This window comes from Cynocephalus volans, chromosome 10, assembly GCF_027409185.1.
Source record: "Cynocephalus volans isolate mCynVol1 chromosome 10, mCynVol1.pri, whole genome shotgun sequence".
In the NCBI taxonomy this organism is placed as follows: Eukaryota; Metazoa; Chordata; class Mammalia; order Dermoptera; family Cynocephalidae; genus Cynocephalus; species Cynocephalus volans.
In genome coordinates, this window is record NC_084469.1 from 61,752,669 (window position 1) to 61,824,757 (window position 72,089).

Here is a 72,089-nt window from a genome sequence, read left to right on the forward strand (position 1 = left end):
CACAAAGGGAATCCCTGCATGACTATATTGGTTGATGCTAACTGGCACTAGGGAGCTAAGGAAGGGCTGGTTTCCTTTCCTGTTCCAGTCAAGCTGCAGAAGTGTCTCTGAGCTTCCTGGAGGCCAAAGTTACAAGGCAAAGAGGGTTAGTTACATGATTGTCATTATCTGTAAAGAGAAAGCAGCTCTTTGGGAAAGTCAAGCTTTTCGTGGTCCTCAAATCTTGGAGCAATTTCTCACATGGAGCCTCACTGAGGGAATACTGAGAGGTGTAATTAACAGTATGTGCAGCAACACACTTGTGAGAAAGCTGCTTCTTCAGTCCCCTCAATGTGGGCTCTGAGGCATAAGGCAAAGCAACACTACAGGAAGACAGTTCTTGGGAAGGAAGCTTAGCTACTGTAGCCCAAGAACACAGATCTAGGCTGGTCCAGCTTGTTCCGAGGACTAAAAGCTTTACACACAGAACTGTGTATGGATGGAATGGCCGTCACACAGTCCTCCATAAATATTCTCTCTCCCCTGGGTGGGATAGCTCATGATAATTTGCAGCATGAATTTAACATTTCTATGTCAATTATTCATAAACTTTCTGGAAAGTCAATGTTCTAGTCAATGGCCATTTTTCTGAACCATGATTTTGAGTCTCCTAATGCAAGCTGGGCTGTGGGAGCTTACCTCCTAGCTGCTGGGTGGGGCAAGCCGGCCCCCCAGCATCTGCTTCTCAACCTAATCAGGCAAGCACAGTGACTCTACTGGTGTTATAAAATCCTGAGTTCTTTGTGGAAAATGGTCCAAGAGCCAACCCTAGGTGGCAATGGAAGAGAAGAGAACATGAGGAGGTCAAGGCCAGTGATGATTCTAGCAGGAAAATGGGAATTAGGTTCAAGTGAAATGTCTAATCCTAACCTGGCTCCATTCTGCAATGTCAGACTGTTCACTATTTCCTCTGCAGAAATAAGGAAAATGGGTTTGTGACACACCTTCAGCAAGTTTTCCAGCCAGTAAGTAAACTATACTTAAAGCCAGAGATTCACTTTAGTGAATGGTGACAAGCAGGTAAACTTACGGAATTTGGATACGTGTGAGTTAATTTTACTGAGTTTAAAGTGGCAGAATGTATCTTAGTGGAGTAAACCACTTTCATCTCATATATTTAGAATCATTAAGGGCCTGTGGGTGTGTCACATATTTTTTATTTATATTTTAACACAGTGATTGAAAACCTTCTACTTGGCAGTGGAGCACTCTTCTCTTCACTCTGACATGTAAAACAGATGGAAGCGGAGATGCTCTGCTGAAGTAGGAGCAGGGACCTGCATGATGCCCCAGAACTGCCCTACTCAGAACCAGGCACCTGTGTGGGACTGCTTGCTTTCCACAGTTTGAGAGGTTCATTTTAATCTGATTCATATCTGTGTTCCCAGTGTCTAGCATGTGTCCAGGCATGGAGTAAGGACATAGTGAGTATTGGTGAGTGGATGGATATAGGGATGGATGGATGGATGGATGGATGGATGGATGGATGGATGGATGGAAGGATGGATGGATGGGTGGATGATGGATGGATGTTTGAATGGATGATGGATGGATGGGTGGATGATGGATGGATGGATGGATGATGGATGGATGATAGATGGATGATGGATGGCTGATGGATGGATGGATGGGTGGATGGCTGATGGGTGGATGGATGGGTGGATGGCTGATGGATGGATGGATGGATAATGGATGGATGGACTGATGAGAGATGAGTGGGTGGATGGGTGATGGATGGATGATAGATAGATGGATGGGTGGATGGATGATAGATGGATGATTGGTGGCTGATGGATGGATGGATGGGTGGATGGCTGATGGGTGGATGGATGGGTGGATGGCTGATGGATGGATGGATGGATAATGAATGGATGGACTGATGAGAGATGAGTGGGTGGATGGATGATGGATGGATGATAGATGAATGGATGGGTGGATGGATGATAGATGGATGATGGATGGCTGATTGATGGATGGATGGATAATGGATGGATGGACTGATGAGAGATGGGTGGATGGGTGGATGATGGATGGATAGGTCGATGGATGGATGGATGCATGCATGGATGATGGATGGATGATGGATGGGTGGTTGGATGGATGGATGATGGATGGATGGGTGGATGGCTGATGGATGGATGGATGATGAGTAGGTGGATGACTGAGTGAATGATGAGTAGATGGCCTAGATAGATATATGCCTGGGAGGGGGGATGATTTGTTGGTCAAATGAACTGGTGGAGGATTCATGAATAGATGGATGACTCCATATTCCATTCTTCCTTTCCATCATAATCTACACCACTCCTAATGCTACAAATGATCATGTAAAAATATTAGGAACTTGGCATGACATTAGTTGACTTCTTGTAGAGATGCATCACCATTGTAAGAAGAATCCTGAACACGAAGGAGCCTTTTCCTCATCCCCATAATCCCAACATTCAGCTGCCATCAAGGGGACATCCCACAGCCTCCCTCCAGGAGAACCCCCCTTTCCTGAGCTCTGCTGGCACCTCACCCCTCTCTGTTCCTTTCCATGCTTCTCCCTATCTCCCCTGATCTTATTCTGCTAGTTCATCCTTCAAGACCCAGCCCTTATATGTCCTTCTCTCTGACCTGCCCCCAGCCCTGTGTCATACCTCCATCAGTCTCCTGGTGACCAGAAGATGGATGTTAGCCAGTGAGCTGAGAAGTCACCCAAAAAGGCAGGAAAGGAGACTCAGAAGTGCCCAAGGCAATGAGCCCTGCCCTCACATCCCCTGCCCCAGCCCTTCTCCAAGTCCCTGCTGGAAAGATGGTGCCTGAGTCACGTTCCCTACACTCCCTCCACTGACTCCGTGGCCTTGCCCTGTAGGTTTCAGTAGTGGGGGAAGAGTGCATTGCCAAGGCCAGACTTGCCAGGGAATGGTCCTGTGACAAATGTCTTCATAATTTTTGTGACAGGGACCTTCAGTCAGACCTGAGTCCTTGACCCTCCTTCTCCCTCTACCAGCATCTCCGAGAGAGTGGGCAGGACTGGAGGGCTAAAGGTGTTGAGTCAGCACTCCTGAGTCTCTGAGCCTTCCCTTTGTCACGGCTGCTCAGGTAGCTGCAGGCTGAAAGATCACTTCACTGTACCCAGACAGAGCGACTGTGGAGTTGTCTACACACTACACTCAGCCAGGACTTGGGTCTGCCTCAATTTCAATGCCCTGTATGTTTCTCATTTTCCCCAGACTGGAGCCTGTCCTGACCCAGCCCCCTGACACAGGCCTGGATCTCATTGTTTTCCCTCATAGTTCCCACCTCCCTCAGACCCATTCACCCACCCTGAAGGAACACCAGTTCAAGAATAAGTGCCTCTTCAGACAGATAGCCAGCAGGTCTAGAGAGGGCAAGGGATGTGCCCAGGGTCACACAGTGAGTGAGTGTAGAACCAGGAACAGAACCCAGTTCTCCTGCCCCACACCCCCCTTCCATCCTGCTCTCTTCTCCTCTTCTGTGACACTGTTTGATGAATTATCAGACAGTCCTGGATTCAAATCCCAGATCTGCCACACAGCTAGGTAAGCAATCTGAGCATGCAACTTCAGCTCACCAAGACTCAGTCCTCATCTGTAACTGGGAGTGACAATGGCATCACACAGAGAGGAAGCAAGCCCAACACCTGGCTCCATAACCAGGTTTGGGTTGTATAGGACCTTCTGACTCTAGGCAGTTCCCAGTCCCAGAGGCACCAGAGCTGGCTTCTGCCTGGCATAGCAGTGGCCCCTGGACCCAGGCACCACCCCAGCCCTATGGGGGTCTTTGGAACCCCATGTACAGATTGTAACTAACACCAGGGCTGTCTATGAAGCCTGCTCAGAGGACAAGAAATCGGAAGGGTCAAGGACCTCTGCAGTGTTATTCTTTGGTATCGAGTGTGTTCATCTGAACCCCACTCTGTGCTTGGCTCTACATATTGCAGGGACTGTGGCTCAGCCTCCTCTACCTCTAGCTCCATGCTCATGTGAGTCCTCACGGAAGCCTCTTCACAGATCTCCTGCCTCCCACCCTGCCCTTGCCCATCTGTCCTCCCTTCTGGAGCCATAGGGCTCTCCTCTAACACTCTGACCATGCCCCTCTTTGCTCTTGTCCCTTTGTCCTTGGAATCAAGGACAGTCTCTTGATTTAACCTTCAAGATCCCTCATGGTCTGGCCCCTGACAGCCCCCACCCCCAACCTCAGCCCTGACCAGTCTCCTCTACAGCCTCCACCTCTCCTGGAATTCCTCAAATGCACCGAGCCCTCATGGGGGTGTCCCAAGGTTCTTCTATAGTGGAATTTTCCAGACTGACTTATCATTGATCTTTAGCCCACCCTAGACTTGGATTCCTTAATCAAGACCTGACTTACTGTCCTGGATGGAAGCACCTATTCTGTTCTGACAGTCTGCCAATGCTTCTTTGCAAACATCTGTGAATCCCATGGTTGGGCTGGAGTTGGGGGTGGGGTTTGGGTGAGTGATGAACCGGAGGACAGGGCAACGAGTGAGTGAGAATGACTGAGAGCGGCTCATGTGCCCTCCCTTAGGAGGCATTACATATCACTGACTTCCCCTTGTGCAATTCAAATGACTCCTGAGCTTCCTCTTTGTGCTGGCCCTGCCCAAGATACAGGGCAGAGGAGACGACAAGATAGAGAGAACCCACCCTCTGGGGGCTCTCAGTCCATATGGAACCAGAGCAGTTGAGAGTGCAGGTTCAAGAATCGGTAAGAAGAGGCTGGATCTAAGTCCTGGTCTGCCACTTTGACTAGCGCTGTGCCTCGGCTTCCCCATCTGTAGAATGGAGGGAAAGACCATAGCTGCCTGTCAGGGTTGTGATGGAGATTAGATGAGATGACCACACATGTGAAGAGTTTAGAGCCTGGCTGATGCATAGTGAATGCTGAGTCAGTGAGAGCCACCATATTGTCAGTGTTCCTCTATGGTGAAGTCACTCAAGGGTCCCTTTCCCTACAATCAAGGACACCTGTAGAACAGATCTGGAGATAGACTATACACAGAACGCCCCCGCCCAGCCCTGAATTGTTTGCTCTTTCCCATATGACTGCCTGCCCATCTCATCCCGAGACACACGGGCTCCTATCTCTGGGATCCTGGCGTCTTATCAGTGATGTTCAGCTGTTGATTTGTCTTTATTCTGAATAACCCCAGGTCATGGCCTGCTCTGACTACATAAAAAGTGGCTCAGGAGAAGCAAAGCGTCATTTTAAGGAGAGGAACATTTTATTTTATTTTACTATTTCTTATTGTGATAAAATATATGTAACATAAGATTTGCCATTTTAACCATTTTAAAACACACTCTTTCATGGAAATAATTACGTTTGCAATGCTATGTGACCATCACCTCTATTTCCAAAACCTTTTTGTCATCCTAAACATAAATTCTATACCCATTTAACACTAATTTCCCGTTATTCTTTTCCTTCAGTTTCTGGTAACTTCTTATCTACTTCTGTCTCTGAATTTTTTTTTCTTTTTGTTTTTTCTTAATTGACCCATGATAATTGTGTATATTGGGAGAGGAACATTTTATTTTCACAAGATTTCAAACATATGAACTCCTCATGCCTGGGGCCACAGAATAGCATCTAGGCTAAGAGCACAGGACTTCAGCTTCCCGCTGACCCAGGTCCCTCTCCAAAGGGCTGTGAGCTTGAAGAAGTTACTTAACCCCTCTGAGGCTGTTTCCTTACCTGTTAACTGTGGATCTCATCACAGGCCACCACAAGGATTAAATGACATAATATAGTGCTTGAAAAGTACAGGGCACACAGTAGGTGCTCAGGAGATGGTTACCACTTCTGCTGGTTTGTGGGGGGAAGGTGGTGTCTCAGGGAAGAGCCTTTATTTTGAGGTATAGTTTCCATTTGGTCGTGGGCACCTTTGTAGAAACTGCTTGGGAAGAAAGTCCAGGATAGAAGTGAAGCTTGCTTCATCCTCTGTCCTTGCCACAGCTGGTGCAGGGGGACAAGGAGGCAGAAAGTGTGGGAAGGGGGGCTTTCATCATGTTATTTCTCTGCAGTCATATTTATCTTCTTGATAAAATGGGCCCCAGGTTTGGAAATTGGAAGACTTTCCCTCATAATTTAAAGCAGTGCCTACTCTGCTGGTCGCAGTGACTGGAAGATTAATTTCCCAGCCAGCCTTGCAGGCGGATGTTTGTGTCAACTGGCTCCATTGGCAGGCACAGGTGACACCATCACTGGTAACGAGGCTGGTGCCAGATAAGGGTGGGGCTGTCATCTGCTGCTGAGGCAAGTGGAGGGAGGGGTGCCTTCAAGGTGACCTTACGGGGCTGGCACCTTGGAGCCAGGTTCTGCGTGCTTCAAGGGGCTAGCACACACACATGCACTGGCACACACACGTGCATGCACACACACACACATCTAACCCTAGGTTTTCAATCTGAGCACCTGCAGCCCTGCCATGGCCAGCTCTCTAGCAGCATGTCTGCCTTGGATCATGGGGTGACCAGTGCATCTCAAACTACTGCAAAACCTGGGATCAGGATAGGACGGACATTCCAATGCCCTGTTAGGGGCAAGATTCTTGGACCCAGCCCACTATTCCACAGCACTGTGGATCCCACACACACCTATCCTCCCCAAGAAGGGCAGGTGTGCCTGATACTCCCAAGATCTGCCATTGGCTCTGAAGGTGAGAGGCTGCGTGATAGAAAGAGCATGGCCATTGGCTCAGGAGTGGTAACATGCCGGACTCTGGTCATGCTAGATGACTGGTGGCTAAAAGCTCCATATCACGACCAGCTCTAGGCAGTTGTAGTCACTGTATAGAGTGCTGAGCTGAAAAGGATACTGAGGCTGCATCCTGGGCTACACAGGAAAGAGACCATGGTCGGTTAGTAATGTCAGCCATTGGTATGGACTCAGGAAATGGTGGTAGGTACACTATAGGTTCACCAGCCAAGGACTAAGTTTCTCCTAAGTTGAGGTCAGACAAGACCATTTAAACTGATCCCTTTTGACTGGGAAGAAAAGATGGAGGGGAGCCTCACTTTGCCACCTTTCATCTATGAGTGTTGAAGAAAAATGGAAAACTTTAGCTTACTATAGCTAACAGCCAAGGGCACCAAAAGGAGAAGTTGCCACTTCATCCAAAACTCAAGCTGTCACAATCAGTCAAAAAATAGAGAAGAAAACAAATTCTAGCCTAATGGGGAGATAGACACAAAGCCAACTAAGTCCATTGCAGGTCACTCAGTCATCCAACTAGTATTTAATGAGCACCTATTATGTGCCTGGCACCTGGCTGGGTGCTTCAGATTCAAGCAGTACACAGGTCAGGGAAGATGGGATATCTGTCTTCAAGGAGCTAACAATCTAGTGAGGTGGGCAGGGAGTCCAAAGATGTACTAACTCCATAAACAAGTAAACAAATAAATAAACAAGATGTTCAGAGATTGGGATATAAGTGCTGTTTGAAAAAAGTGCATCGGGTAATATGACGTATAGTGAGGTGAATGGCAACTAGGCGCAACCACTCTGAGGAGGAGACTTTTAAGAAAAGATCTAAAGGACGAGAAAGAGGCAGCCATGCTCCATGTACTTTGGCAGGGGGGACTATCATGAATAATAGTATTATGAATATTAACATACAAAGTTTTGTGTGTACATGTGTTTTTATTTTTCTTAGATAGATACCTAGGAGTACAATTGCTGGATCATATGGCAATTATGTTTAGCTCTGTGAGAACTGCCAGACTGTGTTTACGAAGAACCAGCAGTTTATGAGGGTTCCAATTTCTCCACATCCTCACTAACACTTGGTCTTTTGGAATATAAGCACATCTGTCTTTGATTATAGCCAGCCATGTGTGTGTCAACTGGTATCTCATTGTGGTTTTGATTTGCATTTCTCTGATAACTATGGATTTTGAGCATCTTTTCATGTGCTTATTGGACAGTTGTATCTTCTTTGGAGAAATGTCTACTCAGATCTTTTGTCCATTTTTTAATTGGATTTTCTTTTTGTTGTTGAGTTGCAATAGCTCTTTATATATTCTGGAGTCTCTTATTATATATATGATTCACAAATATTTTCTCCTATTCTATAGGTTGTCTTTTCATCTTCTTGATAGTGTCCTTTGATGCACAAACGTTTTTAATTTTGGTGTTTCTTTTATTTTCTTTTGTTTCTTATGCTGTTGGTGTCATATCTAAGACTCACTTGCCAAATTTAAAATCATAAAGATTCACCCCCATGTTTCCATCTAAGAGTTTTATAGTTTTAGGTCATATATTTAGGTGTTTTGTCCATTTTGAGTTAATTTTGTATATGGTGTGAAGGAGGGATCTAACTTTATTCTTTTGCATGTATTTAGTTATCCCACTACCATTTGTTGAAGACTATTATTCTCCTCATTTAGTTGTCTTTGCACCCTTGGTGAAAATCAATTGACCATAAATATAAGGGTTTATTTCTGTACTTTAATTTAGTCCATTTATCAACATGTCTATTCCTATGCCAGTACTGCACTATCTTGATTACTGTAACTCTACAGTAAGTTTTGAAATCAGGAAGTGTGAATTCTCCAATTTAGTTCTTCTTTTGAGGTTATTTTGGGCCCCTTGAATTTTCATATAAATTTTAGGATCAGCTTGTCAGTTTCTACAAAGAAGTCAGCTGAGACTCTGATCGGGATTGTGTTGAATCTGTAGATCAATTTGTGGAGTACTGTCTTCTTAACAATATGACATGGGGTGTCTCTCCACTTATACAGGTTTTTAATTTTTTTCAAAAATGTTTTAGAATATAAGTTTTTCACTTCTTTTGTTAAATTTACTCCTAACTAGTTCATTCTTAATTTCATTTTAGGTTTGCTCATTGCTATCATATAGATATAGAACTGATTATTGTATATTGGTCTTGTATCCTGTAACCTTGCTGAACTTATTAGTTCTAATGTTTTTTCTTTAATGGATTTCTTAGGATTGTCTATATATCAGATCATGTCACTTGCAAATACAGTTTTACTTCTTTTCTTTTATTGTATTTTCTTGCTTAATTGCTCTGGCTAGAATATCCTGTACAATGTAGAATGGAAGTGGCAAGAGTGGACATGCTTGTCTTCTCCTGATCTTAGGGAAGAAATATCAGTTTTTCACCATTAAGCATGATATTATCTGTGGTTTTAGATGCCTTTTATCAGGTTTAAAAAGTTCCCTTCTATTCTTAGTTTGTTGAGTGTTTTTAACATAAACGGGTGTTGAATTTTGTCAAATGCTTTTATGATCATGTGGGGTTTGCCCTCTAATCTATTAATGTGGCATATCACATCAATAAATTTGGGGAAGTTAAGTTAATCTTGCATTCCTTGGATAAATTTCACCTGGTCATGATGTATAATCCCTTTTATGTACTGCTAGATTCAATTTGCTAGTATTTCGTTGGGGATTTTTGCCTCAATATTCACCAGCAATGTTGGTCTGTAATTTTCTTTTTCTGTGATGTCTTTGTCTGGTTTTGGATAATGCTGGCATTATAGAATGAGATGATAAATGTTCCTTCTTCTATTTTTTAGAAAAGTTTATGAAATTTTGTACTTTTTAAGCTTTTTTATTGTGGCAAAATATATATAACATAAAATTTGCCATTTTAATGATTTTAATTGTACGTTCCAGTGGCACTAAGTACATTCACACTGTTGTGCAACCATCACCACCTTCCATCTCCAGAACTTTTTTCATCTTCTCAAATCGAAGTCTTGTACCCATTAAAGGTATTATTTCTTCTTTAAATGTTTGGTAGAATTTACTAGTGAAACTATCTGGTCCTGAGCTTTTTGGTGTAAAAAGCTTTATGTTACTAATTCACTCTCTTTACTTGTTATAAATCTATTTAGAATTTCTGTTTCTTCTTGAGTTCGTTTCCTTAGTTTTGTGTATTTTTAGGAATTTGTATACATTATATTCAAGTTACTCAGTTTATTGACATACCATTTTTCGTAGTATTCTCTGATAATTCTTATTTCTATGAGGTCTGTAGTAGTGTCCCCTTTCATTTCTGATTCTAGTAGTTTGAGTCTTCTCTATTTTTTCCTTGGTCATTCTAGCTAAAGCCTTGTCCACTTTATGAACCTTTTCAAATAACCAACTTCTGGTTTCATTGATTTTTTTCTACTGTTTTTCTCTTCTCTATTTCACTAATTTTTACCCTAATCTTTATTATTTCCTTCCTTTGGCTTGCTGAGGAATTAGTTTGCTCTCTTCCAGTATCTTAATGCAGAAGATTAGGTTGTTGATTTGAGATTTTTTTTTTCTTTTTTCTAATGTAGACATTTGTAACTGTAATTTTCTCTCTAAACACTGGTTTAGCCGCATCCCACATGTTTTGGTGCAATTTCATTTTAACTCATCTCAAAGTATTTCCTAATTTCCCTTAAGATTTTCTCTTTGACTCACTGGTTATTTATTAGTATGTTATTTAATTTCCATGTATTTGTGAATTTCACGAATTTCTTTCTGTTATTAATTTCTAATTTCACTTCTCTGTGATCAGAAAACATATTTTGTACAATTTTAATAATTTCTTATTTCACTTCACTGTGATCAGAAAACATATTTTGTATAATTTTAATAATTTTAAACCTATTGATGCTTGTTTTATGACCTAGCACATTGCTTATCCTGGAAAATGTTCCATGTGCACTTGAGAGGAATCTACATTCTGCTGTTGTAAATGTTGGTTAGCTCTGGTTTTGTAGAGTGTTGTCCAAGTCTTTTATTTCCTTATTGATCTTCTGCCTAGTTTTCCTACACCTTATTGAAAATGGCACATTGAAGTCTTCGGCTATTGTTCTATTGTCTATATATCCCCTCAGTTTGTTAGCCTCTGCTTCACATATTTTGGAACTCTGTTGTTAGGTGCATTTATGTTTAAAATATAACTTCCTGATGGATTAACCCTTTTGTCATTGTAAAATGTCCCTCTTATCTCTAATGACTTTGTTTGTTTTAAAGTCTATTTTTTTCTGATATTATTATAGCCACTGCAGCTTTCTTATGATTGCTATTTGCATGGTGTATCTTTATCTATCCTTTTATTTTCAACTTATGTGTGTCTTTGGTTCTCAAATGAGACTCCTATGAACAGTATATAGTTGGATCTTGTTTTTTTACCCAGTCTGACAATCTCTGCTTTTATATTGGATTGTTTAATCAATTCACATTTACTGTTATCATTGATAAGGTTGGATTTACATCTGCCATGTTACTTTTTGTCTGTATATGTTTCATGTCTTTTTTCTTCCTCTATTTCTCCTTTTTGCTTTAAGTGAATATTTTCTGCTATAATGTTTGAATTCTTTAAATGAGTTTTTCACCATATTTGCTTGAGTGATTCCCTTAGTGGTTGCCCTAGGCCTTACCATGTACATCTTAACTTATCAGAATCTACCTCATGTTTATGCTAATTTCAGTGAAAATTAAGTTAATCCAATTGCTCCTCTATAACTCTATTCCCTCTTCTCTCTTTTAGTGCTATTGTTGTTACACATTAGAGAGCTTCTTGCGCAGCTCCTTATGATTTAGTAGGGAGACCAAGACCCAGAGAGAACCTGGCCCAATTATATACTGGCTGTATGACTGCAGGTGAGTCATTTAATATCTTTGAGCCTCAGTATCCTCACCTGTAAAATAGGGAGAGTCAGATCAACATAGCACCAAGGATGAAGTGAGCTCTGAGCATTGATTCTACACACGGTAGAGGCTTTGAAAATAGTGGCCTGTGTTTGTCTCTCTAAGAATCCCAGGAATCCATTTGCCCCAGCGTTCTCACATCGGAGAGTCAAGAAGCATACATGCCCAGCCAAAGCTGTGGGTTGTTCCTTTTCTCCAACACAAGCCTCTCCAGAAGAGCGTCTTACACTGAACTTCAGCAAACAAAGGCTTGGATCTTAGCCTGGTATGACATACAGACAGTAGGGCCTCTAGGTTAGTTGGCTGCAAGAGCCACAAGCGTGAGCCAGAACTGCCCCCGGGGCACATTCCTAGCCCTAGCTAAGGTCCTGAGTTCACGCTTCATCCTCCTGTTCCTGTCATGGGCTGAGCATGGGTGAGGCTTTTGGGGGCAGTGCTGTGAGGGGATGGGAAGGGGAAAATGACAACAGATGAGTGTCCAGTCTCTGATTGGCAGAGGTTCAGGCCCTCATCTGGGGGTTGGTGGTGAAAACCTCTTTCAGCTACTCTGGCAGGTGATCATCCAAACTCTGTTTACCATCCAAGACAGAGGCTTCATTCCCCTGAGGCAGCTTGAGGCCTACCTCATCTGGTCTCAAATATGGAGCCACTCATTCAATACAGTCATTGGGCACCTTTGGAATACCCAGCCCCAGTGCTGAGCTTGAGGACAAAGAGTGATCAGTCACAAGCCCTGGAAACCACAAGCGATTATTTGCAACAAATGCAAAGCAGGGCTCAGACATGGGCTCTGGGAGGACAGGCAAGGAGACCCCTCTCTAAACAGAGCCAAGGAATGATGTGACCTCCCTTCATGCTTGCCCCTGACCCTATGGTGTGTTGAGTGTCTGAAGGTGGCTTCCTACTGCTGTCCAGAAATGGGTCTGGCAGCCTCAGGAAGGGCTTATGCCTAGGGCAGGGGATGCTGGGGAGTGAGCCCTACACTTTGAAGCCAAACCTGGTTTCTAGCTTGGCTCTGTCATGGAGTAATGGGGTGACTGTGCGCTGGTTGCTTAATAGCACTGAGCCTTAGTCCACAAATCTGTAAAAGTCTGCACATCTGCATCACCACCCTGGCCTAGTTGGAGGGAACTGAGTGGCATTCCTAGGCACTCACTAATGAGGTGCTAGCTATCCCTGAGCAAGGCAGCAGGTGCATGTGGCTTCTCCTGGCTGCCTTTGAACCCTCCATAGGACTTCAGCCCACAAGGCCCTGTCGTCATTTCCTATAGGAGGACAAAGTTACCACAATTCCCAGGAGCTCTCAGAGATCCAGCTGTTAGTCCCACAGGAGTTTACTCTCCTTGCTCCTGCCACATCATACCCTTCCTGGAAGTCCCCTCCAATTCCTCTGCATCTTTGTCCTTGCTCTTCCTCTGCCTGGAATGCCTCCCCAGCCTTCCCTGAGCCAACATGTTCTCATCCTCTGAGATCACCTTGGCTTCACCTCCTCTCGGAAGCTTTCCCTGATCTGATCCACCCGCCTTGACCTGTCTGGGTCAGTTGCAGCCCACAGCCCCAGGCCTGCCTGAGGCCAGTAGTGTTTGTTCTTATACTCCATCCCCCTGTGCATTCCCTGCCCCTTCCCAAGACCTTGGTAAAGTCATGTTGACCTTTCAACCTCATTTCTTGGTGGAGTAGAGTCTTTATCTAGCACTGAGAGTCTTGGACTCAAGCCTCAGCTCTGCCACTCATTTGCTGTGTGACCTTGGGCAAGTCCATTGTCCTCTCTGAGTTCCACTTTTCCTATCTGTCAGTTAGTCGAGCTCCTGGAGCAGAAGCTTCAGAGGAGAGGAGGGACCATCGGCCCCCAGTACAAAAGGCTGCTGCAGGCAGTAGGGCAGGGCACTGCTCCCCTCCAACCTGGCAGGAGCAGCCAGGATAAAATCTATGCACCTGACCCCAGACTGTCCTCTGTTATTTAGGGGTGAGTTACCCAGAGTAGCAGGGGTGGAGTGGAGGAGGAAAGTGTGTGGCAGGCCTTGGCCCCAGCTCAGTGTTCTCTTTCTCTGTCCACAGTAGCACGATACAACCGCACCACCTACTTCTACCCCACATTCTCAGAAGGCCCAGAGCACAGCCATCTGCTCGTGTCTCCTGTGCTGGTGACAAGTGCTGACATAGGTGTGGTCATCATCCTCTCCTGCATCACCATCATCGTGGGCAGTATCCACAGGTACAGGCAGGCCCGGCTCCAGCAGCACCGCCACCACCATCACTGCGGCCACCACCAACACCACCGCCACCACCACCAAAACCAAGAGTACGAGCACGGTTACGGTGAGCTGCTGCCCACCCTGGGGCCCTGGGACCCTTGTCCAATTGTGATTGCAACGCGGGTGGCATCAAGGAGATGGCGCTCTTCCATGGGTAGGGCAGGGTGGTCAGGGAAGGCATCCTAGAAGTAATGGGTGCTCAGGAAAAGCTCACAGGTGCCCACCATAATATATTCAGTGGCACGAGAAGCCCCATTGTCTGCCAAGAGAGGAACTCAGAGTGAGGCTGAAGGTTGGAGGGACAGTGTGTTTCTACTCCCCAGTCCCTGTCGCTATTGGTCTAGGCTGTAGCAACAGCTGACCCAGCTGGTGCCTGGACAGAGGGATGGATGGAGAGATGGTTGGGTGGACGGGATGAGAGGATAAATGGATAGATGGAAGAATGGACGAATGGAGGGATAGAGGGACATACAGATGGATGGATTCAGTGGTGGATGGATGTGTGAGTGGATAGATCTATGGGATGGATGGATGGATGGATGGATGGATGGATGGATGAATGGATGGATGCGTACTTCTCCATCCACTCTGTCATCCACTTACCCTACTCCACACGGAAAGATCTGCTATACTCTTTCAATATGACCCCTTTTGGCAGCGTGATGGATCTTTCCCAGATGTCTGAGTCGGATCTGGTAGCTCAAAAACGAAAGCCGATTCTCTTTTTCAACCAAGCCGCGTCCGCCCTCGCCTCCTGCAGCCCGGTGGAGGTGCCCGACCCCTACTCCACACAGACGGATCAGCTGTCCTCTTTCCAAATCATCCTTGTTGGGAGCGTGATGGATCTTTTTCAGATGTGTGAGTTGGATTTGCAAGCTCAGCCCAAAGCGGATTCTCTTTCTCAACCAAACCACGTCCAAGCTCGACTCCTGCTGGCTGGTGGAGGTGTCCGATAGTGACTCTTTCTTCTACTCTCAAAAGTCAAAAAGCTTCCTCATGGGTGAAGACAGCAGGTCAGAGGCCAATCCCCTCACCTGGCCGCTCGGCTCTTACCCACTTCTGAAGGCGATATGAGCGGATATTACTTGGTACTGTTTCGGAGAAGCCAACCTCTCTACCACAACAGCACCACTCAAAAGCCTCCCGTTCGGATCGGTAATCAAGCGGCAGGTCTAAGCACAACTGAGCATGTGCACACAGCCCTGGCGCCGAAGAGTTCTAAGAGGTCTCCTGCGGGGCCGCGGGTTGACCAATGGTTGCTGAGTGACGTCAGCAGTCACTTGGGAGACTGAAAGTTGGTTCTAATGCGCTATTCCTTGCCATGGCTACAGATCAGTTCTTTCCTAAGTTTGGGCCTGGTTCCGCCCCCTACTTTTCATTCCACTCTGTCATCCTCGTCCCCTACTCCACACGGAAGGATCAGCTTTCCTCTTTCCACATCACTCAGGCCAGGGTGCAGAGGCTGTGCTGGGGCCAAGTGGCAGTCAGAAGACCTCCTGCAGAAGGAAGGTAGCCTAGCGCTTAAAAGGAATTAAAGCATTCGCCTAGGGAACACAGCTAGAAAGGGCATTCCAGGCAGAGGAAACAGCCTGTGCAAAAAGACTGCTGGCAAGAGGAAACACATTGTACATTCCAGAAACTTCTGGCTCTCCTCATGCCTGGAAGCGTCAGAGAGGAGGAGGAGAAGAGAGAGAGCTAGAGGTGTTGGCAGGGGACACACTGTGCTGGCCTTAAAGGCTGCAGGGAGTAGGGAATCAGGACGGAGTGGTCAGCTGAGGAGCAGCTGTAAGGGGAATGGAGACTAGGGATGCTTTTGGCAGAACCCCAAGGTGAGGAGAGCAGGTGTGAGACCCAGAGGAGCAGGTCCCAGGGCCGAACTGAGCCACAAACCAGGAGAAAGCACCAAGGGACAGTTTATAGCTGCCTGGACAAACCCCATCCCTGAGGCTCCCAGGGCCTCACTCTTTGTCTGTGGCTGCCAAGGCCCAGCTATAAATGCTGCGGCTCACGCAGAAAGTTTGACAGTCCAGAAAAAAATTGGGGGTCACTGGGTCCCACACCTGTCCTAGACTGAGACTCAAAGTGTGGGTTAGGCAGGCAGCAAGGGGAGCTGCCCAAGGCCACACATGGAGCTGGGCTCCAGCTCCGCACCTTCCTGCAGACACACCTCCTGCAAGTTCGGGGCCATCTTCTCCCATGCCCTTCCCCAAATCCCTGACCCAGCCTCTGGGGCAGAGTCCAGAACCCACGGAAGTCTGAGCTGGGACTAAACATCCTGTCTCACTGGAGCTGAGCTCAGCTGCCAGATCTCATCCTAGCTGAAGGCAGGTGTGCTGGTGGGGAGCAGAGGGGGCAGCCCTGTGTGGAAGAGCCTCTGTGGGGGTTGGCATGGTCAGGTGCTTGTGAAGACACATTTGAGGGTGTTGGGGGTCCATGTGGCCTGAGGATGTCATGTGTATATCCCTGACCTGGAACATTTTCTACCTCACCCCCAGAACCGTCCAGCCTGTTCAACAACCTCTGAAAGCCCAGACTTGACTCCTAGAATCCAAGGCTTGAGTAAGCTCTGGTCAGTTCAAGGGACAGGGGACTGCCCACTGGTCAGGAGCAGGACCAGCCCAGGGGCATTGGCCAGGCTGCCCCACTAAGGGGTTCGCAGTTGGTCCAGAATTCCTATGATTTATTTAGCAACAATGCCAGGTCTTCTTCCATTCCCTTCCTCCATCTTCCCTTGTGCCCCTAGCCCCTCCTTTTGATGCTGTAATTTAGAGAGTACAGACCTGAGCCAAAATCACAACCCCTTTGAGGTCATATCCCAGAGACAGACATGGGTCCACAAAGAGAAAGGGACCAAATGGAGCTTTTCCTGATGTCCCACAGTGGGTCAATAAGAGACAGAACTCCTTCCTGGGACTGCACCCTCCGACCAATCTTGGCCCTTCCCCTCCACACTCTTGCAAAGGTTCCTATATTCCTCTGTCAGAGTACATGTCGCAGTTTAAAACTGTGCACTTTTTGCCACATGATCAGCGTTCATCTCCCCCCAGAGGTGGAGCCTGTGTTTGCTCCCCTCCTGTAGTTCAGTGCCTCACACATAGTAGGCACGCAATAAATGTTTCTTGAGTGACCGTGTCATTCCAGAGCTCTAGACAGGTCTTCAGGGAAGTGGTGACATGTGACCTCAATCCAGGCAGAGTAGAGAGCAGTAAGTGCCAAGACCAAGACGACATGACCCAGCCTGGCAGGGCAGGGGTGATGAGCTTCCCAGAGAGTTAACCTCCTATGGGCTGGGTCTTATCAAGCACCTGGAGACCAGACTGGTAAGTGGAAAGGAGCAGACGGAGCCACAGGACCCCTGTTTTGTCCCCTTGGCTGCCCAGTTGGCTTGACCTTCAGAGCCACCCCTCAGTCCCCAGACTGGCTCAGGTGTCTTGACTCTGACCCCAGTGGACCCACCCACTGTAGATACAGACCTGGACCCCAGGACCCTGCAAGGTCTCGACCCCAATCTGAGGATGGCTGAGCCCAGCTGTCCCCCGGATTCTCCAAGGCACCCCTCCCCCTAATCCTGGGCTCCATGCCCACTCACCAGAGGCTTTGTGCCACACACTCCATCCTCTAATTTAGGGTCCTCTGGATCTTCCCAGACTAACCGAGGGCACAGAGGGCCAACTCTCATCTACTTGGAACTATGCCCAAAGCCTCTAACATGGCTCCATGGAGAGGGACATCATCAAGTGTCCTGAATGACAGGGACAGGGGCAGGCACCTGGCCTCTGAGTGCCCAGCACCCACACCTGAGTGGCTAAGGCCTCCTCATTCACCACCGTGGTCAGACAAGTTCCAGGGCTGCTCAGCTGGGGATTTTCAAGCACAGAAATCATTTTCAAAATCCTCAGAAACTCTGATGTCTGTGGTTCTCAAATCCATCCAGAAACAGCCTGAGTCTGTCCAAAAACTGGCGAGGACAACCAAGAAACCCAAATCTTAGTTGTTGGAAGGAAAGGGGCTAAGTCTTACCCCACCCATGGCTCTGACCACGCCCTCAGGGGCTGCAGCCAAGGGAAATTCTTTTTCCAGCTGTGGCTACAGCAAATCATGCCAGGTTATCTACTCTCCATCAGTAGAAGGAAGAACAATATTCTGACAAAACCCTTCCTCTCAGCCCCCGTTTTGGTGGCCAAATTTCTAACACAAAAGGCAAAAGACACAAATGAATGTGGCTTTTCAGATGAAAAGGTCCCACATGTCCCTCTGACATTGAGTGTAGAAGAATCCCAGGATTTAGAAAAAGATACATATGGTGAGGGTTCCAGCTCTACCACTATGAGCTGTTTGTCTCTGAGCCTCAGTTTTCTCTTCTGAGAACTGGGAATGTTAATTTCTACATCCTGGGGATGCTGGGGATAATGTGAAAATTAAGTGAGGTTGTGTCTATGACAGCTGAGCATCAAGAACAGTTTATTATTATTATAGAGAGAGGGCGGCATGATGCAAAAAGCACTATTTTGGGTGAAAGGCGGCTTCATTCAAATCCTGGCTCCATCTCTTGCTGCTGTGTGACCTGGGATGACTTACTCCACCTCTCTGGGCCTCCCTTTCCTCATCTGCAAAATGGGATTACTGACAACTACCTCACAGGATTGTTGCAAGGTTTAAATGAAACAACATGGGCCTCAGAGGAGGCTCTCAAGGGTGCTGGTCCCCCTCCACCACCCAGGCAAGAAAGGGTGCTACAGGCTCCAGCACAGGGGTAGAGACAGGATTATTGTATCCCCACCTCCCAAAAGCCCCTGTCTCCAAGTTCCTGCCTCCTCACTAACAGCTGACTGACAAGAGAGCTAAGCATGCAGACCTCCCCCACCACAGCAAGTGACACACTGGTGACATGGGGTGATTCAACGAGAGCCAGGGCAGTCCCATCAGAGGGCAGGAGCTTGAAGGTGACCCATGTGTGCCAACGGATTTCCCTCCAGGGCTCACAGCAGGGCCTCTGCTAGACATGGAATAGAATCCAAGGGGGGTTTCTTATTCAGGGAACATTTTGTTTGTGGGGCCAGCCCAAGCCCACCAAGAGGTCAGTGTCCCCCAGGAGCCATGTGATCATAGCCTGTGAATGTGGCCTCTGCGTTATTGAAGTCCAGTGTAGTTATTTACTCATCAGCCCTGGGGAACCGTAGCCCATCCAAGCAGACCCCCGCAAAGAGAAACACGTGCTCCTGTTCACTCTGTTGGATGGGGTCCCCGGCAGGAAGCAGAGTTTACGAAGGGGCTGCTTACAGAGGAGTGAACTCAGTTAAGGGAACAAATGGGAGGTTGAGGCAACCCAAGACCAGCAACAGTAGAAAGCCGTTACCAACCCACAGACGATGGGACACAGGGGAAGGCATTTCTAGGACCCAGTAAGGGACAAAACAATAGAGGGCCTGGCCAACAGGACTGGCATCACAGAGAAATGCAGCCACAGCAGCAAATGTGGGCCAGCGCAGAGAGGAGCAGGAAAGAAATACCCACTTTTCTCCTCCCATCCTCAAGTGTCTGCTGGATCCCCTGCTGCCAAACCTACCCAGAAACCAGGCCAGGAGCCGCAGCGGCAGCCCCCTTGACACAGGGCAGAGGCTGGTGGGGGCTGAGGGGGAGTGCATCTCAGAGGGTGGGAAGGGAAAACAGAATGGCCTGCAAATCCCACAACCAAATGACTGGGCATTAAGGAACAAGAAAGGTCAACAACCCATTCAGCGTGGCAGGACTAGAGAGTCAGTAAAGATTCGTGCATGTTTGGTTTCATTTTGAGCTACTGTTTATTGGTCACGTTGCAAATACTTTTTAATACAGACCTGAAGACAACCTTGAGAGGTAGATACTAGTGTTCCCATTGTACGATGATGACACTGAGGCTCAGAGAGGCGAAGTGTCTGGCCCACAGCAGCACAGCAACAAACAGTGCCACTGAGACTCCATACACCGAAGAGCTTACGATCATAACCGTCACCTGCACTGTGTGAGCCTGAAAAGAGCCCTGTGTGACTTGTGTCCCTGTGGAAAGATGCAGACAGGGACGAGAGGGCAAGAAGTTCTGCAAACAGGGGAGGCAGCTACAATTTAGTCCTCACAGTGGGGCCTGGGCATACCAGGGTTGCGGTGGAAGGTGCACAGGCCTGCGCAGGGATGGAAAGTGGGACCAAGGATGGCTCTGCAGAGGAGGGCATTGAGCTCAACCCTGAAGTTCACAGACAGAGAAGGGGCAGGACCCTGGTGGCTGTCCTGGCCACCTCTTTTCTCTAGCTCCCTGCTATCCATAGTATTCTCACATAGCCTCATGGTTTAAACACTGTCCACATGCAGCAAGCACCCCCAGGATCCAGGCCAGGTCTCCAGCAGATGCTGGCCACAGTCACAGAGATGTTTAATGAGCAACTCCAACCTAACACAGCCCACTCAGAACTTCTGGCTTCTTCCCCACCAAATGTGCCACCACCGGCCTCCAGGTTTCCACATCTTAGTAAAGTCCCCGCTGTCCCCACAGATGCTCAGGCCAAAGGCTGGGGAGCCATCCTTGGTTCCTCTCCAAATCTCACTCCCTACATCCCGTCAATGAGCAAGTCCCATTAACTCCACCTCAGAAACAGATCTCCTATAGGCCATCTCCTATAAACTCAGTCTGGGTCATCATCAACTCTCGCCTGGGATGGAGGTGACAGCCTCCTCACTGGTCTTCCATGCCCACCCTTGACCCCTCACCAGCCACTCCCCTCACCGTAGCTGGGATCTCTTTGGATCAGTTCACATCACTTTTCCCCAGGCCCTGTCCTACAAGGCCCTGCACAGCCCAACTGCATTCATTTCCTATGGCTGCTGTGACAACCTACCACAAAGTTGGGGGCTTAAAGCAGCAACAATTTATTTGTTTATTGACTTACGGTTGTGGAGGTCAGCAGTACTGAATAGCGCTCAGGTGCTACAATCTGGGCTGCATTCCTTCTGGAGTCTAATCCATGTCCTTGCCTTTTCCACATCTCGAGCCACCTGCATTCCTTGGATTGTAGCCTCACGTTGCTTCAGCCTCCTGTCATCACCTCTTCTCTTTCCTGATTCTGACCCTCTTGCCTCCATCTTCTGAGGACCCTGTGAGTACATTGAGACCACCCCACATATTAATAGGTTCCAGGGATTAGGATGTGGATATTCAGCCTATCTCACTGACCCAGCCACTTCTTGCACCCCAGCCCCTGTTGCTCGTTTCTATCTGACCCGGGACTTCTTTTGCTCCTCAAACTTACTAAGCATTCTTCCACCTCAGGTCCTTTGCACAGGCTGGTGCTGCTGCCTGGAATTCCCTTTCTTCCCCTGGCATTCCTATGGCTGACACTCAGGCGGTGGCTGAAGGGTCAGCTCTCCCAGAGGCCTTCTTTAACCTCGTAGTCTCCGCCAGCTGCCACCGCTCTCTGTGGCAGCCCCATCATCATTCCCTGAACACTCTGATCACCAGCTGATGTTTTTCCTTCTACTTGTGTTCCTGTTGTTCCCACTATAGCATGCACTCCCTGAAGGCAGGTCCCATCATTTCGCTCTCTGCTGCATCCCACTGCCCAGCATGGAGCCTGCCACACAGTAGGCACCCAACAGCCACCAGCTCAGAGCTTGGGCTGTCACCCTTCCTGCCCAGAAGTCTAAGAACTTTCTCTCTCCCTGTTCCTTGGTTTCACTTCCATTTGTTTTACTTGATCATCTTTGAGTCACTTCTCACTTGAGGGATGAAGAGAGAACCAAGACTCGCTGCTGCTTTCCGGGCAAAGAAGGAAGTGACCCACAGGGCCCGAGCCTCCCCTGAGTCAGGACCAGCTTCCTGGCCAGGACTCCCAACCTCCCCACTCCCTGCCCCAAGCCTTTGTTCATTGCCTTCCTCCTGCCTGGAGCATCCTACGTCCAGGGCGTGAGATCTCTCCCTGCTCGACCCCCTCCTTTGCGGCTGAGGAACTGAGGCCTGGAGGAGGCAGGGCCCTCTGCCGGGCACGTGGCACCTGCATTCTGGGCCCACCAACTTTTGAACAAAAGACCCCACATTTCCACCCCCACCCTAGGAGTCCACTTCCTTCTGGGCCAGAGGCAGGAACCAGAGGGCAGGGGCCTTGATTGCTAATGTCAGCGGGCCTAGAGGTCAGCGCGCCCAGATCAGACACCCTAGGTCCTAGTGAGGCCAGCCTGGCGCCAGGCCTGGGGCCTGGGGAAATGTTATTCGAGTTTAGAAACCTCCTGGGATGTACAGAGTCCAACCTCTCCCTCAGGGGACAGCCAGGGGAGGAGCCCATTTCATCCTGCACCCTGTGGGTCCTTGTCTCTCTCCAGGCATGAGCTCTGGAGCTCATGCATAGAGCTTTTGGAGCTACCATCAGCATCAACATCACCCCCTCCTCTGGGAGACCCTTCCTGCAGCCCCTCTTCTGGGTTCTTACATCCCCAGCACTTCCTTCCATTCTAGCACGCATGGCCTCCAAGTAGGAATTATTTCTGTGTCTGTCTTCTGCCTCCCAGAGTTTGAGCTCTTTGGGGGCATGGACAGGGTCTGGTTCTGCTGGTGTCATCTGAGAGTGAAGGGTGAAGGAGTGAATGGACAAAGGTTGTTCAGTTCTCCATGGGAGATGCCCACAACCCTGGGCAGTAGCCACCATGCCCTGATGGTATCTCTCCTCTTTCCCCAGATCTGTCTCTCCTGGAAAGGTGCAGAGGCTCATGATCCTGGTCGCTGTATTGGGCGCCTGCCTGGGCTCGCTGGTGGCAGCTGCAGCAGCAACAGCAGGCACTAACCCTGCCCAACTGAACACTCCCAGCATGCTGCCCACCCTCTGGCAACAGAAGAGAGACTAGATTTGGAACCAGATGCACATCGATGAAGAGAGAAACACCTCAGTGCCCCACTATGTGGGCAAGGTAATGCTCAGGCCCCAGGCCAGGAGAAGCCATCAGCAGCTGGCCCATAGTGACAGTGGTGGTGGGGATGATAATAATGGTAAAGATGGTGGTAGATATTTTGATGGATGTGGGGGTAGAGGTGATGATTGTGAGGGTGATGGCAGTCGGGGTAAAAATGGTAGAGGTGATAGTTGTGGTAGTGGTGCTGGTGATAGTGAAGGGGAAGGTGAGGGTGCTGATGGTGGTGGTGGTAGTGATGGAAGTTATGATGTTGATGGTGAAGGGGTAGATGATGGTGGTGGTGAAGGTGTAGGTGGTGGTGGTGGTGGTGGTGGTGGTGGTAGTGATGATGGTGATAGTAGTGGTGATTGTGACGATGGCAGTCATGAAGGAGAAGGTGATAATGATGGTGATCATGGAGATGATGGAGGTGGTGGTATAGGTGATGGTGAGCACCATGGTTCATTTTCTCCCAGCCTTCAGTCCGTAGACAAGACAGCACTGGCAGAAGGACCACCCCATGCTCAGCCTGAGAAGGCTAGCCTCGCCTGTGGGCTCAGGGCGTAGGGCAGAGCCAGCCAAAGCTGTCACTAAATTTTCTCCTCTGAGAGATCTGGAAAGGCCTGAGCAGCCATCTACAAAATTGTGCTGATAACAAAGTGAACCATCCAGGCCATAGTTTGCCAACCCTGGTCTAGGCTTCTGAACCTGCTCAAAAACCCATTTCTCTCAGAGCATCTCATCCTTGTTTCCATGACCCCCACACCACTCCTCAAATTCCAGGACACTCAGAGTGAAGTGCCTGGCCCACCTCTAAGCCAGTGCCTAGGGCTCTGACCCTCATTTTGTCCTCCTTTAAAACGTATCCATCCAAGCCCACCTTCCTAGAGCTCGGAGCTAATCTGAGTGACTGCTGAATTGTCTCACCATGTCAAATTGTCATTGATGTCAAAACTCTCCAGTCTAATTCAAAGGAATGGTCCACATGATGGAATTTCACATGCAGTGACAGTTAGATGGAGGAGGTATTTTGAGAGTTTTTGGTGAGGAAGAAGGTTTCTGAGTGCATTAAAATCTCACCACATCAGCTTCTTGGAATCTGAACATTGGTCACAAGAAAGAATGGGTCAGTGTACTAGAGAAAGTAAGGTCGGTTTCAAGCACTTGACTGGGTACTGGGAAGTCAACTGTAGGCAAAAACAGGCATGGTTCCCAACCTCATGGAGATAGGGGTCAGCAAACAACCACCTGTGGGCCAAATCTGGCCCACAGCCCAGTCTGGTAAATAAAGTTTTCTTAGAACAGTCACCAGTCACACCAACTCATTTAAGAATTCATGCAATGATGGCAGAGTTAAGAAGTTGTGACGAGGACCATATGGCCCACAAAGCTGAAAGTATTTACTATCTGGCCCTTTGCAGAAACAGTTTGCCCACCCTAGTCTAGAAGGGCAGAATATGTCAGGCAAAGTACTCTTCCAGTGGTGGTGGTGAGTGGTGCCCTCTGGTCCTAGAGAAATCCCCGTCTGGCTGAAGCACCAGAAAAGCCCTGCCAGCTAAAGGAAGCAGGTGGGGCCAACTGGGAATTTCCACTCACAGCCCCACCCCCAGCCAGCTGACTATGCCCATAGGCTTTTCTTGCTATCCAGAATGGATGGCAAATTTTAATACTCCAGCATGGCCACTCAGAGGGGAAGAATTTGCCCAGGACCACAAAGTGAGACCAGGACAGAACCTTTAAGGGCTAGGTTCCTGACTCTCAGCATGAATGTGAGCTCTGTGTCATAGAGGAAAATATAGTCAACCCACCTATGACCTTCCCAGTGGGATAACTGTGCCATGAATCAGCCTCTGAAGAGAATGGCTAGTTCCAAGGAAAATCTGTGGGGTAAGACAGGGAGTGTCAGCAGAAACCGGGGCCACCTGCATCACATGCCACTGTGGAGGGCTCGCCCAGGGCCTGCCCGCAGCAGAAAGAGTGCTGGGTCTGCCACCATCTGTCAACAGCGTTCACTCGGCACCCTGCACAGGGCCAGGGACAGAGGATCCACCTGGAGAAGAAACAAGAGTACCTGGGAAAGGCTAGGACAGTGCTCTAAGGATCACCTCCCGGCTCCCAAGGATGTAATCCAAGGGAAGGAAGTCCCTGTTTATCAAGGTCAGAGCCTGGAGCCTTTCTTTACAGACCTGGATGGACAACAGGAGACATTCCTGAGCAGCCTTCTGAATCCATAAATATGGGTCAGCTTGGCTTTTGGCATTGAGATGTTAATGTCCAAATACGGTGGTATTAGAAAGCGGGAGAGGCTCCCAGAAACCCATAACCCTTGTCTACTCATGAGAAAGACATTCGACAAATTCCATTAGAGGGACACCCTACAAAATACCTGTCCAGTGCTCCTCAAAACTGTCAAGGTCATCAAAAACAAGGAAAGTCTGAGGTAATGTCACAGCCCAAAAGAGCTTAAAGAAATACGATGACTAGATGTCATGTGGTGAACTGGATGGGATCCTGAAACAGAAAAAAGACATGAAGTAAAACTAAGGAAATATGCATAAATGATGGATACTAGTTCATAATAATCTATCATTATTGGTCCATTCGTTATAACAAATGTACCACACTAATGTAAGATGTTAATACTAAGGGTAAAGATGAATAGTCATATAGGAACTCTCTGTACTTACCAATTTTTCTGTAAATCTAAAACTGTTCTAAAAAATAAAGTCTATTTAGGAAACATCAGCCTACAGGAAAACAGAAACTTCCATTTACATGAAATCATCTGCAGAACTCCAGTAAAATAGGTCCAAGCTGATGTGCCCTCCCACCACAGTTCCTGCCTTCGCGGGTTCTAACGCACCGATCCAGAAGCAAATTTGAAAACTGCCGTGCTATCCTAACCCTGAGCAACTCATGCAAGGCCCCAGATGGTCCCCTCTCCTTGAGTCCCCATTATCCCCACAGGCCACAGTTACAGAGCTGGTGGCTTCCTTGCTTGCTGTCCAGCTACTCATTGTACCTCCCAGCCTCTGGGCCTTGAAATCACCTCGGAAACTACCTGCCCCGTACGTACCACAGCACTGCCCCCAGAGGATTTGCCCGCACCAGCTGCCAACCTCTCCCCCTCCCTGTCCATCCAAGAGGTAGGGTCTTCACTATCTGCCTCCACTCCTTCACCTTCCAGACTCTTCCCTACACTCTGCCATTTGGCTTCTCACCCTGCCACCCTGCTGATGCTGCTCCAACCAAGGGCGCCAATGACCCTGAGCCCTCATACTGATCATGGACTGACCCTGACCCTCGATAAGAACTGAGCTCGGATCCTGATCATAAACAGAGCCCTAACCCTAGTCATGGACTGAGCCCTGATCCTGATCATGAACTGAGCCCTGGCCATCAGAAACACACATATCTTAGGACACCAATACTATGTGTTACAAAAATTATATAGTTCAGTGGCCTAGTAAGTATGGGAAATCCTGAGTTAAAGAAAGCTCATTGGAATTCTTTTCTACAGGACTATACAATCACAGTCTCCAGGAGACTGTGACCATTCCAAAACTAAATTGACTGGGACCAACGGTGTGCTGATAAATGTTTGACAACTGGCTCTCCAGGGGAAAAGATCCTGATCTGCAGCAATTGCCAATTCCGTGGTGTAAATACTCTCACCATGTCTGATTTCAATCAACCAGTGTGACGTCACTGTGGGCAGAGTTGGGAAAAGATGTGGATAACACATCATTATTTAGTATTTCCATCATACAGAATAACAGACATAATTAACCTCTTGAACACAGTAAAATAGTTTAGAAGTGATGAACTCTGAATATCTGTTACCTTTGTTTTTAATTTGATTTATTTAATTGTAAGTTTATAGAATTCCATGTTTAATAATGGCTATGTTTAACAACCAACTCACAAATATTCCTGAAAACTTAAGTTGGCTCTTGAAAGCCACACTGACACAAGCCAGCTTGAGCACACCACTGACTGTGTGGAACAGCAAAGGAGGCCAGTGTTTCCTGGAACTCATTTTCAAAAGGGCTGTTGTGCTCATAGAGCAACTCAACATCAACATCAGAAGCGATATTGTTTTCATTTTTCAAATGAGTTAACAACCACTCAGAGAAATTAAGTGACTGCAAAGGGGCAAAAATCTCTCTTGCCTTCCAATGGCACCAAGTATATTCTTCCACTCAAAAAATGTTTTCTAAGCACCTACTATGTCCCAGGTATCGTTCTAGGCACATTGGGTGCTGCTACGCAACTCACACCAATGTGGTGTTTGCAGTGACCTGGGCAGGAACAACTCTCTGGTGACCAGTCGAGGCCCTTGTTAAAAGCCTCAGTGTCACATCTAGGACCCCTGCATAGCACCACACGCCAATGCACACACACACGTGCACATACACACACATGAACATACACGCACATGCACACGTGCATACACACATACCTACATGAATGCACGCGCACACAGCCACCACTGCCCATTCCCAGCTCATGTTGCCTCTTATTTCCTAGATCAAGTCGAGCGTGAACAGAAAGAATGCCAGGTACCTGATCAGAGGAGAGTCTGTCGGCAAGGTCGTCCGGGTCAACGAGGACACAGGAGACGTGTATGCCTTTGAGAGGCTGGACCGGGTGAAGACCTCCGAGTACCACCTCATTGCCCTCATCGTGGACAACGACACCAACAGAGACCTGGATTCTCCTTCCAGTTTCACCATCAAAGTTCACGACGTGAATGACAACTGGCCTGTGTTCATGCACCGGTTGTTCAATGCATCTGTGCCCGAGATGTCGGCTGTGGGCAAGTGCCCAGTCTGTCCCCCTCCATCTTCTCTCCCTCATCCCCATCCTGGAGGCACTTCTCACATCAACCACTTCACTGCCTGGGGTCAGGGTTCAGTGAGTTCAGGGCAGTGGTTATAACGACTGTGTTGCCACTTTATATGACTTGAAACTCTGGTCCCTAAAGACTAAGCTCTGAGCTGGCCCCAGACAGAGCTCTGAACCTAGTCATGGACTGAGCCCTGATCCTGATCATGAACTGAGCTCAGACCTAGTAATGGACTGACCCCTGGCCATCAGAGACACACATATCCCACTACTCTTTAGAGCAAATCCCACCCACTGCCTCTGACCCGCAGGATTGGCACACCAAGAGTGTAGCCTTTGTACATGAAGAATACCAAGCCCTGCTACTAATGCAAGAAGAGTCATCTCGAGAGGCCGTGTAGTAGTGGGGTGGAGGGCAGAACCCTGGCCATAAGACGTGTCACCAGCCTGGACTCCAGGTTCAGGAGGTTATTATTCCTTCCTCAGTCCTCCCCTATTCTCCAGACGGTACCAGAAAAGGGCTTCCCTCTCCACCCGCTCAGTCTAGGGTCCCTAGCCAGGGCCATGAGACTAGAACTTCCTGTTAAATGTGGACCCTGGAGTTTAAGGGGGTGATGAGAGATGTGACACCACTCCTTTGGGGGAACCTTCCCATTTCCTTGTCCTCACCCTTCCAGGAGATGGAGAAAAGCCCTTACTCTCCTTGGTTTCTCCACCTGAACCCAACCCTCTGCCCTCTCCCTAATTTCCCTCATAAATGCACAATCCACCTGTTCTTTGCCTCCCTTCATGGGTGGCCTGGCTGGGCCCCCATCACTGCCAGCACTTTGTCCTCATGCCAGCTCCTCAGGAAACAAAGCAGCCTTTTCTCCCTGAAGACCTGGGAAGGTTGAGACAGGGAATAGCCTGAGTCCCATCTGCCCTCATCCAGGGATGAGGTGAGGGGCCAGCAGTCTCAGGGCAGCAACCTCAGGATTCTCTCTCTGCAGGGACCTCGGTCTTCCGTGTGACAGCAGTGGACGCAGATGACCACACTGTGGCAGATCACACCTCTGTCTTGTACCAAGTCCTGAAGGGAGAAAATTATTTTTCCATCGATAATTCCGGTCTGTGTGACTAACAGTCCTGGGCAGGCACCGACTTGGGGGATGGGGGATGAGGGCTGTGAATATTCCAGGTGCAGATGCTGTGAGGAACCCAGTCTGACAGTTGTCACCAATCATTGAACCACCCTGTCCCATGGAGGTGGTCAGTATCACAAGCAAAGACAAGGTGGCTGGTCAGGGACGAAGGAAGCAGACAGGTGCCCAAGACATGGACTTAAGTCCAGGGAACAAAAGCAGGATCTTGTTACCCAAGCAGTGACCGAGAGGCAACAGAGAATGCTGGTTAGCAGCTCTGGGTACAGGTTCAGACAGATCTGGTTTCCAAACTCCGGCTCTGCTACCAACCCCCTCTAGAGACCTTGGATAACTCAACTAAACTCTGGGAGTCTTAGTTCCCTTATCTAGAAAATAGGAATGCCTATATTGGTTTTGTAGTGTAGCTGTGAAGTCTGAATTTGATAACGTATAGAGTGAGCATAGCCACATAGTTTTTGTGACTTAAAAAACTGTAAGGACTGAGTCTGGAAACTAGATGGTCAGTCCTTGGGCTCACTGTCTTCCAGAGGGATGTCAAGTGCATCGCACAGATACCATTGCTATCCTGCGGTGCACGAAGACAGACATCATTAATCCATCACAGCACTCTCACTCTGAGCCTGGATGTGTCCTCACGACCTTTCTCAACACAGTGCTCCAGGTGGCTAGGACCAATATTGGACCAAATTGCTGTATACCAGCTTTGGCCTCACAGTGCAGGCTGTGGAAATAGTGGATGTGTACTCGTGGTTCTCAGCTATGGCTGCATAGTGGAATCAACTGCGGAGCTTTTAAGTCAGGTTCTCTCTGGCTAGGGCCCAGGCATCAGTATTTTCTAAAAGCTCCTAGGTAACATGGCTCCAGCTGGGACACTTTTACAGGACTCATTCTCATGACAACCAATAACTTGGACCGAGAGTTGCAAGCCGGATATGAGATCATGGTGGAGGCACTAGACACCCGGGGCCTCTGGGGGAACTCGGGCATGGCCACTGTGCTGGTCACTCTGCAAGAAGTCAATGACAACTTCCCCATCCTCGTCAAGAGTGAGCCCCTCCTTTAGGGTGCTGGGGAGGTCGGGGGTTGGAGCACTCCGGACTCAATAACTTGGGGGCTCTGGAGGAGGAGCCCTGAGTCCGTCTCCCTCTCTACCCATCCCCGGGTTGACCTAAGGCCTAGAGGAGTCCTTTTGGTGCAGGGAGGGGCCTTTCTTTCATCCTGAACCACATTCTCACAGATGAGAGGGAACCATGCCCCCTGCTGGATGCTACCCCTGTGCCCAGAGCCCCACTACAGATAGGAGCAGTTTCACCCAGATCCTATGGGCTCAGGAAAATCCAGGCCCTGAGACTCAAGCCCCAGCTAGAAAATTCCCACAAGCCAAAGAGCAGAGGGACAGCAAAGCTCTGTATCCAGAGCCAGGGCTGGGCTCTGACGCCAACCACAGACTGATTGTCCCCCAAAATATGTGTGCCAACAGCTTTTCCCATGCCCTGGCTGAGGCCGGGCCAGAAAGTCACGTGGCTCTGTCCACTTGCATCCTCTGGTGCTGGATGTCACAACTCAGAGTCTCGGCCACACAAAGACAGGCCAGTTCTCCTGGAGTGGCCTCATTGTGCGCAGCAAACACTCCCTGAAGGCAGAACTTGTCTCTCTTGTCAACTGATAGGTCCCCTAGCAAAGTGACTGGCATACAGTAGGTGCTCAATAACTACTTGGATGAATAGAGGGATGGAGGGATGGACAGATAGGGCAGACCTCTTTGCCAGAATCCCAGGGGTTTTATTATTATCGTTGTTATCATTATTTCATCCATGTCCATTTCCTGTATCAATATAAGGTAGGATAATATAAAGGTATAATCACCTTGTCTATCTGATTAACCCACTGCCCTTTGGGGCACACTATTTGCATCAGCCATGTACACATTTGTGGTGCCTGAAGCCATCCGCGTGGGAAGCCCCTTGGGCTCTCTTTTGTGGAGGACCTAGATGAGCCCCAGAACTGGATGACCAAGTAGAACATCGCGCAAGGTGAGTACAGGGACACTTTCACCATCGAGACAGACCCCACCCACAATGAGGGCATCATCAAGCCCATGAAGGTTTGTAGGCTTGCCTGTGGCAATGACATCAGATGCGGGGTTTGGGGTTCCTGGCATCCTCTGCCCAGGGGCTGCTCCTGAGCCGGAAGCCAGCAAAGGAGAACATTCTGGGTCAGCTCAGAGATGGCCATGAGCTCATGGAGACTGCAACCCAGTGTCTTGGGCTAGGTTACCCCTGAAGCAAACCCTGACACAAGGATTTGGTTATAAATCATTTATGTGGGAGGTGATCCCAGGAAGCCCCAGGAATGTCAACATGTGAAAAGAAGGAAGCTAATATTGGGCTCATTAATGGGAGTGTAGGCAAGTGGGTACCTCCAGGGCACAGTATTGAACACAACTCAGAGTTGCAGAGCTGAGGGCAAGGGAGCTGGGGTATTTATACACCAAACCCCTGCAGTGTTGACTGAGGGCTGCTCCTGGGGGCATTAACTCCCTGGCACTTCCTGGCCTGCACTGTGTCCTGGCCAGTAAAAAGCCATCAGCAAGTAAGAAAACAATGAGTGCCTGGGAACAGGACATGGGTGGCCAAGGACAGTGGCTGGTTCTGACAGAGAAGTCAGATCCACTGTATCTGGGAGAGGAGGGAAAGTCCTGTCGGGGCATAAGAATGGCTCTGGGATTGCCATGTAGAGGACTCAGAGTCCTGGGCCTGAGTCCCTCTCTGGCCCTGCCCCATGCTGGGGACTAAAGATACCCAGGGGAGAACACAACCTCCAGAGTCAATGAAGCTCTCAGTGAGTGGGAGAGACAGACATATAAACATAAAGGATAGCCGGATGTGTTGAGTGCTATGTATCAACACCATGCAGGGAGCAACCACCTCCTCAGGAGGGGCTTCTGAGAGGGCATCTGATTGCTTCTGATTGGCTTCTTGAGGGATGAGCAGCAGTTCATCAGGCATGAAGGGGAGGAGAAGCATCCTTGGAAAAGGCATAAAGAAAAGGCAAGTCCTTAAGGACCAGCGGATAGAGCCACTAGTCTGGGAGCAGGACCATGGCTGATCCATTGTATGTCCTCATTAATCGCAACGGGGTCAGGCACAGAGCCAGGGTTGGGGTGCGGTCATGAGGCTGCTGAGATGAAATGGGGGTAGCTGAAAACAGATGCCAGGCCCAGCCTCTCTCTTGATAACCTTGGACATATCACTAGTCCGGGCCACAGGCTCCTCATCACAAAATGGGCAACCGTGTACTACCGTGCAGGGTTGCTGTGAAGACGACATGCCACCTCCTTAGCTCAGAGCAGGTGCTCATCATAACGTTCCCCTAATGCAGCCCCTGGACTATGAACGTATCCGGCAATACAGCTTCACCATCGAGGCCATGGACCACACCATCAACCTCGGATACCTGAGAGGCACCTCCAGCAGAAACATAGCCCACGTCATCATCAACATCACAGATATGGATGAGCCCCCCCAACTTCCAGCAGCTCTTCTACCACTTCCAGCTGTGGGAGAACCAGAAGAAACCTCTGATTGTCGTGGTGATAGCCATAGACCCCAATGAGATTTGGTGCAGAATTGGGTAAGCACTTGGTGGTTGTGTTGATGACAATGACAATGACAATTCTGGCACTGATGTTCTTATGTCTGCTCGTCTGAGTCCAGGACTCAGAGAGGAAAACTGGCTTCTCCCAGCATTGCATGGGAAGTAGCAGAGGCAGAAGGAGTAGCCCAAGATCTTCCACTAACCCACTTGGGCTGCTGGGACCTTGTCCTGCCTGCGCACCCCACTTTGCATGGTCCTGGCCATCCAGAGCTGTCTGTCCTCTGCTCTACCTTGAAGCCTTCCTTTAGACCATGGTTCCCACAGGTCCCATCTAGCGAGATATGACCATCAAGAGAACAACCAATCTATTTCTGAATTCTTTATTCTATCGTTCTGTGGCAGAGCCAATCTGTTTTATTCCAGAAGCTTTATGCTAAATTTCACTACATATAAGGCAAGCCCTCCCTTGCTTTTTTTTTTATTTTATATAATTTTTATCCATTCTCTTTTATTCTTTCGTATGAACTTTAAAAATCTTTTACCTGTTTTTTAAAAAAAACTAGAATTCTAATAAGAATCGTGTTTATATATCAATTTTGGAAGAGTTAACATTTCTATGGTACTAGGTCTTCTTATTAAGGTCAAAATATGTCCCTCCATTTTGGCCGTATCTCATATTTTAGGACTACTACTTTCATTACCATTGCATTCTAAATACTCTGTGATTACAGTTTTTGTTTTCCCTTTGACCCAGTGGTTTATTTAAGAGATTTACTTGGTTTATTTCTTTTCATTTACGAGTGATAGGGTGTTATTTGGTTTTTGTATTAGCTCATCCTGTGCAGTAATACAATTGTATTTTTGTTCATTTCTTACTAGGATATCTAAACTTTTGCTTTGCATATGCAAAGGTTTGTAACTACTTTACCTTCAGTAGGTTTGTAACTTTTATCCCTAGGAAATTACCCAGTTTGTTCTGCTTAAACATTTTGCCTTCGATTCCATGTTGCCTGATGTTAAGTTTGTCAGTCCTGGTTTCATGTTATTTATATTTGCCTGACATAAATGTTCTAGCCCTTACTATTAATTTTTCTAGGTCATCTGGCATTAAGTTGTCTCTTGAAAATAGAATGTAGTTGGCATTGCTTTTTAATCTACACTGAGATGCTTTGTGTTTAATGTATTTGCATTTTCATTATAAATGATAAGTTTAATCTTACTTCTTTTATCTTGTTTTATATTTCCCATTTCTTAAACTTAATGGCTTTTTTCTTTACCCTCACCTTTGCCATACAGCCTATTTTTTCTTTCTCTTTTTTCTCCTAGATAATTGGATGGAATACATCTATTTTTACTTCTACCTGTAGATTTACTTCTACTTTTGAAATTTTAAATGTTTTCCTAGACCTATATTTTCTAGTTAAAAATATCACACACACACAGACACACACACACACACACACACACACACACACACACACACACACACACCATTGCTTTCCCATTTATGATAAAGAAATCAATAGTTTCATTTTAATTCCTTCCAAACCAGGATTTTACTTTATGTTGAGACATTTCTTGGTTAGATGGAGTAAGTTTAAAAAAAAAAAAAAAAAAAAACTTAGGACCCATTTTTGGAGGTGATATACTTTCTGGCTCTTGCATATTTACAAATTCCTTACTTGCTTTGCTTTCTTATTTTAATACACCTAGGTGTGCTCATATAGTCCTGAGATCACAGACACTATCTTTCAAAATTGCTATCAATGTGTGATAGCATTTAATTTTGTAAGGAAATCCGGGGTGAATCTGATTCGTCTTTCTTTACAAAGAATGTATTTTTTCTGTCTGGACTCTTTTTCAATTCCTTCACATAGCCTTGAAATTCAAAGTGTCATCAGGATATGCTCAAATATTGTTCTCTTTTTACAATTATGCCTGATATCGATGACATCTTCTAATCTGTAGACTTAGGCCTTTCTTCAGATCAGAAAAGTTTTATTTTTTGTCATTTCTTCCATTCTATTTGTTCTGGAATTTTTCCTCAGTAATATATATATATATATTAGTCCATGTCTGTTGCTTATAACAGAATACCTGAACCTAGATAATTTATAAAGAAATGACATTTATTGCTTAGAGTGTTGGAGGCTCAGAAGTCAAAAGTCCAGTGAATACATGTGGTGAGGGCCTTGCTCTTGTTGGTGGTGACACTCTACAGCGAGGCAGAGTATCACATGGCTAGAAAGGCAGGAGTAAGAGAGCTGACCCACTCCCTCACTCTCCTTATAAAGCCATCAGAACCACACTTATTACCACCCACTAAACCATCAACTTATCTCTACATGAATGTATCAATACACTCACGAAGGCATAGTCTCGTCACAATCTAATCACCTCCCAAAGACCCCGCCTTTCAATTACCATGTTGAGGTTTCCCACTCTCAACACTGTTATGAAACTTTGGGGAACACAACTCAAACTGTAGCTATATATAAATATGTGCGTGCGTGTGTGTGTGTGCGTGTGTGTGTGTGTGTGTGTGTTTGTGTGTGTGTATACGTATGTGTGTATATAGATTCATATATAGATTCATATATGTATATTAATCTCTTTGTAACTTTTTTCCTGATTTCTGAAGGAACGTTCCAAATTTTTACTTCACAAATGTAATTTCTTTTTAATTATTTCTTATCTCTTCCAGGTTCTTTTGCATTTCTTCCTAGCTCTTGCTCAACTTTCTTTTCACTGATCACAAAAACCAATTCCAGGTGTTGTAGAGTGTCACCTACCCAACTCTGAAAATGCTATTGATGGTCTCAGGTAGCACCTTCAGCCTGGTGACAGCACCATTGCTAAGACCACAGATATTATCCCACCCCCTGGATCCCTCTGTTGCTGTGTGGGTCTGCTCAGTGTTGTGAGTGCTGGAGTGCAACGAGCCGTGAAAGAGGAGGGTGGGGAAGCATGCAGGGGACAGGTCCTGAAGTGCCCTGTCTGTCATGCTGAGAGTTTGGACTCAGCAAAGAACAATGAAAGCCATAAAACTCTCTTCCCTGGCAGATACTCCATCCGGAGAACTAGTGACAAGGGCTAATTCTTCCGAATAACCAAGCAAGGGAACATTTACAATGAGAAAGAACTGGACAGAGAAATCTACCCCTGGTATAACCTGACTGTGGAGGCTGAAGAACTGGATTCTAGTGGTGAGTGACCCCATCTGCCAGGGGACCTGGGCTCTTTTCCTTTACCCTCATTCTTTCAAAACTGGCATAATCTGTCATTTGGGGTCTCTAAAGGCATTCCAAGCACCTGCTGAAGCACCCCTTGGCTGGGATGTGATGGAGCTTCCATGCCCAAGTGTGGTCCCTGAACCAGTAGCATCTGCATCTCCTAAGACCTTGCTGGAAGTGTAGAATCTTGGTCCTCACCCCCATATTGAACATCAGAATCTCTTGCACATCATAGTTTGAGAAGCACTGTTATAAAGCAGGTGCGCAGATGTCTCTGTGATAAGAATTACCTATGGCACCTATGAAACAGAGCTTCTCAGACACCTCCCTGAAGGTTCTGGTCCAGGGAGCCAGAGATGGCGCCTGGGAATGTGCATGGAACAAGTGTCATGTGGTTCTTATTATCATGGATGTTTGGGAAATACTCCTTTGGGGGTTGTTTATGCCCCAGTTGATGGGGTGGATTCAAAATCTGAAGCAGCTTCCAACTCTGAGATTGATAGTTTCTCCAGAAATTGTGTAACTTTTGTGGGCAAGTGTTAGGGTTTCCTTTATCTATTTGAAAAATCCCAACCATCCTCCAGGAGAAGGACTATTCCCATTGTACCCAGGATCCCCCAAGGGCCCAGAGAGGGGCAACTGTGGCCAAGACCCCACCAGTGCTACCCCGGAGGGCCCTGCCCCCTGCTGGGCCCACCTAGACCCTCACATCTCCCAACCTGGCAGCTATGCCCCAAATTCAGGACAGACTCCTACATGTTTTCCAGACCAATCTTTGCTCCTTCCTTCCCCATTCATATAATTTTAAAATTAGAAAGATTTTAAATATGGAAAATACAGAAAAGGAGAAGAAAACAATCCTCTCATAATGCTGTTAGCACTTTAGTGTATTTTCTCTTGTCTTTTTTCTATACATATTTTTAAATAAGTGAGATCATAATATTTGTATAAAATATCCTGTATTTTTACTTAACCTTATTCCAGAACAATTTTCCCATGGTACTAAAATACTTTTTTAATTACATTTTTAAAACGTAATTTACATGGGCATTGTAAATGGTCATATATTCCATTCTTTTTCAGTGGCCTAAATTATTGACCCAATCTCAGCATCTTTTAGGTTGTTTACCTTTTTAGTTTTTTTGTAATTATTTTGTTTTATTTCTTTAATTTAACTACATTTAGGTGCCGGCCCGTGGCTCACTTGGGAGAGTGTGGTGCTGACAACACCAAGTCAGGGGTTAAGATCCCCTTACCGGTCATCTTTAAAAAAAAAAACAAAAAAAACCCTACATTTATTTACTTAAGTCCATTTAATTACTTAAGTAAATTATTGATTTCGTTAATTTAATTGAGACCTTTTTAAATGCACTTACATTGTTTACATTTTTGATTCTCACAAGTAATACATCAGTAATCTTTCTTACATATGAAGCTTTGCCCCTTCCTCTTTCACACTCCTTCCATCCAGAACACCACTCCTGGCCTCTCTTTCAGAGGTCCATAGCCCCCTCTCCTTCCAAAAAGCAGCTTTCATGGAGCAGCCCTCCAGGACTACCTATCCACACCCCACACACTCAGGGCCAGCATCAGCTGAGTCCCCAGTGGTGACAAGTCCTCTCCCATGCAGGGACCACCCACAGGCAAAGAATCCATCGTGCAGGTCCACGTTGAAGTTCTGGATGTGGATGACAACGCCCCAGAATTTGCCCAGCCCTATGAGCCAAAAGTGTGTGAGAAATGCAGCCCAGGGCCAGGTGAGTCTGGCTCAGGTAGGAGGGTGGGGCAGGCTTAGGGGCCGAACCTCCCATCCAGTCAGCTGGAGTTCTACTGAGCTTCATGTAACCTGTACAACAGCCCTGGAGAAAGTAACATTATCCTTATTTTACAGATGGGTAAACTGAGGCTCAAGAGACACTGTATGGAGAGTAGATTGGGGGGGTACAGGGGTTGGTAGAAAGAGTGTCCTTATGAAAGCCATTTATGTTAGTGTTGCAGGTGAGAGGCAGCCATGGTCACATCTAAACCCAAAGTCTCCATCACTGAGCCCCAGGCCACCCCAACACCACCACTGACCATCCTCTGTGTTACACACTCCAGCTGGTCCTGCGGATCTCTGCAACAGACAAGAACATAACACCACAAAACGTGAAGTTCAAATTTGCCCTGAGCACTGAAGACAGCAACTTCACCCTCACGGATAATCACGGTGCGCAACAAACCAGTCACTTGGCTCTTAGCAGGGTCAGGGGTCAGGTTATTTAAGTCTTAAAGCAACCAGGGTCAAGGACCAGGCTACCACTGGGATTTGCAAGTTATGGGATACTTTGTACAACTCTGGCCACATACATTGTACAATCTTGGGCTGTGTGATGGTCAGAGCCACCCTGGCCAAACTGCCAAGTCCACGTGGCCTGCCATTCCCCATAAGATGGCCAAGTGGGTGTGCATCACAGAACAGGTACGCGGTGCAGGCTATGGATCCCTTCCCACATTGGAATCTCTGTGCCTCTGCAAAATTACAAACTGTCCTGTGATGGGGAGCTTTGAGGTCACTCCCAAAGACTCCAAACTGGAAATGTGAAACCCTAAATCCCAAGAATACAGTGAACTTTGTCTTAATTCATCTACAATGATGACTTACCACTAGGTGGCCCCTGAACAGGGTATGGTCCACCAATCACAGCCCAGAGGGTCCTGTGATGTCAGTAGTGACCAATCCAAGCTTCTGATGAGTATTTCCTTTCTAGAGTGATGATGCTGAGTTGATTTAATGCCAGCCGATGTAGACAGGTTTCCATGGCCTCTGCAACTTCCTCAGAAAAATAGAGAAAATGCCCCTTGGGTCTAAATTGAGTGATCCTTCACCCAGCACAGGTTGGGATCTCCGCTTGTCCTTGATTGGTGAAACTGTGGTTGCTGAGGACCCCTGTATTGAAACAGCCTATTGCCACCTCTGAGAAAATTTGAGGAGTGGGGTCCCTGAGAAGAGAGGACAAACCCAGGGAATCAGACACAGCCTGTCCTTAAGGAGCCTCCTGTGGGATAGGGAAGGTCCGTGATGTGTAGACAGTCAACGAAGGACCATTCAACATTCAACTGTCTTTAGAAGTAAATCATGTGGCAAAAACACCTGTCACCCCATCCCCAATGCCCACCTCAGAGTAGGGATCGACAATGGGGAAGAGAGCATCAATCCCACCCCAAGGACAACCGTATGCAACCAGGAGGCAAGTCTGTTGGTCTCAGATTCACTGACATCGTGAATGTCATGTATGTCAAAATCTCTAATTTCTCCCGTAAAATGTCAATGGCATATCCTTTATTTTCAATCATAATAGATTTAATATTGAAATGTAATGATGAATAATGAAATGTATTTGGCTTTTGTTTGAAATCTAAAAGGCAGCTTCCTTGGCTCTCAGCTGGCTTCTTGAGTGTGCCAACCCAGTGTGGCTCAGTAGATCCTGGGCCCTCTTCTGATCATTGGTATTACAACCTCCCAGGAGCCTACAAAGGGCAGATTATCTGTCCTCTGCCCACAATCACTGAATCAGAAATCTGTGTGTGTGTGTGTGTGTGTGTGTGTGTGTGTGGTGTGTGTGTGTGTGTGTGTGTGTGTGTGTGTGTGTGTGTGTACACACGTGCACACGTTAGGAGGAGGGGAAGGGGTCTGAAGATCAGTGTGTTTAAGCTCCCTGGGGAATTCTTATGTACATGAAACTGCTGACTGGAGCTGGGAGGAGGAGCCAATATTTGGATCAGAGCATATCCCCATTCCGGACTGCCCAGGAAACCCTCCATTACATATGGAACTATTCTCTCTGTGCTCGCGGGAACGCGTGCATTGTTTTTATTGTTGTAAGCTTCCTTTATAACAATGGCTTTTCGGGGATAGCAGAAACAGCCTTAGAAGTTAGCATAATACTAAAAGACTTTAAAACTTTATTTTTCCTGATTGCTTGTCAAAGCTTGAAACAATCATTAATTAATTGAGCTGAAAGAGAAAACTGCCTGTTACTGGAGTGCGTTTAGGGAAGGGGATGAGGTCAGGCATATCAGTCGCCCACAGAAACAGAAAGCAGGGACTTTACGTTCTGGCCGAGCCATTCTTGGAAGTTGGGTCAAAGCAGCTTTCCAAAAGATCCCATCTGTGGAGGAGTAGACCTGCGCTTAAACGGCTAAAACATGAGGCAGGCGATGCAAAGGGCAGACACACAGCCCGGGCAATACACGGGCTGGTGCAGTCAGGGAGGGCTCTCTGGGGAGCCGCTTCCCCGGCCATGTGGCCTAGGGCGGTGGGTGCTCCTGGCAGAGCCTGACTCCACTGCCTTGGCGTTTCCAGATAATACAGCCAACATCAGTGTCAAGTACGGGCAATTTGACCGGGGGCGTGTCAAGATCCACTTCCTGCCCGTGCTCATCTCGGACAACGGGAAGCCGAGCCTCACAGGCACCAGCACGCTGGCCGTGGCCGTGTGCAAGTGCAACGAGCACGAGGAGTTCACCTTCTGCGAGGACGTGGCTGCCAGGCAGGCGTCAGCATCCAGACGCTGGTGGCCATCTTCGTCTGCATCCTCACCATCACAGGTCAGTGCTGGGCAGGGTGGGATTGAGAGGCTGGAGGGGCTTCACAGGAGGAGGAGAGGACAGGAATTCAGGCCCAGCCCCTCCTCCAGCCTGCAAGGCAGCCCTGGCTTGTGCACCATCCTGGGCTTCAGGGTCCACGTGTGGGACACAAAGATGACGGCTGCACCGAACCAGGCCTCTGGGTTGCAGGGGGCTTAAGACCCCTCTGCACTCATTGGGGAGAGGCCATCTCCACTTTAAAATAACTTACTTATGCATAACAGTCGCTCCTGGAACGTACATATTTTGAGCACTTACTGTGTGCTAGGCACTGTTCAGGCATGTATTTACACAACACTTAATTTTGAAAAAAAAAATCCAGTTCTAAAGTGGAAAATTTAACATTGTCTAGTTTAGACTATGTCCTGGGGGCATTCTTTCCTTTCATAGAATTCCTCCAGCCTTGATATTTCTTTTTTTTTTTTTCCCCCTTATTTGGGCCTCAGAAATTTTAGTAGCATTTTAGGCCTTGCCTTAGTTTGGGTTTCACAGGAAGCAGGTCCTGGGAAAAGTTTTGGGTGCAAGTAGTTTATTTGGGAGGTGCTCCCCGGAAACCTCCTAAGGAAAAGGGTAGACAAGCAGGGAGGGGAGGCAGCTAGTGAAGGGCAAGGGATCAGGGAAGTGACCATCATGGACAAGGAGCTTCACCCGCTGGGAACCTGGAGGCAGCCAGAGCTACACCTCAGCGTCTCTCCACCTGTGGAAGAGGAGCTGGTGTTTATCCACCCAACCCCATCATTTGATGGTTGAGGGCTCCTCCGAGGTGTATCAATTATCCTGCATTTCACCTGCCATGAGGTGGGGCAGGAAGCCTTCGGGTGATTAGAGAGCACGGTCGTGTGCACCACAGTGACAAGGTCAGATACAGTGGGGCACCCTCAGTGTCTCCCCTGAAAGGTCCTCTGGATATGACCCCTTTCTGGAGCTTGTGGAGCAGAAGGTCCAGACTCAGATTCCCCTTTTAATAATAATTAATGATGATGGCATCCCCACCACACGTAGAATTGCATTTAACCTCATAACCACCTTCCGAAATATAAACAGAGCAGAGAAGTCATCATTTCCACTTCACAGACAAGGAAACTGAGGCTCAGGAAGGATGTCTCCCTGGGTATCCCACATACTTATGTATGCAGCAGTTTGTGAAAGGCTCAAGGACAGAGCCCAGGGGATGGTCTGAGCCTAATTTGGGGAGCTCTCTGTACCACACAGTCCACACCCCCCTCAGGGAGCTGAGTCCCTCACACAGCCACACCTCTCAGAGCTTGCAGCACGGTCGACGTCTACACCACTGCCTGAACATGGGACTCTGGGCAAGTCCCCTGGCCTCTCTGAGCTCAGTTTGCTTAACTGTAGAATAGGGATAATAATGTCTACGTTGGGTGAAGTAACATGAGCACCTGCCCAATGCAGTGCCAGCCCATATACAGCTGGTGCTCAAGAGGGTGGCTGCTGCCCGTGCAATGAGTCCCACGTCCACTGGCACCACCAATATCCACCGTCATCAACACAGTCATCAACAATGTAGTGACTCAGAATCTTTGCACTCCAAATTCCAATTTTATCCCTTCGCCCATTTCTGCCCCAACCTCTGGCCTCCGGGCCTTTGGGACACGGTGTGGAAGAATTCGCCACAGTGGGACAAGGAGGAAGGAAATGAGGATGCAGATAAACAGAGCTGAGAGGGAGAGAGGAGAAAGAACTCCAGCGAACCCCACTCTGTTCCTCTCCGCTCGTGCACACCAGTGTTTGTGACAGCCAGGCAGGACCAAGAGTGTGGGGACAGATGACTCTCCCACGGGGACGGGTGGAGCCCCAGGCGTCCGTGTTGGACAAGTCATGGAGGAGTCCTGGCCCTGGAATTTCCGGGGATGAGGAAGGAACGGAGCGGGGATCCCCCAACCTGGCAGTGTCTAACTGCTGTCGCTCTTGCTCGCTGTCCAGCAGTGATCACTCCACTCATCTTCCTGCGGTGGCGGCTCCGGAGGCAGGTCCATGTCCTCGGCAAGAGCGTGCCAGAGATCCACGAGCAGCTGGTCACCTACAACGAGGAGGGCGGCAGCGAGATGGACACCACCAGCTACGACGTGTCGGTGCTCAACTCGGTGCGCCGCAGCGGCGGAGCCAAGCCCCCGCGGCTGTCGCCAGACGCACGGCCGCCGCTGTATGCGCGGGTGCAGAAGCCGCCGCAGCACGCGCCCGGGGCACACGGCGGGCCCAGGGAGATGGCCGCGATGATCGAGGTGAAGAAGGTCGAGGCGGACCACGACGGCGGCTGCTTGCCCTACGACACGCTGCACGTCTACGGCTACAAAGGCTCTGAGTCTGTCGTCGAGTCCCTCCGCTCCCTGGGCACCGATTCGTCTGACTCTGACATCGATTACGACTTCCTCAACGACTGGGGGACCAGGTTCAAGATGCTGGCCGAGCTGTATGGCTCGGACCTCCAGGAAGAGCTGGTGTATTAGGGGGCCACCGCCTTCTGGGCCTGGGGACCCAAACTCACTGGAGCCCAGGAGAGTCCCAAGCGGGCCCTGAGACCTCCGAGACTGGCACTCACTGCCCCGCCCAGCACCCCTCCCTCCTAGGTCCCAGAGACCTCACCGTGGTGGGGGGTCGAGGCGTAGCAAACTCCAGGTCCCTGAAATATCCAGAAAGCTACTTCAGTGATGGCTACCCCCTAAATGCTGGGAAAACCAGGCTAGTGTTCTGTCTGGGCTCAGACATCCCTCGCCTCATCACCCCCAGACCACCGACCTTACTTAAAGACTTTTCTGGCTCCACAAGGCTGCAGAGCGAAGCAGCCTGTGTTCAACTGCAAAGGGAGTGGATCTTCCCCTGAAAGCGCTGACACCCCTGGTGAGGCTGATGAGGTCCTGGTGCCTATCTGCCGGGAGGCAAAAGGCAGAATGGCATGACCTCGGGGCAAGACTTGCTGCAGCCCAGTCCCCGGGAGACTGCCACCGTCCATCAGGCCTGATCTCAAGAGCTCCAACCCTGCTCTGACTCCCTCACACTCTCCCAAATGCCCCATCCCTGCCCCTCCCAGGCCTGTCAAGAGGGAGGAAAGGGCCATATGGCAGCTCCTGACCTTGGGTCCTGAGGTGACCTTGCTGGCCTGCCACAAGGTCAGTAACTGTGCTGTGCTGAGCATTGAACCATTCAACTGCATTCAGGGAAATGGCTTATTGAACTTTGAAGCAACTGTGAATTCATCCTGGAGGGAGAGTGGAGACCAAGTGTGACAGATAATAGGGTGAGGGCCACCTCCATACCCACCCCTTCTGGAGAGGACCTGAGACCCTGATTTGACACCCCCAACACCCCTCCAGTTTTACCTGTTAGGGCGCAGATATTCCTGGAGCGGAAGACCTCTCCCCATCTCCGCCTTGCTGGTTGTTCATTCATGCTCGCTCGCTCTCTCTCTTTTCTCTGTCTACTCCTTATCTCTTGACTTAAAGGCATCCGAAATGTTGCCCTCAGCAAGTCTGGCCAACGTCCAAATCCAGAAATGACTGCATAACAGAGCCATGCTATGGCCTTTACATGCATTGTTACCATCTCAGGGAACCGACCCTGCAGAAGGCAAGGCCCCTGCCCTGCCCAAGCTCTGCGGTCATCTTTGCATCTCCCATACACGGAACATTCTACTGCAAACAGGCCTTAGGGAAGTGGCATCAATCAAGAGAGGCAGAGAAGGAGACAAACTCTCTAGCTCACCCTTTGTCATGGACTGAGGGTCCCACTCTGGGCGAGGTCCCTGGCACTGCAGGGGATTGTAGATAACACTGACTCTTTTTTAATCAATAACTATTTTTCATGATTTTTTTTTTTTTACTAATAATACTTACAAATTTTTAGCTCTCACAAACATATAGAATAAGTGTTTTTGCATAATAAGCAGGTTGCTGTCTAGGTTAACAATTTTAATTCAGATTTTTTTAGTTAGATAAACAATTTCTGTAATCTATTTCCTATCACTATAGTAATTGCTCTACAGACAATGACTATATATTGGCCACACTGGTGCATGAGACGTACTGTAATTTTTTAATACCTAAATAAAAATCTCGAGATTCTTCCATTTCTAGAACTGAGAGGGTTCATATGAAACATACACGCATGCACGTACACATGCCCACCACCACCATCATCAGAGGAACCCAGAGGGCAAGGGGACATTTGCAGTCAGGATTTTGGAGACACCGCAGAAAAGGGTTTGGAGAAAAGAATAACAAAGGACACCTAGTCCGGTCTTCTCTCCGTCCAGAGCCTTCACCCAGCCCCTGTACATACTGCACCCCTCCTACTTCCAGTCTACACGGCAGGCAAGGCCTGTGGAAGTTGCAATACCATTTGCAATCAGAAAATAAAGAACAGGGTCTTTCCTGAGCATGTGCACAACCCTCTATGTGTGTGGGCTTCTAGATTCCTAGGAGTACACCAAAGCTTTTCAAAGCCCTCTATGGACAGCTCATTCCCCAACTTTTTCTTTGAATACCTTAGGTCAGCTCCTTGTTTGCTGCAGCTACTATCACTGGCTCAGACAGCCCTGATGTTAAACAATTGTCCCTGACTGTTTTCAACAAATGCCATCCAGGGAAAATGCTGTTTGTACTGAGTAAGCTCCAAGTCAGGTCAAATAAACACAGCCTTATAAGTGGGGTCTTCCAGGGAGCCACCATACAGGTCAAATAATGACGGTTATCTGGAAATTAAGCTTCGGAGGAGTTCCAGCTCTGTTCTGTTCCTTCCAGTGGTCCTAGGCTGCTGGTTTTCACTGTGATTGCAGAGCTATTGAGTTTCAAAGCTACTGCAGGGATGGGGAGAAAGGGATGGGACTAGGGCAAGTTAAAACCCCAGAGAGCTCTCTGTGGTAACCAAAACTTAGCTGTTTTTTTGAATAGAAACTCCCCAGATTAATTTCCAGACTTCTGAAAAAGTTGACTTTGACAATTTTGCCAGTATTCTTGTTGCTTTTATGAGAGAGAGGAGTTCTTTATCCTGCTATTCCTGCTGATGTCCCCCCTTCAGGCTGGTTTTTGAGCTCAGTTTTCTTACCCGTCCAAAGTGCCTGCTGCCTGAACTCACAGAATTCCAGTCTCTGGAACCCATGTGATCTGTTCACTACTTCCTTCTCCAAGAAGCCTCCCAGTCCCCAAGTCACCTCCGGATATGACAGTCACTATCCTTCTAACCCTCAAGTGGGGCCTGGCTCTGAGCTCTCAGCCCCCTGGCCACCTCCTCTGTGTGGCCCCTTTTTACCCTGACATGGGAGGAGTGATCCGCATGTAGGCAGAGAGCCTGCTTCTGCCCCTGAGTTTGGAGGCTCTAGTGCAGGGCACAAACCCAGTACCCAGTACCCCTTGGAATCTTCTGACCACACTTCACATGTGTGCTGCAGCCACTCTTGGGTCCCCAACTTGACCAAAATGGGCAAAAAGAGCCAAGGCTCAGACCCTTTCCTCTCCCACAGGCCAAAGCTTTGAGGCTGGCATTACCTTACAGATTTCACAGATGACAAATGTGAGACCCAGAGAGGGGTGCGAGGTGGCCAGAGCCACATACCAAGCTAGGGACAGAATTGGGCCTAGACCCGGCATCCGTGGTCCCAGGAAGAGGAGGATCTCCAGAATGCTTCCCCAGACCTGGTGGCTGAGGGCTGGACCATCAAGCGCCTTCCGCCCCCGTTGTGCTGGTCATGGAGAAATGTCCACCAGGGGGCGCGCTGTGTCGACAAATGCTCAGCATTGACCAGCATCGCTGAGCCTTGCTCCTGGCATCCTGGTGTAGATTCCTCCTGGAACTTGACAGAGAATTTGAATCGGAGAGTCTGCCGCCTGATCCGGCCCCACCGCCTGCCTAGGCTCCTGCTCCTCTCCTACTTAGCGCCAGGCTCTGATGGGGTTCATAAAGGCAGTACCGTAGATTCCCACCCTCTCGAGGGGATGTGGCCTCCAGCAGCCCAGCCAACACCGAGAATCTCAACTCACTGGGAGTGGCTGGCCTGGCAGCCGGATCCTTGGGCTTGTGAGGGTCACGTGCACCCTATCCTGTCTCTCCGCACCGGGAGTCCCTGCTTCAGTGTGGATGCCCAGGCCCCTTGTTATGCCCCACCCTGCTTGTGCCAGGCCAATCGTGGAGGGCTGACTCTGGAACAAAACAGAGCTAAGGTCCCTCGGTGCTCTGGTTCCAGGAGCCTCCCGGGTCAAAATCTTTATGATATTCCCTGCACCTGCCAGCCTCAAAAAAAAAAAAAAAAAAAAAAGAATCCTTATAATAAATCCTACTGTCCTTTAGGTGAAGAGATGAATCCGGTCCTCACAACCAAAACTCGAGGCAACTCAGCAATCCCCCTTCTATCTTTTTTTTTGGGGGGGGGGGTCTGGACTGGATGGGGATCTGAACCCGTGACCTTGAGTGTTATCAACACCGCGCTCTAACCAACTCAGCTAACCAGATGAACCCCAGCACCACCCCCCCTTCTAAGGATTAGCCTAGGAGATGGGCACAGGGTGTATCTGCCGCAATGTGAAGTTCAGCATCATTTACAAAGAAGGAAAAAAAAAAAGAAAGGAAGAAAGAAAGAAACAATATAGATGTCCCACAATAAGAGATTGGTTAGGTAAATTATGCCAGATACACAAAACCATACTGGGCAGCCGTTAAAAGTCATGCTGTGATGTGGTGACCTTGAGCTGAATTCAAGGTCAAGCAAAAACACAGAACCCAATGCATTATTTACAGTCAAATCCCAATTTTTTTCTAGTAGATACCCATCTCCAGTTTATGGAGTTATGATTATTTTTTTTCTTCTTTCTTCTGTATTTTGTAAGTTGTCTGCAATCACCGTGCACTATTTTCATAATCACGAAAATTTTATTTTAATGTTAATTTGTAAATACTATCTAGTAATTAAAAAACAGCAGTTCAATAAGCAAAATTCGTCCCCAAATATTTTTTTTAAACATTGGATGTTTTTGTTTAAAAAATTATTTTGAGTTCATTATCAATGCAACAGAGACTTTTTTAAATTAACTAAGTTGCTTTTGAAATCATTACTCTTGAACCCTGAAAAATTGTTGCTGAAGGTTTGATTGTTTGTTTGTTTGTTTGTTTACTTCTGAAAGCATTTCTTTGAACTCAGTCTGTGTGGCCTAAACTTGTTAGCCTTTGCAATTCTTTAACCCCCAATTTCCAGCAACTTTCTGGATCAGAACAATTGTAGTCTGGGGGATGGGGGAAACCTGCTTTTCCAGCTAGTCACTGAATTCTGCAATGCATAGAAATGCCCAACATTCCTCTTTCTCAGGGATGTAAGACAGACCGCTGGGACCAATTTCTCTCTGCCTATCCAGAGGTTATCTGGGATATCTGGGAAATCTGTGTGTGCATCAACACTTAGCGACTTCACAGGACTTTGCAATGTGCTTTTTTGCCTAGGGTGTAGGAAGTACAATTAACTTATGATGTTCCTAAGTAATGGATGCTGGGGTGATGTTTAATGATATTACACAGGAAGCTGTGCTGAGCAAGGGGGGTTTGTTTTCAGAGGAGTCTCTGGCAGGAAGTGAATCAAGGAAGCAAACGAAATTCTACCTTTGACATTTCCTGGCTGAGCAGGGGGAGTACTACAGGCACAGAGTGTTCTGGGCAGCAGCTAGAAAAACCCTGCCCGGTTTTTATGTGTTGGCTGCACCTAAAGCAGCCAACATTTTGCAGAGCATAAGGAAGAGTGAAAAGTGATTTGGGGCATTTGCAGACAATACTAGGAACTTAGTGACAACAGCCCTGAAGTGAAATACCAGCATGTACTCGGCAGAACTTAAGGGAAGCAAGACACCTCATCCAAAGCTAAACCCACCAGAGACCATTCTCTTGGTCCTACTGGGCAAAGCTATGTAGGGTGACAAACTCTCAAGACTCTCCTGGTTTTAGTACTAAAAGTCCTGTGTCCTGGGAAACTCCTCAGTTCCAGGCCAAATGGACTGGTAGTTCCGAGTGAGAAATAAACGTGACCTAGAGCAATCTAAGGAACGTGAGTTATGCTAAACTTACCATGCCCAGAAAGATACGAACATGGGGCTTTAGTCACATCTTCCTCTCCATGTCTGGGGTAAATTGCTGTTTTTAATAATTATCCAGACTAGCCGCCGCCACCAATAGATATAGATTACCCAAATGTTATTGCAAATTATGCAATGTGACCCTCACTCTTTCTTTGTTGCCAAGATCCTGAAATTTATGATGCAAAGAGCAATGTATAGCCAATCAGCAGCTTATGTTGTTTCAGTGAACCATTGTAAATTCTTTGAAACAACTTTGGAACTACAGCTTAACTTCTTCTCTCTTTATCTCTTTAAAAATCTGTTACTGCCACCAAAGGAAGCACATATTCAGGGCAACTTGAAAGTGTGGCTCCCAGGCGGCAGTCTGTGAATTTGGTGCAAATAAATTCTTTGTCTTATTTTGTTTGCTTCAGTTGCTTCTTTTAGGTCAACACGAGCTGAGCTCTGGAAGTCTATGGTCCTGGGTGTGAGTCAGCACTCTCCATTTACAAGCAGAGACATGTTTCTTAACCTCCCTGAGTCACGGTTTCCTCATCTGTAAATAGGGTAATACTATGAAGTCTATTCTAAAAGTTTTTGCAAAATCAAAAGGAAATAAATCTTGAAAAGAGAATAGAATAAAATCTGGCACACAGTAATCACACAGTGTTAACAGAAAGGAAAGAGGGAAGGAAAGAAAGTTGGATTTTAGTGAGAAGTTTATACCAGAACTGAATGAATAATACAAGTATTTATGTAGGTTTATATAAGAATAGCTAAATGCAGCAGGGTTATTCCTTATCTATTGCTACGTAACAAATTACCACAAACTGAGCTGCTTAAAACACCATCCATTTATCCCCTTATAGTTTCTGTGGTCTGTGAGTCTGGGAATGACTTCGCAGGGTTCTCTGCTCCAGGATCCCATCTGAAAGCTGCAATTAAGGTGTCAGCCAGGGCTACAGTCTTATCTCAAGTCTTGGGCAGAGAAGGATCCACTTCCAATATTACATAGTGGAATGAAGTCAGTTCTTGGAGCCTGTTGGGCTGAGGGCCTCCCCAACATGCTCACTTGCTTCATCAAAGCCAGCAAGAGAGTCTGCCAGCAAGATGTGCACTACAGTCTCGTATAATGTAATCACTGAAGTAACGTCCTGTCACCTTTGTCACCTTTTCTATTCTATTGGTTATAAATAACTCATAAGTCCTCCCCACACTCAAGCGAAGGGGATTACATAAGGGCTTGAGCACCAGAGGTGGGAAAATTTGGGGTATTCTTAGAGTTTGTCCTCCACACAGGAATTCTCAGCTATCCAAATCTACATTTATCTGTTTCTAAAGTTGGAGCTCTGGCATATTTCTGGCACCCATGTGGGCCAGCTAATAAACCCAGGGTCTGTCTATTGGCTGGGGAAGGAAAACATATCAGGCTACGTAAAATGAATCTACTAAAAATGGTGACCTGATTTTTATTTATTTATTTTATTTATTTATTTATTTATTTTTTTAAAGATGACCGGTAAGGGGATCTTAACCCTTGGCTTGGTGTTGTCAGCACCACACTCACCCAGTGAGCGAACCGGCCAGGCCATCCGTATATGGGATCCGAACCCGGGGCCTTGGTGTTATCAGCACCGCACTCTCCCGAGTGAGCCACAGGCTGGACCGTGACCTGATTTTTATAATAATTACCAGAAAGGAAGTGTTGATTGGGACTTTATCTTTAATATGAAACCAAAAATTATGAAAAAATTCTCATATTTTATTTTTTTAAGTGTAGACTTTTACTGCAACCATTTTCTAACTCTTAAAAAGGGAGGATTCAAGTATTGATATTCTTTCAACATAAATATACGGGAGCATAATGTAGCTTCCTTGTATTTTGTCTTTGGTTTACACAGAGAAATTTTGTAAAAATATTCCAGGCTCATTAGTTTTCCCAAAGGCTTCTCACAATCTTTTGAAATTCAAATTATTCTCTCTTAAAGCCACTTTTTGTTATTTTACTTGTTAATTTTCTCTTTGTTAATTTTCCCAACTCATCCGGACCTTCCTTTGTGACTGGCTTTGTGGATTAGAATAATTCTCCAACAATACTCTTATCAACTTCATGAAATCCTTCATCTTTCATAAGATTACAATTTCCCTCCGCAAAAGACTCACCAGCAAAGACACATGGGTAAAGGGTCAAGAGAGATGAACTGTTAAGAATAGAAGGGTGCAATTTTTAAAAGGGAAATTCTTAGTTACAATCTAACAAAACATGTGCAGGATCTGTATGCTAAAAACTACCAAGCACTGATGAAATACATCAAAGAACACACAAATAAATGGAAAGATATGCCACATTCATGAATTGGAAGGCTCAAAATTATTAAAACGTAAGTTCTCTCCAAGTTGATCTACAGATTCAACCTAATTACAATCAAAATCCTAATTGCTTTTTTATAAAAATTAACAAGCTGATTCTAAAACTCATAAGGAAATCCAAAGAACCTAGAAAAGAGCCAAACAACTTTGAAAAAAGAGGAACAAACTTGAAGGACTTATACTATCTTATTCCAAGACTTATTATAAAGCTATAATCATCAAGTCAGTATGGTACTGGGAAAAGGATAGACACATTCAATGTATCTGCCTATCTACACACCTATGTGGAACTTTAGAGTTCAGAAATAGATCCAGACAAATTTGGTCATTAAATTTTCACAAAGGTAAAAAAGCAATTTAATGGAGATAGGATAGTATTTTCAATAAACAATGCCGGTACAATTGGACATCCATAAGCAGGAAAAAATAGTCTTTAACCTATATGTTACATTTTACACAAAAACCAATTCTAAAAGAATTATAAAACCTAAATGCAAAACATAAGAACCATAAAACTTGCAGAAGAAACCATAAGTGAAATCTTCATGACCTGAGGTTAGGCAGAGTTCTCAGATATGACACCAAGAGCTTAATCCATAAAAAGAAAAAACTGATAAGTTGGATTTCATTAAAACTAAAAACTTTTGCTCTATGAAAAACGGTACTAAGAAATTAAGACAAGCCACAGACTCACGTATCTGACAAGGGATATCCAGAGTATATAAAGCACTCTTAAAACTCAACAATAAGAAAACAAACAACCCAGTATAATAATTGGCAAAACATTTAAATAGACACTTCATCAGAGAAGATACAGACATGGCAAATAAGCACATGAGAAGATGCTCAGCATCATTAGTCATTAGGGAAATGTGTAGAAAAACCACATTGAGATACCACTGCAGACCTATTATAAGGGGAAAAAACAACTGACCATACCAAGTGCTAAGTATGCAGAGCAACTGAAGCCCTCACACACTGCTGATGAAAATGCAGAATGTACAGCCCCTTTAGAAAAGAGTTTGGCAGTTTCCTATAAAGTTAGACATACACTTACACATGGCCCAGCAATCCCACCAAATACCCACATAATAACCTCCTTAACATGGAAACCTGAATTCATACATGTACAACAGCGTTATTCATAATACTGAAAACTGGAAACAACCCAAATGTTCCTCAGCTGGGGAATGGTGCTATGGTCTGAATGCTTCTTTCCACGCCCTCTCACCACCAACACCACCACATTAATATGTTGAAACTTAATCCCCAATGTGAGGGTATTTGGAGGTGGGGACTTTGGGAGGTGATTAGGGCACGAGGGCAGAGCATGAATGGATTAGTAAATGGGATGATTGAATGGGATTAGTGCCTTTACAAATGGACCCCAGAGGATTCCTTTCCACCATGTGAGGACACAGGTAGAAGGTGCTGCCTATGAACCAGGAAGTGGGCCCTCACAAGATACTGAATCTGCGGCACCTTGATCTTGGACTTCACAGTCCCCAGAACTGTGAAAAATAACTTTCTGTTGTTTATAAGCCACTCAATCTATGGTATTTTGTTATAAGCCCAAACAGAAGAAGACAACTGGATAAACCAACTCTGGCACAGCCATACAATGAATAAATAAATAGAATACCACTGAGCAATAAAAAGAAAGGAAACACTCATACATGCAACAACTTGGGTGAATTTCCAATGCATTATGCTATGTGGAAGAAGACAGATTCAACAGACTATGTATTGTTGATTCCTTTTATACAGTATTCTGAAAAGGTAAAACTATAACAACAGAGAACAGATCAGGGTTTCTTGAAGTTGGGGAGGAGGGAGGATTTCACTAACAAAGAGAGGCTGTATGAGAGAGAGTTTTGAGGTGATGGAACTGTTCAACATTTTAATTTTCGTATTGGTTACACAATAACATACACTTGTCAAAATCATAGAACTGTACTCCAGAATAAGTGAATGGTAATGTATGTAAATTAAAAGTAAGTTTTTAAAAGTCACTGAAAAATTTTAAAAGGATAGGGATATATTTGACCAGGGTCTGTCTAACTTTATAAATGATCGATTTATTGGTCACTTCATTGGTGCACAAGGTTGAGATGCACCCTTTCACTTATTCATTCATTCATTCTTTACAAAATATCTGTTGAACAATGTGTCAATCAAATTCCCTTGATACTATTCCTGACATACCTGAAAGCCCTCTCCTCTTCTTCTCTACTGTTCCAGCCTTACTTTGGGCCCTCTTCATTCTCTCTCCTATAATATTCCCAAAACTTCCCAACTGGACTCCCTATCTGTAGCATCAGCACCCCTAGGCATTCTCCTGATGCCACTGAAATGATTTTTTCTAAAGAGCAAGTAAGATCTCCTGGCTTAAAACTCCTCAAGAGAATTTTTCAAACCTTCAGTGGCTCTTCACTGCCTAATGATAGCACCCAAACTCTTCTTTATCATTGGTTATGAATATTCATGAGGTACAAAGCTGACTGTCACCACTTGTGCCCAAGATGTGATGGCTAGATCAATACCACCAGTATGCCCATTACCACAAATTGCGATTATTCCCCGTGTCCCCCACAGAACTAATCCCCAACCTCCCTCCTCCTCCCCACTTCCCGCACCCTGCTCTTCAACACTGGGTGTGTTCTCTCCCTCTGCAAGTCCAATTTACCACTGTGTTCTTTCTGTCCTTCCCTCTCTCTCTTTTAGCTCCCACTTATGAGTGAGGATATGCAGGATTTTTCCTTCTGTGTTTGGCTTATTTCACTCAACATAAGTTTCTCCAAGCTCATCCATGTTGTTGTGAATGTGCCCAAACTCTTTAGCCTGGTACCCAAGGCCCTACATGATCTAACTTCTCCTTCACATTTTAATCTCTTTACTGTTCTATCCACCCTCATGCCATAAACTCTAGTATTAAGCTATTAGTGTTTCCTCAAATATATGGTAGGTTGCACTCTTGGTCAAAATATTCACTGCCCTTTTCCGTGGAAGGATTATATGTTTCTGACCCACTAATGTCAAGTTTGGCCTTGTGACTCACCTTGTCAAATAAAGTGTGAGTGGAAGAGAGGCATGCCATTTCAGAGCAGAAATTTAAGAATTAACACATGGTTCCACCATCTCTCTTCTCTCTGCCACCAGCAATGAACATATAACGTGAATTAAAAATAAACCTTCATTGTCATAAGCCACTGATATTCAGAACTTGTTTGTTACCACAGCATAACTTAGCCTAAGCTGACTGAAACACTTGGATTATAAGTACCATAATTGTTCACTTTGTAATCTCTGTGCATAGCACAGACACATAACTGGCATCCAATACACATCTGTTGAATTAATAAATATAATAAACAGTGACCCCTGGGACTTTGCACATGCTATTCTCTCTGTAAAGAGTGACCATCCCAGCTTCCTCACTTGCCCAACTCATCCCCAAGTCAAACCACAAAGATCTCCTCTAAGAAGACTTCCCTGCCCATCTGTCTTAGCTCATTTGTGCTGCTATAACAAAATACCACAGACTGCATAATTGATAAACAATAGAAATTTATATCTCACAGTTCTGGAGGCTGCGGAGCTCAAAATCAGGGCAATAGCATTTGGTATGTTCTGAGGGCCTTCTTACTGTGTCCTCACACGGCAAAAGGGGGCAGGGCAAAAAGGGCCTAAGCTACTTCCCACCAGCCTTTTTACAAGGCAATAATCCATTCATGAGGGCAGAGCCCTTATAACATAATCACTTCCTGCAGTGGATTGAATGTCCCGCCAAAACTTAATCCCCACTGAAACAGTGTTAAGAGAGTGGGAAATCCTATTACAATAATCGAAAGGGGGGGCCTTGAAGAGGTGATTAGATTGTGAGGACCATGTCCAGGTAAATGGGTTAATCCACATCAGTGGTGGTCATGGGCATGGATCTGAGGGCTTTAAAAGAAAAGGAATGAATAGTTAGCCTTCTCTCTGCTTCTGCCATCTGCCATGTGATATCCTCCTTTGATGTTAAGGGTCACTACCCACCAAAAAGGCTCTCACCAGATGTGTGCCTTGGGATTTGGATTTCCCAGCCTCCAAACTGTGATCAATAAATAGTTTTTCTTCATAAATTACGCAGTTACAGGTATTTCTGTTATAAGTAACAGAAAGGGACTAATATACTTCCCAAAAGTCCCCAACTCTAATTACCACCACAATGGAGATTAAGTTTCAACACACAAATTTTCGGGGACATTCAGACTATACCACCAACCCTCTCTCCTTCCCAAAGCGGTTGTGTATATTTCTGCTCTCATGATAATTGTCTGTCTCTCTGCCCTGATTTTGAGACTCTTAGGCAGGACCAGGTCAGCCTCACCTTGGTGGCCACTGTGCCCAGCACAGTTCCTGGACCAAAACAAGTGGATGGATGAATGAATGAAGGAGTGAGAGCCTGGGGAGTGTTCAATTCTTCCAAGTAGCCACAAATAGCTTTCTCCACTACTTCTAATTACTGTATCTGTCATCCATCTACCCTACTGCACACGGAAGGATCTGCTGTACTCTTCCCACATCACCCATTTTTGGCAGCTTCATGGATTTTTCCCAGATGTTTGAGTCAGATCTGGTAGCTCAGCCGAAAGCCGATTCTCTTTCTCAACCAAACCGCGTCCCCGCTCTCCTTCTGCAGCCTGGTGGAGGTGCCCCAGGGTGACTCTTTCTTCTGCCCTCAAAAGTCAAAAAGCTTCTTCATGGTAGAAGACAGCAGCTTCAGAAGCCCGTCCCCTCACCTGGCCCCTCGGCTCTTACCCACTTCTGAAGCTGATATGAGTGAATATTACTCAATACTCTTATGTAGAAGCCAACCTCTCTGCCACAACAGCACCACTCAAAAGCCTCCCATTCAGAACGGTAACCAAGCAGCAGGTCTAAGCACAAGTGAGCATGTGCACAGAGCACTGGCGCCCAAGAGTTCTAAGAGGACTCGTGCAGGGCCCCGGGTTAACCAATGGTTGCTGAGTGATGTCAGAAGTCACTAGGGAGATTGAAAGTTGCTTGTCATGGGCGATATGTTGCCATGGCTACAGATCAGTTCTTTCCTAAGCTTGAGGCAACCTTAACCATACGTTTTCCGCTGAAAATATTCAGGCTTACTTTTGAGTTTCAGGAAATTTTAAGCTAAAGGGGAATACAACATTGAAATGCATAGAAATGCCTCCACTTACTCAATATAGAGATTTACAGAATTGAATGCAAGACAGATATTTCCAAGGATTAATACTAGCATTTCATACTGGTATATGTTTCCCATGAGCCGTTAAGTGTTCTATTGTACGAATTTCTTCCTTCACAGTTGCATCTGTTTTAAAGGAGCGAAGGAAAGCTTTCATCGACATTAAGTCTAGGATTTCAAATTGAAACCTGTCCTCTTGCTCACACTGGCAGATTAAGAGGACATTTTTAAGGATAAAAGGGTTCTGAGAGACAACAGAAAGTGTCTGCGACATAACAGGTATTCAGGTTATGCATGAAAAATAGGTGCATTGACTGAATAAATAAATAGAGTTGACGGGTTCAATAATTTTAATGAAAATTTCGTAAAGTTAAGCAATACTTTTGGATGACTGGTAATCCTATGTATGTTTGCTTTTTGTTTCCAAAACTATACAAACAAAATGATTAACCTATTGTGGTCTGCTTAAATAGGATACAGCTGTACACAACACAAACATACGTGTAGAACCAAATGTGTACATAATAAAGTCTACATGCACGGAGATAACGTTTCCCTTTACTTCTGATGTGGCTGCAAATTGGCAGAACATACAGATCCACAGAAAATAACAATGATCGAAAGTGGGAAATTGTTTTGATTTGTGCAAGATTCACATTCCTACATTTCCCCACGATTATTTCCTTCCAAGGAATGACTTACTGAGACCGTTATCCATGTTCCTTGTAGAAATCACAGATACGAAAAAGGAAAAGGGAATTTCACTTTGAATTCAAATGTCCAGAAAAAACTACGCATTCCCTTAGCACTTTGGTACATATTTTCGGCTAACTTAAGACCATAATCTGTTTGTGCATGTGTTTAAGCAATCTTTGTTCTCATTTAATATACCAAAGTACGTCTTCACCTGTCTACATACAGCTGTATCTACTTCAAAAATGTAAATAAATAAACTGTATACGTCGGATGGAATGGTGTGTGACCACATTTTTTTATAGAACCTATTATACGGATTCTTCCTAATGCATTGCTGTTTGAAGCAGTCATGAGAAAAGCAACTCACATGCATCTCTCATCATTACATATAGATATTTTAGTAGAACGTAATTGATGGGTAAAAGGCATAAACGTTTGTGAAATGTAGTACTCCCACCAAAGTTCCTACTGGTATACTCATAAACAGCTTAAATTTTAAGCAATGGCATAGGTACCACTGCTCTTCATCATCAAATCCTTGCAGAGGGGACACCATTTCTAAATTCTTGCCCATATGTGGGTGTTTCTGGATTTTCCATGCCATTTTGTTCATTTACCTGTCTTTTCAGCTGTTAGTGAACTACTCTTTTGCGGACAATTAGAACACTTTTTGATCTCTAAAACGACAAGTCTTTGCTCATCACAATACAAAGGTTGTCTTAAAGTCACCCCAACAGTAAAAGATAGCATGCGTTACTCAAAAATTTTTAAATCTCCATATTTTTATTGGCCTGAAGCAAAAAGGATACATTTTAAAAGAGCTCGCATTTTCAAATACACGAGTTTCCCTATACAACAATGTGGAGCTATCTTCCTAGTTGAGGGTTTCCTTCTCCCATCCTTCAGTAAGAAACACATAAGAATAGATGGAGACTGAATTACAGTGCATATTGGAGTTGATTCAAAGAATTTTCAGCCCCCGGAAATTGATGTATCGTGGGAAATGTACACCCCATGCACTTTCTTTTAACTTACATTGTTTAATGGTGTTTGAAAACATGTACTTGACAAATAATACGCTGTATGGACTTCATTTTGTTAGTTAAGTCACTTCACGGTCTTCAATAAAGTGCTTTCTAAGGAGAATTCTCAAGGCATCAAAGAACAGCGAAAGTTTTGTTTCTGTTTTGCTGCTCCAATACACGGTTTGGGGACTTGAACCCTGCAACATTTCACCGTCCCACCTCCTAAGGAATTTATGGAGGGACGAAAGCCTAGCATCATCGGTAGCAGGAGAATTCAGGCCCAACCATGGAGAGCCCAGAAAAGTGTGCTTTCTCCCTCATCCACCTCGCCTCCTCCACACCGGACATCACTGCCTGGCTCCGCCCTCTACTTCTCATGAAACCCTGTCATCCACGTCCGTGACTCCACACGGAAGGATATGCTGTCCTCTTTCCACATCACCATTTTTGGCAGCATGATGGATGTTTCCCAGATGTCTGAGTCGGATCCAGTAGCTCAGCTGAAAGCCGATTCTCTTTCTCAACCAAACCGCGTCCGGGCTTGACTCCTGCAGCCTGGTAGAAGTTCCACACCCCTACACCACACGGAAGGATCAGCTGTCCTCTTTCCACATCACACTTTTTGGCAGCGTGTTGGATATTTTCCAGATGTCTGACTCGGATCTAGTACCTCAGCCGAAAGTCGATTCACTTTCTCAAACAAACCGAGTCCGCACTCGCTTCCTGCAACTCGGTGGAGGTGCCCGAGAGTGACTCTTTCTTGTACCCTCAAAGGACTAAAAGCTTCTTCATAGGAGAACACAGCAGCTTCAGGAGCCCGTTCCCTCCCCTGGACCCTCGGCCCTTACCCACGTCTGAAAACGATTTCAGCGAATATTCCTCGATAATTTAACGTAGAAGCCACCCTCTCTGTCACAACAGCACCACTCGAATTCCTCCCGTTCCGAAAGGTAACCAAGCATCAGCTCTAAACACGAGTGAGCATGCGCACACAGTCCTGGGGCCCAAGAGGTCTAAGATGTCTCTGAGGGGCCCCGGGTTGACCACTGGTTGCTGAGTGACGTCAGCAGTCACGAAGGAGATTGAAAGTTGGTTCTCACGGGCTATTTCATGACTTGGCTACAGATCAGTTCTTTCTTAAGACAGGGCCTAGCTCCGCCCCTACTTCCCATTCCACTCTGTAATCCCCGTCCCCTACTCCACAGGAAAGGATATGCCCTACTCTTTCGGCAACACCGTTTTTGGCAGGGTCATGGATCTCACCCAGATGTCTGAGTCGGATCGGGTAGCTCAGCCGAAAGCCGATTCACTTTCTCAACCAAACGGTGTCCACGCTCCCTTCCTGCACCCTGGTGGAAGTGCCCGAGAGTGACTCTTTCTTGTACACTCAAAAGAGAAAAAGCTTCGGGCCGGCCTGTGACTCACTCGGGAGAGTGTGGTGCTGATTACCCCAAGGTCACGTATTCGGATTGCATATAGGGATGGCCGGCTTACTCACTGGGTGAGCGTGGTGCTGACAACACCAAATCAAGGGTTAAGATCCCATTACCGGTCAAAAAGCTTGTTCATGGGAGAAGACAGCCGCTTCCGAGACCCGTCACCTCACGTGGCCCCTAGGCTCTTACCCACTTCTGAAACCGGTAAGAGCGAATATTCCTCCACACTTTTACCTTGAAGCCACACTCTCTGCCACAACAGCAGCACTCAAAAGCCTCCGGTACGAAACGGTAATCAAGCAACACCTCTAAACACAAGTGAGCATGCGCAAACAGCACTGGTGCCCAAGGGTCCTAAAACATCTCATGTGGGGCCCCGGGTTGACAAACGGTTGCTGAGTGACGTCAGCCGTCACTAAGAAGATTGGAAGTTGGTTAAAGGGCTATTTCTTGACGTGGCTATAGATCAGTACTTCCCTAAGATTGGGCCTAGCTCCGCCCCCTACTTCTCATTCCATTCTGTCTTCCCGGTACCCTACTACACACGAATGGATATGCTTTACTCTTTCGACATCACCCTTTTGGCAGCGTGATGGATCTTTACCGGATGTCTGAGTCAGATCTGGTAGCTCAGCCGAAACCTGCTTCTCTTTCTCAAACAAACCGCGTCCTTGCTCGCCTCCTGCAGCCCGGTGGAGGTGCCAGAGAGTGACTGTTTCTTCTACGGTCCAAAGTCAAAAAGCGTCTTCATGGCAGAAAACAGCAGCTTAACAGGCCAGCCCGCTCACCTGACCCCTCGGTTCTTATTCACTTCTATACCTAATACCAGTAATTACTCGGAACTACTCCGTAGAAGCCAACCTCTCTGCCACAACAGCACCACTCAAAAGCCTCCCGATCGAACGGTAACCAAGGAGCAGTGCTAAACACAAGTGAGCACGCGCACACACCGCTCGCGCCCAAGGGTTCTAAGAGGTCTCCTGCGGGGCCCCGGGGTGACCAATGGTTGCTGACTGACGTCAGCCGTCACTAAGGATATTGAAAGGTGGTTCTAATGGGCTATTTCTTGACGTGGCCACAGATCAGTTCTTTTCTAAGATTGGGCCTAGCTCTGCCCCCTAATAATCGTTCCGCTGTCATCCCCGTCCCCTACTCCACACGAAAGGTTCTGGTGTACTCTGTCAGCATGACCCCTTTAGGCAGCGTGATGGATCTTTCCCAGATGTCTGAGTGGATCTGGGAGCTAGGCCAAAAGCCGATTCTCTGTCTGAAACAAACCTCGTCCGAGCTCGCCTCCTGCCACCTGGTGTCGGTGCCTGAGAGTGACTCTTTCATCTACCAACAAATGTCAATAAGCTTTTTCATGGGAGAAGACAGCAGCTTCAGAGGCCCGTCCCCTCACCTGGCCCCTCGGCTCATACCCACACGTGAAGCCGATATGAGCGAATATTATTCAGTACTATTTTCACGAAAACAACATCTCTGCCACAACAACACCATTCAAAAGCCTCCCGATCAAACGGTAACCAAGGAGCAGTGCTAAACACAAGTGAGCACGCGCACACAACGCACGCGCCCAAGGGATCTAAGAGGTCTCCTGCGGGGCCCCGGGTTGACCAATGGTTGCTGAGTGACGTCAGCAGTCACTAAGGATATCGAAAGGTGGTTCTAATGGGCTATTACTTGACGTGGCCACAGATCAGTTCTTTTCTAAGATTGGGCCTAGCTCCGCCCCCTACTTCTCGTTCCGCTGTCATCCCCGTCCCCTACTACACACGAAACGATCTGGTGTACTCTGTCAACATGACCCCTTTAGGCAGCGTGATGGATCCTTCCCAGATGTCTGAGTGGATCTGGGAGCTAGGCCAAAAGCCGATTCTCTGTCTGAAACAAACCTCGTCCGAGCTCGCCTCCTGCCACGTGGTGGCAGTGCCTGAGAGTGACTCTTTCATCAACCGTCAAATGTCAAAAAGCTTTCTCATGGGAGAAGACAGCAGCTTCAGGGGCCCGTCCCCTCACCTGGGCCCTCGGCTCATACCCACTCGTGAAGCCGATATGAGCGAATATGACTCAGTACTATTTTCGCGAAAACAACATCTCTGCCACAACAGCACCACTCAAAAGCCTCCTGATCGAACGGTAACCAAGGAGCAGTGCTAACCACAAGTGAGCCCGCGCACACAACGCTCGCGCCCAAGGGTTTAAGAGGTCTCCTGCGGGGCCCCGGGTTGACCAATGGTTGCTGAGTGACGTCAGCAGTCACTAAGGATATTGAAAGGTGGTTCTAATGGGCTATTTCTTGACGTGGCCACAGATCAGTTCTTTTCTAAGATTGGGCCTAGCTCCGCCCCCTAATTCTCGTTCCGCTGTCATCCCCGTCCCCTACTCCACACGAAAGGATCTGATGTACTCTGTCAACATGACCCCTTTAGGCAGCGTGATGGATCCTTCCCAGATGTCTGAGTGGATCTGGGAGCTAGGCCAAAAGCCGATTCTCTGTCTGAAACAAACCTCGTCCGAGCTCGCCTCCTGCCACGTGGTGGCAGTGCCTGAGAGTGACTCTTTCATGAACCGTCAAATGTCAAAAAGCTTTCTCATGGGAGAAGACAGCAGCTTCAGGGGCCCGTCCCCTCACCTGGGCCCTCGGCTCATACCCACTCGTGAAGCCGATATGAGCGAATTTGACTCTGTACTATTTTCGCGAAAACAACATCTCTGCCACAACAGCACCACTCAAAAGCCTCCTGATCGAACGGTAACCAAGGAGCAGTGCTAAACACAAGTGAGCCCGCGCACACAACGCTCGCGCCCAAGGGTTTAAGAGGTCTCCTGCGGGGCCCCGGGTTGACCAATGGTTGCTGAGTGACGTCAGCAGTCACTAAGGATATTGAAAGATGGTTCTAATGGGCTATTTCTTTTTTTTTTTTTTTTTTTTGTCGTTTTTTCGTGACCGGCACTCAGCCAGTGAGAGCACCGGTCATTCCTATATAGGATCCGAACCCGCGGCGGGAGCGTCGCCGCACTCCCAGCACAGCACTCTACCGAGTGCGCCACGGCTCGGCCCTAATGGGCTATTTCTTGACGTGGCCACAGATCAGTTCTTTTCTAAGATTGGGCCTAGCTCCGCCCCCTACTTCTCGTTCCGCTCTGTCATCCCCGTCCCCTACTCCACACGAAAGGATCTGGTGTACTCTGTCAACATGGCTCCTTTAGGCAGCGTGATGGATCTTTCCCAGATGTCTGAGTGGATCTGGGAGCTTGGCCAAAAGCCGATTCTCTGTCTGAAACAAACCTCGTCCGAGCTCGCCTCCTGCAACCTGGTGGCGGTGCCTGAGAGTGACTCTTTCATCTTCCGTCAAATGTCAAAAAGCTTCTTCTTGGGAGAAGACAGCAGCTTCAGAGGACCGTCCCCTCACCTGGCCCCTCGGCTCATACCCACTCGTGAAGCCGATATGAGTGAATATTACTCAGTGCTATCTTCTCGAAGACAACATCTCTGCCACAACAGCACCACTCAAAAGCCCGCCGATCGAACGCAAACCGAGGGGCAATGCTAAACACAAGTGAGCATGCGCACACACCGCTCGCGCCCAAGGGTTCTAAGAGGTCTCCTGCGGGGCCACGCGTTGACCAATGTTTGCTGATTGCCGTCAGTGGTCCCTAGGGGGATTGAAAGTTGTTTCTCACGGGCGATTTCTTGCCATGGCTACAGATAAGTTCTTTCCTAAGCTCGGGCCTGGCTCCGCCCCCTACTTCTCCATCCACTCTGTCATCCACTTACCCTACTCCACACGGAAGGATCTGCTATACACTTTTAACATGACCCCTTTTGCAGCTTGATGGATCTTTCCCAGATGTCTGTGTCGGATCTGGTAGCTCAGCCGAAATCCGATTCCATTTCTCAACCAATCCGCTCCCCCGCTCGCCTCCTGCAGCCTGGTGGAGGTTCCCGACCCCTACTCCACACGGAAAGATCAGCTGTCCTCTTTCCACATCACCCTGTTTGCCAGCGTGATGGATCTTTCCCAGATGTCTGAATCGGATCTGCCAGCTCAGCCGAAAGCCGATTCTCTTTCACGAACAAACTGTGTCCGGGCTCGCCTCCTGCAGCCCGGTGGAGGTGCCAGAGAGTGACTGTTTCTTCTACGGTCCAAAGTCAAAAAGCGTCTTCATGGCAGAAAACAGCAGCTTAACAGGCCAGCCCGCTCGCCTGCCCCCTCGGCTCTTATAAACTTCTAAAACTAATTCCAGCGATTACTCGGTACTATTCTGTAGAAGCCAACCTCTCTGCCACAACAGCACCACTCAAAAGCCTCCCGATCGAACGGTAACTAAGGAGCAGTGCTAAACACAAGTGAGCACGCGCACACACCGCTCGCGCCGAAGGGTTCTAAGAGGTCTCCTGCGGGCCCGGGTTGACCAATGGTTGCTGAGTGACGTCAGCACTCACTAAGGATATTGAAAGGTGGTTCTAATGGGCTATTTCTTGACGTGGCCACAGATCAGTTCTTTTCTAAGATTGGGCCTAGCTGCGCCCCCTACTTCTCGTTCCGCTGTCATCCCCGTCCCCTACTCCACACGAAAGGATCTGGTGTACTCTGTCAACATGACCCCTTTAGGCAGCATGATGGATCTTTCCCAGATGTCTGAGTGGATCTGGGAGCTAGGCCAAAAGCCGATTCTCTGTCTGAAACAAACCTCGTCCGAGCTCGCCTCCTGCCACCTGGTGGCGGTGCCTGAGAGTGACTCTTTCATCTACTGTCAAAAGTCAAAAAGCTTCTTCTTGGGAGAAGACAGCAGCTTCAGAGGCCCGTCCCCTCACCTGGCCCCTCGGCTCATACCCACTCGAGAAGCCGATATGAGCGAATATTACTCAGTACTATCTTCTCGAAGACAACATCTCTGCCACAACAGCACCACTCAAAAGCCCGCCGATCGAACGCGAACCGAGGAGCAATGCTAAACACAAGTGAGCATGCACACACACCGCTCGCGCCCAAGGGTTCTAAGAGGTCTCCTGCGGGGCCCGGGTTGACCAATGGTTGCTGAGTGACGTCAGCACTCACTAAGGATATTGAAAGGTGGTTCTAATGGGCTATTTCTTGACGTGGCCACAGATCAGTTCTTTTCTAAGATTGGGCCTAGCTCCGCCCCCTACTTCTCGTTCCGCTGTCATCCCCGTCCCCTACTCCACACGAAAGGATCTGGTGTACTCTGTCAACATGACCCCTTTAGGCAGCGTGATGGATCTTTCCCAGATGTCTGAGTGGATCTGGGAGCTAGGCCAAAAGCCGATTCTCTGTCTGAAACAAACCTCGTCCGAGCTCGCCTCCTGCCACCTGGTGGCAGTGCCTGAGAGTGACTCTTTCTTCTACCGTCAAATGTCAAAAAGCTTTTTCATGGGAGAAGACAGCAGCTTCAGAGGCCCGTCCCCTCACCTGGCCCCTCGGCTCATACCCACTCGTGAAGCCGATATGAGCGAATATTACTCAGTACTATCTTCTCGAATACAACATCTCTGCCACAACAGCACCACTCAAAAGCCTCCCGATCGAACGGTAACCAAGGAGCAGTGCTATACACAAGTGAGCACGCGCACACAACGTTCGCGCCCAAGGGTTCTAAGAGGTCTCCTGCGGGGCCCTGGTTGACCAATGGTTGCTGAGTGACGTCAGCACTCACTAAGGATATTGAAAGGTGGTTCTAATGGGCTATATCTTGACGTGGCCACAGATCAGTTCTTTTCTAAGATTGGGCCTAGCTCCGCCCCCTACTTCTCGTTCCGCTCTGTCATCCCCGTCCCCTACTCCACACGAAAGGATCTGGTGTACTCTGTCAGCATGGCTCCTTTAGGCAGCGTGATGGATCTTTCCCAGACGTCTGAGTGGATCTGGGAGCTTGGCCAAAAGCCGATTCTCTGTCTGAAACAAACCTCGTCCGAGCTCGCCTCCTGCAACCTGGTGGCGGTGCCTGAGAGTGACTCTTTCATCTTCCGTCAAATGTCAAAAAGCTTCTTCTTGGGAGAAGACAGCAGCTTCAGAGGACGGTCCCCGCACCTGGCCCCTCGGCTCATACCCACTCGTGAAGCCGATATGAGCGAATATTACTCAGTACTATCTTCTCGAAGACAACATCTCTGCCACAACAGCACCACTCAAAAGCCTCCCGATCGAACACTAACCGAGTGGAAGTGCTAAACACAAGTGAGCATGCGCACACACCGCTCGCGCCCAAGGGTTCTAAGAGGTCTCCTGCGGGGCCACGCGTTGACCAATGATTGCTAATTGCCGTCAGTGTTCCCTAGGGGGATTGAAAGTTGTTTCTCACGGGCGATTTCTTGCCATGGCGACAGATAAGTTCTTTCCTAAGCTCGGGCCTGGCTCCGCCCCCTACTTCTCCATCCACTCTATCATCCACTTACCCTACTCCACACGGAAGGATCTGCTATACACTTTTAACATGACCCCTTTTGCAGCTTGATGGATCTTTCCCAGATGTTTGTGTCGGATCTGGTAGCTCAGCCGAAATCCGATTCCATTTCTCAACCAATCCGCTCCCCCGCTCGCCTCCTACAGCCTGGTGGAGGTTCCCGGCCCCTACTCCACACGGAAAGATCAGCTGTCCTCTTTCCACATCACCCTGTTTGCCAGCGTGATGGATCTTTCCCAGATGTCTGAATCGGATCTGCCAGCTCAGCCGAAAGCCGATTCTCTTTCACGAACAAACTGTGTCCGGGCTCGCCCCCTGCAGCCCAGTGGAGGTGCCAGAGAGTGACTGTTTCTTCTACGGTCCAAAGTCAAAAAGCATCTTCATGGCAGAAAACAGCAGCTTAACAGGCCAGCCCGCTCACCTGCCCCCTCGGCTCTTATCCACTTCTAAAACTAATTCCAGCGATTACTCGGTACTATTCTGTAGAATCCAACCTCTCTGCCACAACAGCACCACTCAAAAGCCTCCCGATCGAACGGTAACCAAGGAGCAGTGCTAAACACAAGTGAGCACGCGCACACACCGCTCGCGCCCAAGGGTTCTAAGAGGTCTCCTGCGGGGCCCTGGTTGACCAACGGTTGCTGAGTGACGTCACCACTCACTAAGGATATTGAAAGGAGATTGTAATGGGCTATTTCTTGACGTGGCCACAGATCATTTCTTTTCTAAGATTGGGCCTAGCTCCGCCCCCTACTTCTTATTCCGCTCTGTCATCCCCGTCCCCTACTCCACACGAAAGGATCTGGTGTACTCTGTCAACATGGCCCCTTTAGGCAGCCTGATGATTCTTTCCCAGATGTCTGAGTGGATCTGGGAGCTAGGCCAAAAGCCGATTCTCTGTCTGAAACAAACCTCGTCCGAGCTCGCCTCCTTCCACCTGGTGGCGGTGCCTGAGAGTGACTCTTTCATCTTCCGTCAAATGTCAAAAAGCTTTTTCATAGGAGAAGACAGCAGCTTCAGAGGCCCGTCCCCTCACCTGGCCCCTCGGCTCATACCCACTCGTGAAGCCGCTATGAGCGAATATTACTCAGTACTATCTTCTCGAAGACAACATCTCTGCCACAACAGCACCACTCAAAAGCCTCCCGATCGAACACTAACCGAGGGGAAGTGCTAAACACAAGTGAGCATGCGCACACACCGCTCGCACCCAAGGGTTCTAAGAGGTCTCCTGCGGGGCCACGCGTTGACCAATGATTGCTGATTGCCGTCAGTGGTCCCTACGGGGATTGAAAGTTGTTTCTCACGGGCGATTTCTTGCCATGTCTACAGATAAGTTCTTTCCTAAGCTCGGGCCTGCCTCCGCCCCCTACTTCTCCATCCACTCTGTCATCCACTTACCCGACTCCACACGGAAAGATCTGCTCTAGACTTTTAACATGACCCCTTTTGCAGCTTGATGGATCTATCCCAGATGTCTATGTCGGATCTGGTAGCTCAGCCGAAATCCGATTCCATTTCTCAACCAAACCGCTCTCGCGCTCGCCTCCTGCAGCCTGGTGGAGGTTCCCGAACCCTCCTCCACACGGAAAGATCAGCTGTCCTCTTTCCTCATCACCCTGTTTGGCAGCGTGATGGATCTTTCCCAAATGTCTGAGTCGGATCTGCCAGCTCAGCCGAAAGCCGATTCCCTTCACGAACAAACCGCGTCCATGCTCGCCTCCTGCAGCCCGGTGGAGGTGCCAGAGAGTGACTGTTTCTTCTACGGTCCAAAGTCAAAAAGCGTCTTCATGGCAGAAGACAGCAGCTTAACAGGCCAGCCCGCTCACCTGCCCCCTCGGCTCTTATCCACTTCTAAAACTAATTCCAGCGATTACTCGGTACTATTCTGTAGAAGCCAACCTCTCTGCCACAACAGCACCACTCAAAAGCCTCCCGATCGAACGGTAACCAAGGAGCAGTGCTAAACACAAGTGAGCACGCGCACACACCGCTCGCGCCCAAGGGTTCTAAGAGGTCTCCTGCGGGGCCCGGGTTGACCAATGGTTGCTGAGTGACGTCAGCACTCACTAAGGATATTGAAAGGTGGTTCTAATGGGCTATTTCTTGACGTGGCCACAGATCAGTTCTTTTCTAAGATTGGGCCTAGCTCCGCCCCCTACTTCTCGTTCCGCTCTGTCATCCCCGTCCCCTACTCCAAACGAAAGGATCGTGTGTACTCTGTCAACATGGCCCCTTTAGGCAGCGTGATTGATCTTTCCCAGATGTCTGAGTGGATCTGGGAGCTAGGCCAAAAGCCGATTCTCTGTCTGAAACAAACCTCGTCCGAGCTCGCCTCCTGCCACCTGGTGGCAGTGCCTGAGAGTGACTCTTTCTCCTACCGTCAAATGTCAAAAAGCTTTTTCATGGGAGAAGACAGCAGCTTCAGAGGCCCGTCACCTCACCTGGCCCCTCGGCTCATACCCACTCGTGAAGCCGATATGAGCGAATATTACTCAGTACTATCTTCTCGAAGACAACATCTCTGCCACAACAGCACCACTCAAAAGCCTCCCGATCGAACGGTAACCAAGGAGAAGTGCTATACACAAGTGAGCACGCGCACACACCGTTCGCGCCCAAGGGTTCTAAGAGGTCTCCTGCGGGGCCCTGGTTGACCAATGGTTGCTGAGTGACGTCAGCACTCACTAAGGATATTGAAAGGTGGTTCTAATGGGCTATTTCTTGACGTGGCCACAGATCAGTTCTTTTCTAAGATTGGGCCTAGCTCCGCCCCCTACTTCTCGTTCCGCTCTGTCATCCCCGTCCCCTACTCCACACGAAAGGATCTGGTGTACTCTGTCAACATGGCTCCTTTAGGCAGCGTGATGGATCTTTCCCAGATGTCTGAGTGGATCTGGGAGCTTGGCCAAAAGCCGATTCTCTGTCTGAAACAAACCTCGTCCGAGCTCGCCTCCTGCAACCTGGTGGCGGTGCCTGAGAGTGACTCTTTCATCTTCCATCAAATGTCAAAAAGCTTCTTCTTGGGAGAAGACAGCAGCTTCAGAGGACCGTCCCCTCACCTGGCCCCTCGGCTCATACCCACTCGTGAAGCCGATATGAGCGAATATTACTCAGTACTATCTTCTCGAAGACAACATCTCTGCCACAACAGCACCACTCAAAAGCCTCCCGATCGAACACTAACCGAGTGGAAGTGCTAAACACAAGTGAGCATGCGCACACACCGCTCGCGCCCAAGGGTTCTAAGAGGTCTCCTGCGGGGCCACGCGTTGACCAATGATTGCTGATTGCCGTCAGTGGTCCCTAGGGGGATTGAAAGTTGTTTCTCACGGGCGATTTCTTGCCATTTCTACAGATAAGTTCTTTCCTAAGCTCGGGCCTGGCTCCGCCCCCTACTTCTCCATCCACTCTATCATCCACTTACCCTACTCCACACGGAAGGATCTGCTATACACTTTTAACATGACCCCTTTTGCAGCTTGATGGATCTTTCCCAGATGTCTGTGTCGGATCTGGTAGCTCAGCCGAAATCCGATTCCATTTCTCAACCAATCCGCTCCCCCGCTCGCCTCCTGCAGCCTGGTGGAGGTTCCCGACCCCTACTCCACACGGAAAGATCAGCTGTCCTCTTTCCACATCACCCTGTTTGCCAGCGTGATGGATCTTTCCCAGATGTCTGAATCGGATCTGCCAGCTCAGCCGAAAGCCGATTCTCTTTCACGAACAAACTGTGTCCGGGCTCGCCTCCTGTAGCCCGGTGGAGGTGCCAGAGAGTGACTGTTTCTTCTACGGTCCAAAGTCAAAAAGCGTCTTCATGGCAGAAAACAGCAGCTTAACAGGCCAGCCCGCTCACCTGCCCCCTCGGCTCTTATCCACTTCTAAAACTAATTCCAGCGATTACTCGGTACTATTCTGTAGAAGCCAACCTCTCTGCCACAACAGCACCACTCAAAAGCCTCCCGATCGAACGGTAACCAAGGAGCAGTGCTAAACACAAGTGAGCACGCGCACACACCGCTGGCGCCCAAGGGTTCTAAGAGGTCTCCTGCGGGGCCCGGGTTGACCAATGGTTGCTGAGTGACGTCAGCACTCACTAAGGATATTGAAAGGTGGTTCTAATGGGCTATTTCTTGACGTGGCCACAGATCAGTTCTTTTCTAAGATTGGGCCTAGCTCCGCCCCCTACTTCTCGTTCCGCTGTCATCCCCGTCTCCTACTCCACACGAAAGGATCTGGTGTACTCTGTCAACATGACCCTTTTAGGCAGCGTGATGGATCTTTCCCAGATGTCTGAGTGGAACTGGGAGCTAGGCCAAAAGCCGATTCTCTGTCTGAAACAAACCTCGTCCGAGCTCGCCTCCTGCCACCTGGTGGCAGTGCCTGAGAGTGACTCTTTCTCCTACCGTCAAATGTCAAAAAGCTTTTTCATGGGAGAAGACAGCAGCTTCAGAGGCCCGTCCCCTCACCTGGCCCCTCGGCTCATACCCACTCGTGAAGCCGATATGAGCGAATATTACTCAGTACTATCTTCTCGAAGACAACATCTCTGCCACAACAGCACCACTCAAAAGCCTCCCGATCGAACGGTAACCAAGGAGCAGTGCTATACACAAGTGAGCACGCGCACACACCGTTCACGCCCAAGGGTTCTAAGAGGTCTCCTGCGGGGCCCTGGTTGACCAATGGTTGCTGAGTGACGTCAGCACTCACTAAGGATATTGAAAGGTGGTTCTAATGGGCTATTTCTTGACGTGGCCACAGATCAGTTCTTTTCTAAGATTGGGCCTGGCTCCGCCCCCTACTTCTCCATCCACTCTGTCATCCACTTACCCGACTCCACACGGAAAGATGTGCTATACACTTTTAACATGACCCCTTTTGCAGCTTGATGGATCTATCCCAGATGTCTATGTCGGATCTGGTAGCTCAGCCGAAATCCGATTCCATTTCTCAACCAAACCGCTCTCGCGCTCGCCTCCTGCAGCCTGGTGGAGGTTCCCGAACCCTCCTCCACACGGAAAGATCAGCTGTCCTCTTTCCTCATCACCCTGTTTGGCAGCGTGATGGATCTTTCGCAAATGTCTGAGTCGGATCTGCCAGCTCAGCCGAAAGCCGATTCCCTTTCACGAACAAACCGCGTCCGTGCTCGCCTCCTGCAGCCCGGTGGAGGTGCCAGAGAGTGACTGTTTCTTCTACGGTTCAAAGTCAAAAAGAGTCTTCATGGCAGAAGACAGCAGCTTAACAGGCCAGCCCGCTCACCTGCCCCCTCGGCTCTTATCCACTTCTAAAACTAATTCCCGCGATTACTCGGTACTATTCTGTAGAAGCCAACCTCTCTGCCACAACAGCACCACTCAAAAGCCTCCCGATCGAACGGTAACCAAGGAGCAGTGCTAAACACAAGTGAGCACGCGCACACAACGTTCGCGCCCAAGGGTTCTAAGAGGTCTCCTGCGGGGCCCTGGTTGACCAATGGTTGCTGAGTGACGTCAGCACTCACTAAGGATATTGAAAGGTGGTTCTAATGGGCTATTTCTTGACGTGGCCACAGATCAGTTCTTTTCTAAGATTGGGACTAGCTCCGCCCCCTACTTCTCGTTCCGCTCTGTCATCCCCGTCTCCTACTCCACACGAAAGGATCTGCTGTACTCTGTCAACATGGCACCTTTAGGCAGCGTGATGGATCTTTCCCAGATGTCTGAGTGGATCTGGGAGCTAGGCCAAAAGCCGATTCTCTGTCTGAAACAAACCTCGTCCGAGCTCGCCTCCTGCCTCCTGGTGGCGGTGCCTGAGAGTGACTCTTTCATCTACTGTCAAAAGTCAAAAAGCTTCTTCTTGGGAGAAGACAGCAGCTTCAGAGGGCCGTCCACTCACCTGGCCCCTCGGCTCATACACACTCGAGAAGCCGATATGAGTGAATATTACTCAGTAGTATCTTCTCGAAGACAACATCTCTACCACAACAGCACCACTCTAAAGCCTCCCGATCGAACGGTAACCAAGGAGCAGTGCTAAACACAAGTGAGCACGCGCACACACCGCACGCGCCCAAGGGTTCTAAGAGGTCTCCTGCGGGGCCCCGGGTTGACCAATGGTTGCTGAGTGACGTCAGCACTCACTAAGGATATTGAAAGGTGGTTCTAATGGGCTATTTCTTGACGTGGCCTCAGATCAGTTCTTTTCTAAGATTGGGCCTAGCTCCGCCCCCTACTTCTCGTTCCGCCCTGTCATCCCCGTCCCCTACTCCACACGAAAGGATCTGCTGTACTCTGTCAACATGGCCCCTTTAGGCAGCCTGATGGATCTTTCCCAGATGTCTGAGTGGATCTGGGAGCTAGGCCAAAAGCCGATTCTCTGTCTGAAACAAACCTCGTCCGAGCTCGCCTCCTGCCACCTGGTGGCGGTGCCTGAGAGTGACTCTTTCATCTACTGTCAAAAGTCAAAAAGCTTCTTCTTGGGAGAAGACAGCAGCTTCAGAGGGCCGTCCCCTCACCTGGCCCCTCGGCTCATACCC

At 47.8% G+C, this 72,089-nt stretch overlaps 1 pseudogene; it reads left to right on the top strand.

The window, feature by feature from the left end:
• The first annotated feature begins 22,688 nt into the window (after positions 1-22,688).
• On the top strand, positions 22,689-42,809 carry LOC134389048 (cadherin-5-like; annotated as a pseudogene).
• The last annotated feature ends 29,280 nt before the right edge of the window (positions 42,810-72,089 follow it).